This window comes from Mytilus galloprovincialis, chromosome 5, assembly GCF_965363235.1.
Source record: "Mytilus galloprovincialis chromosome 5, xbMytGall1.hap1.1, whole genome shotgun sequence".
Taxonomy (NCBI): Eukaryota; Metazoa; Mollusca; class Bivalvia; order Mytilida; family Mytilidae; genus Mytilus; species Mytilus galloprovincialis.
The window spans coordinates 3,235,912-3,308,000 of NC_134842.1; the positions used below are offsets into that span (position 1 = coordinate 3,235,912).

A 72,089-nucleotide genomic window follows, 5' to 3' on the forward strand; every position below is an offset into this window, starting at 1 on the left:
TTATTATTATTATGTTACATTCTTAGAAGTACTGGTTGTGTTAACGGATGGTGATCATTTGAATTGTCATCATTGAATGTGGACACATAGTGATAGTTAGTGTGTGTAAGTTCAGATGTGCTTATATAAATTCCTTGTGCATTTCTAAATTGTTGCAAGTGTTATTGTGTAATTGTAAATTAAACATTCACAAGGTGAAAATAAACTCGCCTAAATTTTATATATACGCCCGACGCGCGTTTCGTGAAACTGCTTATTAGTGGATTGCTTATACATGTATTTGTATTTTTGTGTTCATACTTTTTGTAAGATTCCTAACTGATGCATGTTGCATAGTAACGTTAACCTGTTGGTCACATTGAGTAATAAAAGACGTGATGCATGTTTCATGATAAGTAATCAGTTAAGACATAGATTTAGGTATGTGCAAAAATATAACTATCTGCCTAATGTACAAACGTCTTCAAAATATATATCACCCGCTATAAGCATCTTTAGAGTATAATTAGACTGTTGTTCTTTTTAGTCTTTTTAAACCCGTAAGATCGGAACTTTTACATAAGGAAAAGAGAAAATTTCTATTACATACTTTTGTTTTTTAACCCTGTATCTGCATTGAAGGGCAAATATATGTGACGCATAAATTTTTCTGACGTCAGACATGCGAATCAATGAATGTGTTTGTAGATAGATGTGTTTGTGTGCTGTTAAATTGTTCCTTTTAAAATTGTAATACGATGATGACTGATGTACCCATATTTTGACTATTTTATTTATTATGTCTGTTTAGTTCATGCATCATTGTAAATATAACGGAATTTGATGAAACTGTCATCAAAGTGAGAGGGTTAGTGCTTTAAAACCAGGTTTAATCCACAATTTTCTACATTTGAAAATGCCTGTACCAAGTCAGGAGTATGTTAGTTCTTGTCCATTCGTTTTTGATGTGTTTGGACTTTCCGATTGGATTTCCTCTGAGTTCAGTATTTTTGTGATTTTACTTTTTTCTTCTTTCTCACAAGCTCAATTGTATCTTACAATTACACAACAACTATTGCATTCAAAGCATTTAACTATAAACAAGCTTTGCATGGATATAGGAAGATGTGGTATGAGTGCCAATGAGACAACTCTCCATCCAAATTATAATTTAAAAAAGTAGACCATTATAGGTCAATGTACGGCCTTCAACACGGAGCCTTGGCTCACAACGAACATGACCTGGATTTAGAACATTACACACAGAAAACTCTGACCACTTGCCTTATATGTTCAGCCCTTCTGGCCATGTTATTTACTACTGAAAGGTGATATGTGATGATCCTAAGTTAAGAGAACCCCAAAACATCAATCGGAACTACAGCGCTTTTTCTTCGAGTTAAAACCATCAGGTCTATGACCAAACGTCCCATGCATTAGTTGATAAGCTGTGTAAATGATCGACCAAAGTCCATTTAAAGAGACAAAGAGAGGCTGTGAAATGGCTATCATCTATGCCCGAAGTATGTTGTTGCTGAAATGCTTCAAATAATAGTGTATTTAAATATAGTGTCTTGTAAAAATTTTAGGGATACATTAGCACTTAGCACATTAGTTATTCTTCATACAAAGTATATTATTGACAAAAATGAGAGTCACAAGTTCTTCATGGCTTAAATGAACATATAAAATAGAAGATGTGGTATTCTTGCTAATGAGACAACTGTCCACAAGATACTAAAATGACACAGACATTAACAGCTGTAGGTCACCGTACGGCCTTCAACAATGAGCAAAGCCCATACTGCATATTTAGCAATAAAAGGCCCCCATAAGACAATGTAAAACAATTCAAACGAGAAAACGAACGGCCTTATTATATAAAAAAAATGAACGAAAAACAAATATATAACACATAAACAAACGACAACCACTGAATTACTCCTGACTTGGGACAGGCACATACATAAATAATGTGACGGGGTTAAACATGTTAGCGGGATCCAAACCCTCCCCTAACCTTGGACAGTGGTAAAACAGTACATCATAAGAACGAACTATAAAAATCAGTTGAAAAAGGCATAAATCATCAATTGGACAAAAATACAAGTGGACGTGGCCGGGTACTTATGACATTTTGAAGAAGGCAATAAGGGTTTACTGTAATAAATTGTGACTTGGATGGATAGTTGTTTCATTGGCACTCACTCATGTCTTCTGATATCTTTTATATTGAACAAGGAAGTCGATACACAAGAGGTTTGTCAAAGAACGTAGTCATTTTTCAAAAATACATGTCATTGGAAGATACCAAGACCTTGATGATAAACATTCCATATCAACTTCACTCATAATATAGGTTGATCTTAAAGTATAGTGTTTGTCATCTTTATAACGAGTTCAAGTATTTAGTAGGATTTTATTTGTCTTTGTAAATTGTTCTTTCCCTGTTTAGTCTACTGTTGGTAATATATTGGACGTTAATCGGTACATATGCATCCTCCTATAGACAATTACCCTATCTATACTATTAAACGAGAAAACCTCATTTGTGTGTCGCTTCTCTTCTTTCCACAATTAATTAATCAACACGCCTCTGTGTCCTATAGGTACAGTGCATAGTGCCATTTGTCATCCATTCATATGATTATTCAGATTGAGTTATTTTGGGAGAAAAACGAGAAAAAATGCATCCAGATATTGTCCCGTCATTGGACGAAATTTTGAGTCAGATTAGACTTCCGGTTTGCGTTTTTCTGTATACTTTGAACATACATATACTACGAATAAAGTGTATTTTCAGAATTCTATCTGCTATCATTTTCAAGTTTACTATCCACAGCGGTCAGAGTTTTTTAAATAGAGAGGGTGTGTATAGTACTATATCAATGACCACCATGGATCGATTTGTAAACTTAGAATTGAAGGTAAAAAACATTTTATTTATATAGTAATGAATGTTCATAGTATACAGATAAATGCTAAAATTATTCATGTAACTTTTGATACCTTTTTTTAAATTCTGTAGTCATTAAATCTTTTACAAAATTCATTGATTACAAAAAAAAGAAGATGTGGTATGATACTAAGTTGAGACAACTCTCCACAAGAGACCAACATGACACAGAAATAACCAACTATAGGTCACCGTACGGCCTTCAACAACGAGAAAAGCCCATAACTATACTCAGCTTTAAAAGGCCCCGAAATAACAATGTAAAACAATTAAAACGAAAAAACTAGCGGCCTTATTTATGTACATAAAAATGAACGAAAAACAAATATGTTACACATAAACAAACGCAACCACTGAATAACAGGCTCCTTACTTAAATGTTCATAACATACTAAATGTATGTTCATATTGAAATTGATAGAAAACCAAAAATTGGGAATTTTGAAAATAAAAGAGGAGGGATAACAAATTTTTTTACTGTCCCCAATAACCTATGACTTATGATACTTTTGCCAAAATTCTCCAGTCATTCAATATTTTACAGAATTCTTCCAAAACCACTTTACATACTTTAAACTACGCTTTGAATGCCCGCGATTTCGCGGGTGTGTTCTAGTATATATATATATATCTCATAACAATCCTCCAATTGTGAAATGTAATATTGTACATAAATTTCTCACATATCCGTACATATACACTAAAGTTATTGTGTGCAAAACAATTTATTTTCCATGAACCAGTCAAACGAACCCTTTTTTTTTTACCCCTAATAACAAAACCACAAGGACAATAACCTCTCAAAATAGTTCAAACCATCTTTTAGTGCTAAAATTTAATAGAGATGCATGCACTTTACTAAAGTAATTGTCTGCAAATCAAAATGTCTTCAGACACCGAATCAGACTACACACTAACATAATCATTCCACAAAATACATTTGTGGTCGTGTAACACATATCACTCCAAGCGTTCTCGGATCAAGGATTTATCTGTTACTAGAACACACCTGCGAAATCGCGGGCATTCAAAGCGTAGTCTAAAGTATGTCAAGTGTTGTTGGAAGAATTTTGTAAAATATTGAATGACTGGAGAATTTCAGCAAATGTATCATAAGTCATAGGTTATTAGGGACAGGAAAATGTTTTTTATCCTTCCTCCTTCATTTCCAAATTTCCCAATTTTTGGTTTTCTATCAATTTCAATATGAACATACATATAGTATGTTACGTTTGTTTATGTGTTACATATTTGTTTTTCGTTCATTTTTTGTACATAAATATGGCCGCTAGTTTTCTCGTTTGAATTGTTTTACATCGTCATTTCGGGGCCTTTTAAAGCTTAGTATGTGGTATGGGCTTTGCTCGTTGTTGAAGGCCGTACGGTGACCTATAGTTGTTAATTTCTGTGTCATTTTTTTCTCTTGTGGAGAGTTGTCTCAACATGGCAATCATACCACATCTTTTTTTTTTATGTTGTAATAAATGAATTTTGTAAAAGATTTAATGACTGGAGAATTTCAGAAAAGGTATCAAAAGTTCACAGGAATAATTTTAGCGCTTATCTGTAAATTATGAACAATCATTATACTATATAAATAAAGTGTATTTACTTTCAAATCTAAGTTTACTAATCGATCCGTGGTGGTCAATTGATATAGTATACAGACCCTCTCCATTTAATAAACTCTGTGACCGCCGTGGATAGCAAACTTGAAAATGATAGCAGATAGAATTAAAATACACTTTATTCGTAGTATATGTGTAAAGCAAAATTATATCCTGGTGAAATTGAATCCGGAGTAAAAAATGTCATAGTAGTTGTTGTTATTTTGTTATCCGGAGGAAAATATTTCCCTGTGATATTTTTTCCTTTATCGTGAAATTCTATCTGGGTAGTAAACTTATTGAATAGTTATTAGAAAAAACTTATCCTTTAAAAATACTATGAAATAATAATAGTGTATTTGAAATAAAGCGAAATTGTTGAAAGAAGAGAAGCGACACACAAAATGAGGTCTTCTCGTTTAATAGTATAGATTCTCAATTTACTAATAAATCCACGGTAGTCATTGCTATATTATATAGACCCTCTGTATCTAATATACTTTGTGACCCTTTGAATTTTTGTAAAAAAATGATGACAGGAGATTTCAGAAAAGGTATCAAAAGTCTTAGGTAGTTTGGTACAGGAAAATTGTTTTTCAAGCCCGGTCCTCCTTTTTTCCCAAAAAATTCCAATTTTTTTCTATTAATTTCAATAATGTTAGCGTTTACATCTGTATATTATGACCATTCATTACTATAAATAAAGTTGCATTTTACTTCAATTCTCAGTTTATTAATATCGATCCAAAGCGGTCATTAACATATTACATAGACCCTCTCTATGTAATAAACTCTGTGACCATCGTGGATAGAAAACTTGAAAATGTAGTAGATAGCAAATACACTTTATTCATGTATCAAAGTATACAGAAAAACGCAAACCGGATGTCTATTCTGACTTTAAATTACTTCCAATGACGGAACAATATCCGGACGTCTTTTTTTTCGTTTTTCTCCCAAAATAACCCAAACTGAATAATCTTAAGAATAGATGACAAATGCGACTATGCATGGTACCTATAGGACACAGAGGCATGATGAATAATTTATTGTGGAAAGAAGAGAAGGGACACATAAAATGAGGTCTTCTCGTTTAATAGTATAGATGCAACTGGTATGACCCCTCGAATAGTAAACATTTCAAAGAAAAAAGTAGACAGAATACAGAGAGTCTCTATATATTAAAGTAGTATAATTGTTGTTTACATGTAGATAAACGCAAAAAATTATTGTCCTCTCTAAGGAGGTATAATAGTTGTGGTTCTTGTGATCTAAACACCATGAAGTGGAGAACACTCTAATCGGCTGATTTATTTTTCATTTTTGTTATCTATCATACGATTGGTTGTACTTGTGTCAACATGTTTTATTTATTTTAATATATATGCAACTGGTATGACCCCTTAAATAATAAAGTTTTCAAAGAAAACAGTCGACAGAATACAGAGAGTCTCTATATATTAAAGTAGTATAATCGTAGTTTACGTGTAGATAAACGCGAAAAATAATTGTCCTCTCTAAAGAGGTATTATAGTTGTGGTTCTTGCGATCTAAACACCAGTTTATGGAGAACGCTCTGATTGGCTTATTTATTTTTCATTTTTGTTATCTATTATACGATTGGTTGCACTTGTGGTGTTTTAAACCGGAAGTCTTATCTATGACTAAAAGTCAGTCTGATGATGGAATCATTATCCGGACTCCTTTTTTGTCGTTTTGCTCCAAAAATAACTCAATCTGAATTATCATAAGAATGGATGACAAATGCGACTATGCATGTTACCTATAGAACACAGAGGCATAACGAATAATTTATCGTGGAAGGAAGAGAAGCGACTAACAAAATGAGGTCTTTTCGTTTAATAGTATAGATCGCCCTTTAATCAAATTAACATCTCAACCAAAGATTGCAACTTTTGAAATAGTCCTTTAACAAATTAACAGATCAATCAATCGACCGTGCAAGGGCAGTATAGACAGTCAAGGTCGTTAAAAACTCCATTCATCATGATGATCAGATCAATGAAAGTTGACATTTTAATAATATGGTCAATCAAATCAAGGTCTCAAGCAAAATAAAAATCACCTGAAATTATCATTTAAGTGGATAAATAGATAGAAGCACAGAACACTAGAAAATCTATGCAAACTTGTTCCACCTAGTGTACAGAGCACAACTGCATATCCCATGAGAAATGGCAATGACATCATTGTTCCTTTTTGTAGATTATCTCTTACTAAAGAATCTTTTATACCATCAACTATTAACCTATGGAATCATACCGATTTGTCCCTTCGAAAATCAGACTCTATAGCAAAGTTTAAAATCCAATTAAAAAGGTTAAATACCACAAATAAAGATGTACCAAAGCACTTTCTATATGGACCGAGGAAACTAAATATGATTTTAACACAATTCAGATGCTACTCATCTTACTTGAACTATGACTTGTTTAGAGTCAATATAATTGCTGATCCGTCTTGCTTTTGTGGATGTAATATTGAGACTGTACACCATTTCCTTTTCAACTGCTCTTTATATATACACCAGAGAGAAATTCTGATGAATAATCTAAGATGGCTTCCTGATGACCTTATATTAAATGTTAAGTTACTTACATCTGGTAATCCGAATCTCTGGTATGAACAGAATGTGAATATATTTAAACACGTATTCGAATTTATCAAAAGGTCTGAGAGATTTCTTGTTATGTAGAAAATGTATGTACGGTACATCCACGTCGTCATCATCATCATCATCATCATCATCATCAACGTTTTCAATGTTTACATCTATTTCTGTTTCATTTTTTTTTCTCAATTGATAGACTCGTAAAATATTGTTTATTTTGATATTGCATGCTCATATTAATATTGTATTGTAAATTATTGTCATTCGGAGCGGACTTCATAAGTATGACTTACTTGTGTCCAATCCATTTTACTTTGAGTAAATAAAATATGTTTAAACTACTAGTAAACTAAACACTAGAAAACACAAATAATACTCGTTTGTACTTGTATCATGTTTAATATGCAAGTGATTTCTTATTCTACAAAGCTTTATATGACAACAAATATACTGAGTGCAAATGAAAACGCAACACTTGTTAATTTCAAGTATCTAAATAAAAAAGGAAAAAAAGGTTAAAAATAATTACCTATATCGTTTTTAAAATGACTTGTCAGACTTTTTTCGATAGCTTTACGCTTGAATGGTTTTAGAAAAAAATACGTGTTTGGTTACAGAAAAGGGAGAGAGTCGAGTGAACCGCTATTTTACACACGAGTGATTTTCTAACGTTTGTTTTTGAAAGCTTCGCTTAAGAATTGAAATGTCCCATTCTTTTTTGCAAGCCACTGCAATAAACTAAGGCGTAGATGCCAAGACTTTCAAACTAATAGAGACGTGAAGTTTGGGGTATGGTGCAAAGATGCATTTCAAGGTCTAACATTGCACGTAGAATACAGTGTTCGGCCTCAAAAATTACCAGACTCATTCAAATATTCAATCAAACTGCGTTTTTAAATGATGAGCAAACACGGTAAGACGCCGCTTGCGCAGCAGTGGATTAGGGGCACAGCGACCGTTCCGTGGTAACATGCTGACAGCAGTACGACAAAATCGCCTTCGATGGACACAACATCATCAGAGGGGGGTCACACAGGCAATGGACAACTGTCTTATGAACGGACGAATAAAGATTCCATCTGCGCCGTTGCTATATATATAGTGATTGACGATCTTCTGTATGGAGACGAAGATGAGAAAGCTATGCAGATTCATGTATCCAAGAGACCGATGGTTGGGATGGTGGTAGTGTCACGGTATGGGGAGGAATAGCATTCAACCATAAAACTCCGCTCATCACTATCAATTGCAATTTAAACGCCCGACGCTACATTAACGACGTTTTACGACCGCCCGTTATACCGTTTATGGCTAGGCATCAAAATGTTATTATTTTTTAACAAGATAACGCTCGTGCACAGTCTGCAAGACTCACAACTGCCTTCATTAATAACAACCATGTTCAGACATTACCATGGCCAGCCTTTTCGCCAGATTTGAGTTCAATTGAACACTTATGGGATCACATTAGACAAGCCGCAAGACGACGACAGCCACCGCCAGTAACGCTGCGCCATATTGAAATTGCATTACGGGATGAATGGACAAAAATTCCTCATAGCCATATCCGACGTCTGATCAGGTCAATGCCACGTCGTGGTAGATATTGCGTGGTAGCACGCGATGGACACATTCGTTATTGAGACTGTGAGTTAGTGAATTGTAGCGTTGTTTTGCATGAACATATTCCATTCAAATCGCGGTAATTAAACATTTTTTATCTTTAGATTAACCCTTAAACTGTCCTTAACAATTATTGTAAAGAAAGTATTATTTTGTATACAAATTATATTTTTGAAAAAAACATAGTGTTGCGTTTTCATTGGCACTCAGTATATATTAACAACACAGTAAATCGTATATTATAAACAAAATTAAATGGTTACAATCGGAAAATATTTTAGTAAAAAAAGTCACATATATAAATTGTCATACAAATATTTTAATTTTTTCTAATTGTTTTACATATAATCAAACTTAAGGATGCTCTCCACTCTGTTTAAAAATAATAAGCCTGTTACATAAGTGTTGTACATTGATAGCTTTTAAAAAAAGAAACTAAAAAGGCAGAACAGAATGATTGTTCGTGTGCTTGTTTTCAAAAAATTTAAGCCAATAAAAAGTTGACGGAAAATAGTTTTCTCTAGATTTTTCATACACTTTACATAAACACCTTTTTTTCAAATCTTTCAAACACGATGCAAAAACAAAACAAGGTTCTTATAAGATTTTCAAATATAATATTTAAAACTATATGTTATCAAATTATGAAAATAAGGGCAAGTTGCTATATGTACAAAAAGAAATACCCGTCCTCAAACGATTATATTAGAGTATAGGCGCATAATTTCAACTATGTACAGTCTTTTCACCAACTTTCGTGGACCCAAACTGAAAGCAGAAGGATAAGTGGATTACACAAAATAGACACCCACTGATCCTTCCAATCTGAACTGTAACCCGTCCACCAACCTAGAATTGGGGAGTTGGAATCACTGAATAATCCTGGTTGAAAGTTTATTTAAGTAAAGAAGTATTTACAATTCTAACAGAAGGGTACATTTGCCCAATTGTTCAAATCAGAAGTACCTGTTTGTCAAACTTCCGGGAACCAGTTCGCTTCAATATGCAATTATAGGTTTTGTTTTATTAGGATGATTTCTTAACACATGCAGTATAAAATGTATCATAATTGAAAATAACATATATACAACAACAGAATATTTCATAAAACATTAGTATAATTATACAGCAACAAGTAATATAAAACGACAAAACTGTAACAGAGAGAAGAAAAATAAATCAAAATGTTTTAATGAAAGCAATAGGACTCTAATTTCGAAAGATAGGTTTGAACATGGTTTGATGTTCTATTTTGTTTTGTCAATTGATGTGTTGATTTGAACATTTTACATTAGAACAATTAAATGAAAATCCTTTCTATCAATGGAACTTTCGGTTTTATTGCCAATCTTAGCAAACGTTTACGAATGTGTGAAGTTAAATAGTTAATGGTATATTCCATCATTCAATTTTGCTTTGGTTGATCATAAGTAGTCATTATTTAACGGACTATACATTAGATCAAGAAAAAGATATATACATGATATATTATTCGTGTCCAATAAAGTCTTATAACATCATACATTGAAAACTACTTCTATGACAATAAAAACAATTGCCATTATATGAAATATCTAATAACCTCAGCTCTTTAATAAGTTTATTTTGATAGCAAATAACAATAAATAGATATTTGTCTGGCTTTTTATAACTTTGATAGTAAAACAAATAATTAAAAGTCAATGAACCAAAATTAAAGATGTTGGTTTAAAATACGTCCACGGAAATCAGACATTCTAATGCTGAAAGAATTGCATACCTAACACCATTGAATTGTCTAAAGTGGTCCCCTTTAATCTATCCAAAACACACACTTGTTAACTATGAAAAATTCAATAAAACATGATGATAGAGTTAGGCCATTGAGACAAGACTTGCAAATTGTTTTAAAACAACATACCAAAAATCATTCAATTGCATTGATAACATATATATATAATGAATATAGCTAAATAAATTCTACTCACAAATATTGCCATATAGATTACGCTAACTATTCAAAGTCATTAGACCATGAATTAGGGCGGGGCCAAATAATTTTCATAAACATAAGATGTGAGTGCTTTAACAACTGCATATCAAATATCTTTGACATTTCACAGGTGGTTCCCAAAATTAACTAAGCATAAGCATAAAAATTGTTCATGCCGCATCCTCCGCTGCCGATGACGGAAACAGCACAAAAAAGTCTCGCTTGTTCGAAGTTGTCTGTCAATGAAATTAAGCTTCTTAAGAGCTTTTTTTCTGATCGTTTTGTTTTTAACATTGAATGGTAAGTTTTTTTGCGGCAATTGAATATATATTCAATAGAAATCATGCGTTTAGAACCTGTATTACAGGATCAAATGTTTTCTGAAAAACATTAGTTTGCCGAAACAAAAATTAAACAAATTGCATTCCGGGTTTTATGTTTCAACAGTTCATATTTCATCATCAACAAATATACGATCACGACGACTGCGGGAAGAGGGTCAAACAAACAAAAATTAACAAACATAGACATGTATATAGACAGCTAGGACAATCTTTATTTTTCTCATTTAAATAATAGGTTTAGATATTTAACATATAAGAATTGCCTTAATCATGGTTCAAAAATAATTAATAGCTATGAATAAATACTACTAACCTTATCAACTCTATGAAAACAACAAGTGTCAGATGTGTACATGGCTATGTTATTTTTTAACTTTTGTTTTCTTGTCGATTTTAAAAATGCAAAATCAACAATATTTTTACCAGCTTTTAACTTAATTATAAAGAATGTGTAGGAAGGAGTTGTAATTGTAACTGTTACAATATTTAATTGATATATAACGTCACTAGTTTTATTTTATATTGTTCACGAATCCACTACTTCAAATAAAAAGTTAAACAAAATGACCATAACTCCTAAGAAGACTCTTGATAGATTTGAAGGTTTCGGCTTGAAAAGTCCAGCAATAGTATTCCTGCAGGAGCATTTAGCATATACAAAAGTAAAATTCCAAAAACAAAACTGAACTCCGATTTAAATTGAAAAAGAAAATGTCCTTTATAAAAGGCAAAATCAACAGCTCGAACACATTAAATGAATTGATTTGTTATGTCAGATTCTTGACAAGTCTTTCAATTGTATGACAGTCGCATTAAATTTCATTATTTTGACAACAACGTGTGCAAAAAACAACAGTCACAATCAAATGATAAAATAGAGGTACAGCAGTCAACATTGTGTTATAATCTTAATCACTAAAAATACAAACAAATATGTAACAAAGTAGGACAAAAAGGCAAATAGACAAAGCACATTAACAAAGAGAAAGACAAAAATACAAAAAAATTAACCATACATGTACATTTAGCATAATAACACCATAACGGGGTGGACAAGTACAGAACCACGTCATATGTATCAAAGTTATATAAAAAGGCATATAGACAAAGCACATTAACAAAAATGAAAGACAAGAATACAAAACAAATACCACAGCATAATAAATACGATAGCGGTTTATAAATACAGAGACACGTCATATTTTTACAGGAAATCTCTTCAAAACTGAAGTTTAACTCTCATCTTATAGTAATTGATGGCCATTTGGGTTGTTTATGCTCGTTTTGTTAACACACTCAATTTTGAACTGTTGGTAAATATAATGCGAAAAAGTGCAAATTAACTGGTCACATATATCAACATTAGGATTCTTATCTAACAGTAACTTAACTATACAAGTATGATCTTGCTGACTCACTATGTACAGGGGACTACAGTTATCATTGTCACATAGATCAACATTAGGATCCTTTTCTAACAGTAACTTTACTATATTAGTTTGACCTTGCTGACTCGCCATGTACAGGGGACTACATTCATCATTGTCACAAAGATCAACATTATAATTCTTCTCTATAAGCACCCTCACTATATCAGTTTGACCTTGCTGACTTGCCATGTACAGGGGACTTCAGCCATCATTATCACATAGATCAACATTTGGATCCTTCTCTAACAGCAACGTTACTATATCAGTATGTCCTCTCTTACTTGCCCAGTACAGAGGAGTCAAGGCTTCCTTATTACATATATCAACATTAGGATTCTTCTCTAACAACAACCACACTTTATCAGTATGACCTTGCTGACTCGCCATGCACAGAGGACTACAGTCATCATTGTCACATAGATCAACATTAGGATCCTTCTCTAACGGTAACTTTACTATATCAGTATGACTTTGCTGACTCGCAATGTACAGGGGACTACAACCATCATTGTTACATAGATTAACATCAGGACTCCACCCTTACCGTGACTTTCCTATGTTTGTATGTCCTTTTTGACTTGCCCAGTACATAGCACTACATCCATCCGTGTCACATTAATCAACATTAGGATTCCTTCTGAACAGCAAATGTACAATATCTGTATGACCTTGCTGACTCGTCATGTACAGAGGACTACAGCCATCGTTGTCACATAGATCAACATTAGAATTCTTCTTTATCAGCAACCCCACTATATCAGTTTGACCTTGCTGACTCGCCACGTACAGGGGACTATAGCCATCATTGTCACATAGATCAACATTATAATTCTTCTTTATCAGCAACTTCACTATATAAGTATGACCTTGCTGACTCGCCATGTACAGGGGACTACAGCCATCATTGTCACATAAATCAACATTATAATTCTTCTCTATCAGCAACTTAACTTTATTAGTATGACCTTGCTGACTCGCCATATGAGGGGACTACAGCCATCTGTGTCACATAGATCAACCTTAGGATTCTTATCTAACAGTAACTTAACTATATCAGTATGACCTTGCTGACTCGCCATGTACAGGGGACCTCAGCCATCATTGTCACATAGATCAACATTAGGATTATTCTCTAACGGTAACTTTACTATATCAGTATGACCTTGCTGACTCGCCATGTACAGGGCACTACAGCAATCATTGTCACATAGATCAACATTAGGATTATTCTCTAACGGTAACTTTACTATATCAGTATGACCTTGCTGACTCGCCATGTACAGGGCACTACAGCCATCATTGTCACATAGATTAACATCAGGATTCCACCCTAACCGTGACTTTCCTATGTTAGTATGTCCTTTTTGACTTGCCCAGTACATAGCACTACAGATATCCTTGTCACAATATTCAAAATCAGGATTCCTTCTGAACAGCAAATGTACTATATCTGTATGAACTTGCTGACTCGTCATGTACAGGGGACTACAGCCATCCTTGTCACATGGATCAACATTAGAATTCTTCTCTTTCAGCAACCTCACTATATCAGTATGACCTTGCTGAATCGCCATGTACAGGGCACTACAGCCATCATTGTCACATAGATCAACATTAGAATTCTTCTCTATCAGCAACTTCACTATATAAGTATGACCTTGCTGACTCGCCATGTACAGGGCACTACAGCCATCATTATCACATAGATCAACCTTAGGATTCTTATCTAACAGTAAATTTACTATATCAGTATGTCCTTCCTTACTTGCCTAGTAAAGAGGAGTCCAGCCATCCTTTTCACATAGATCAACATGAGGACTCTTCTCTAACAGCAACCTCACTATATCAGTATGACCTTGCTGACTCGCCATGTACAGGGCACTACAGCCATCATTGTCACATTTATCAACATCAGGATCCTTCTCTAACGGTAACTTTAATATATCAGTATGACCTTGCTGACTCGACATGTACAGGGGACTACAGTCATCATTGTCACATAGATAAACATCAGGATTCCACCCTAACCGTGACTTGCCTATGTTAGTATGTCCTTTTTGACTTGCCCAGTAGATAGCACTACAGACATCCTTGTCACAGTAATCAAAATCAGGATTCCTTCTGAACAGCAAATGTACTATATCTGTATGACCTTGCTGACTTGCCTTGGTCAGTCCAGTATTACCATCTTCTTTATTCTGGTCTTCATTGTTTAACAGCCACAGTACAGATCAGTATAAACATCATTACAAGTTAGTATCAGTGGGGTATCACCTGATATATACTCCTCCCTCGATATAAGGTTTTTTTATGGTATTAGTAGCAGTAGATATAACACATACTGAATTGAGACCTCATAATACGTCTATAAACTGGAGAAGCTTTTTTCAACGTCCGCTGCATGTTTTTATATATTTTGAAGAAACCACTGACAAAAAAGTAATAGTTTAGAAACGAAAAATTTGTCAACAACTGCTATATATTTTGTAAATGTCCTAATGAACCACAGACAAAAGAACAAGAATGAAAAAGAAAATTATTTCACATTATCTTTGTACTCTGTAACAATCATTACTGTAGATTTATGTCCATTGTCAGTTGCAATGTTTAATGCAGATTTCCCATCAAGTGTACATATCTCTGTACTTGCCCCCCTTTCTAACAATAAATGTACAATATCATCATAACCTAATTCACACGCAAAAAATAACGGTGTTCTTCTATCTTCGTTTGTTAAATTGATGTTGGCATTGTGATCCAGAAGACAACATACAATATCTATCATATTCATCATACAGGCAATGTGTAATGGTGAAGAACCAGCTACAACATCAAATGCATAATCTACAGACTTATTACTGACATATTGTGCAACATGATATATTGCTTCCTTCGTTAGACTAGAAAAACAATTCTTTTTGTCTATGTCTATTGTTTTGTTTGGATGATTTTTAATTGCATCTATCATCTTGTGTTCGTTGTGGGCATACTCATTACAGTCAGCATTATACTCTAATAGTAACTTAATAATTTCTATATTACTACTGCATGCACTAAAATATAAAGCAGTAAGACCATAACCTGTCTTGGTATTAACGTCTGCTTGGTGTTCAATCAATAGCTGGACTATACCAGTGTGGTTATTATAACATGATTGCATCAGCGGTGTACAACCATCCTTGTCACATAGATCAACAACTGGATTCCTCTCTAACAGGAACTTTACTATGTCATTATGTCCTTTCTGACTTGCCTTGTACAGAGGACTACAGCCATCCTTGTCACATAGATTAACGTTAGGATTCTTCTCTAACAGCAACCGCACTATACCAGTATGACCTTGCTGACTCGCCATGTGCAGGGGACCACAGCCATCATCGTCACATAGATCAACATTAGGATCCTTCTCTAACAGTAACTTTACTATATCAGTATGACCTTGTTGACTCGCCATGTACAGGGGACTACAGCCATCATTGTCACATAAATCAACATTAGAATCCTTCTCCAACAACAACTTCACTATATCAGTACGACCATGCTGACTTGCCATAAACAGTCCACTTACCCCATCGTCTCTACACTGATTCGCATCCACATCATTATATAACAACCACAGTACCATATCAGTATAACCATCTTTACAAGACAGTATCAGTGGAGTATCACCTGCTATATACTCCTCCCCTGGTATAGGTGTTTCTATGGTACTTGCCAATGTTACTTGCTGAGATTTGTCCAGGTGTTGTAAGAACTGTAACAGCTGTTGTCTTAATAATGTTTTTTTCATATTGATATTACTAAAAACAATTGTCACCCGTCCTGTTGACCAGTCTTTTATCAACCTTTTTAAATATGATTCTAAATATTCATCTGATATTTCAATTTGAACTATTTTACTATTTTCACAATACGGTGATTTATTCCAAATCAAGCGTTCGTGTACTAATTTGCTATCACCATGGGATATTAAGCATTCGATCATTTTCTGCCCAAAGTAATGAGCAAGAAAGTCAAACATTTGTGTGTGTAAAGCACGATAAATACCATATGCTTTATATATGTATGTAGCCTCTAGGGTGTCAAGTGATTTCTTAAGTTTAGCTTTCGATGTAATCCTGATTTTACAAGCAACACATATGTCTGCTATGATACATTGTTGTTCATTTGTCACTTTACCAACGAACCATTTTTCTTCCAGATGATTATTAAAAAGAACACACAAAGCCAGACTGCATAGTTTATGGATCCCTTCATCACCATGCATACTTAAATTGTCTAGTTCGCTTTTAATGACATCAAAAGGATTTATGCAAATTCCTTGGACATCTACATCGTTTTTGTTATGATATAGAGAGCAAAGAAGAGGAAAGAAATAACTATCTTGGGATACTTGGTCAATATCCTCCGAGCGTGTACCAATATAGGTTTTTGCTAAATTTGTTTTTTCTGTAGATGTAAGACATAACTTATCTGATATTAAATTACATTCACAAGATTTAAAAGGTGACAATATATTAAACTTTTCATCTTTAAATACTTGTAACCTACAAGATACAATAATCTTACAACATTTGTCTGCAATAATTGTGTGAATCACAGGTAACTGTTGTTTCCAATTCTCAATCTGTTCTTGGTTTGCTGTGAATTTTCCACAAATATCATCTACAATGAAGACTGTCTTCTTTCCATGTTTATAATAATTTCTTATGTCTGTAGGTAAGACCACTGGTATTATATTGTATCCTTTCTTTTGTAAGATTAGTGCTGTGTGTCTCGCAATAAATGATTTTCCCACTCCTGATGGGGCCGTTAATGTCAAGCAACTGTTGTTCAGTAAACAGTTCATGACATAATTACTGGCTCGCGTAGTCACAAACATTTTATCTTTCTTTTTCCAGTCTTCTATTTGACGTTTCATCTGTTCTAAAAAGTATATATACATGTAGCTATTAACAAGAAAGCATTGGTTATTTCCGTAAATGTTACATACCATTCCGTGTAGTTCATAAGAGCACCATTTACAATTTCAAAGAATAGTATAAATGTGTTACTGTGTATTGATTAGGGATTTTGTTATCCTACTTTTTTTGGATTAATCATTTCCAGTTAAATATTAAGAATAGTGGAAATTCCTGAGCAAACTAAAGCTTTCCGAAACCTACCAAATGATTGCAGTGTAAATTATTATAAAAGTACAAATCTTATTTACTTATAGATTGCCGTTATTGACTTGAAATTATTTTTCTTTTTATTTAGCATTTGTCTACCATGGTGGGAAGTCGAGCTTATTTTACGATATATATCACGGTTTGACCACATTCTCAGTATGCAGAGGGTTTGCTTCTTTTCAAAGTTGCGCTTTAATCAAGTGTCTATTTAATAGCTTTTTTATCGTTTTTTTTATCTCGTCCTAAAATGCGTTACATATTTGAGACTAATTAAAATTTAAAAAAAGATTATTCAGTTAATGCAAAAGTGCATGCATTAAACAGACATTACACGAACGAGTTCACACGGACTTTACATTATCTATTTAGATTTACGATCCTTTGTTATAGGAAATGTGTTTGTTGTGTGTATATTCAGGAAAAAAGAAAATAGTCTCTCAATCTAGCCGTTGTTGGTGATATGGGATAGGGAACAGAAACAGAAAACAAAACTTCGAAGTAATCAGATTACTTTTTCAAATTTCCTAACTCATAGGATGATAGAGTAGTTTGGACGATTCATAAAACTAGTAAGACTGTCAGATTTTGGTGAATCTATGTATTGGTTGATTCATACGAAAAAGTGGGCTTAAGTCAATTAAAGAGTACTGGAGAATATACTGATATTCTGACAGATGTCATCGATATAAAAAACGTAAAATGATCATTAAAAAAAAGAAATCAATACACTATGGACAACCCCAAACCCACTATTAAAACTTAAAAGAAATCAAAAGACTTGGGATATTTTCACAGACAATGTGATAACCAAAAAGAAATTAATAGTCTTAGTAAAATTTCTCGCATTTATAATAACGAAAAAAAATCAATAGAATGGGAAAATTTCTCCCTTATGCTGTTTACCTGAACACTGTGTAAGAGTTATCTCCTCGAACATTGTTTCATTATTGCGAGTCTCCTTCGAAATCATAAAACAAAGCGACAAATTTATGTTTTCCAAATGCTCATTATATCCTCAGAATGTTTCGTTTTAAGTGACCGAACTATCAACGGATTCCATGTGAGAGTTAATCCCCCTGATGCATTTGCTATTAGTGATATACATTTCAAACTTATAAACCATAAGTGAAAGAGACCTTAGATCTTTTGACGTGAGTCCAAAAAAAAAAATAAAGTCAAGGTTAGCGGTAAAGGTCATGTTCTAAATATGGATTTTTCTTAATTTCACTTCTTTTCAAAAACCGTTAAAGATATCGATAAAATATATTTACTAAATGGTTATTTGCGACATGTCGTAACACATACATTTTGGTTGAAAAGGTACGCTTAGATTAAATCGGAGTTTTCTTCCCTCTTATATTAAACATTACGTGCAAAACGATATAACTCATTCACCATAAAGACCTAGTGTCTCTTGATTTGAGGTCCTCGGTTTATGACCTTCAATTTAAAATCAAAATCATAGTTAAATTTTACGTTCTAGATTTTGACCTTTGCTTTTACTTCATATGTTTACATGCTAAGCAATGGAACTTTTTGCATTAGATTCCAAGCAATACAGAGAACCAGGAGTGAGTTTTTGTAAACCGAAACATAGCTTTTAATTTTACTTGTGTTACGTACAAGTATTTAGAATCAAACATATTTTGAATCAGTGTTAGGTATACTATCAAATTTACCGGAAGTGACATTTCAAACCGGAAGTAACAAATTATCTTCCTTTATATTTTCTTTTTTTTCAAAGAAACCATATTTTTTTTAAATCAACTTACAATAAGCTATCATTTGACGCTAGAAATAAAATTTTTAAACGAATTTAAATAATTTTTTTATCAACTTGATCTTTCAGGGTGGAAGGAATTTCAAATATTATAAAGTAAGTTAAAACGAATTAAAATGTAAAGCCCAATCTGTCACAGTGTATGCGTATTACCTACTACGTTTTAACCAACAACCATGTTACCTACGCGCAATCTGATAGAGTGTTTGCATACCAAACATCAATTAGCGTAAGTGCAATCTGACATAGTAATTACATATTCTCTTTTACGTTTTCAATAACATGAATAACGACCAAATGACTTTTGAGATATCTGACAGAGCATCTGCGAATGTATAAACCAGCGCATAGCCTTATCCCAATTTATAAGATTATCTACTTATTTTTATTTTACGTGTGTACCAATAAACACATAGATTTAGCATAATCTAACATAGTATTCTCTATAGCGTTTCAACTAACGACATAATAATTAACGCGTAATCTGAGAGGATTCATGTATTTTGGTAAACAAAGTTTTTATAAAAAAATAATTTAAAGGACGACACAACTTAGGCGCAACTTGACAGAGGTTCTGCATATTCCTTTTTAATTTTGAACTAACGGCAATATATATTGCAAAATGTAGCCCAATCTGGCAGAGTATTTGTGGATTTCGGATAACGTTTTTACCAACAACAATAGAACTTACATCCAACCTAAAAGAGTATCTTATAATTATCTATTTTATGTGTACCAATTACAACAGAACATTAGCTCGATCTGACGGTGTATATACACTCATCTTAGATACCAGGACTAAATTTTGTATAAACGCCAGACGTGCGTTCCGTCTACAAAAGTCTCGTCAGTGACGCTCAAATCCAGCTAAGTTAAAAAGGCCAAATAAAGTACAAACATGAAGAGCGTTGAGGACCAAAATTCCTAAAAGTTTTGCCTCTCTATAACATTTGGCCGATCGACCTTATTGCTTTAGCCTAATCTTTTCGAGTATCAACCAATCTCGTCTTTTGGTATCACAGACAACATAATCCACGGACAATCTAACAGAGCACCTTCGTATGTACTAAACACAACATAGATGTTGCCCAATGTGACAGACTACCCAGATAGATTCTACTATGTTTAACGTATTGTCAATCATTACTCGTAAGTATTTCAAACTAGTTAAATACAAAAATTCGTAAGGGTTCCGCGGAACCCAGTGTCTCGCCTACTTTTGCTGTTAATCGCAGACTTAACAAAATGAGGAAAAACATCAATAAAAATTTCCCTCTCGATACTGTCTTTTGATTGAAAGAAGCTTCCAAGTTTGGTAAAAAATCCAGGATAGTTTATGAATCTAATAAAGGTTGTATAAACTTTAACTGCAGACTGTATGTAATGTTAACTGGAAAAAAAACGAAGTCCATTGATAAGTAAAATACGGAAAAAGTGATTTTTTTTTCTTTCAAAATTTACTTCTGAATAATATCTTATGATCAGAAACAAGCTTCTGTCTAAGTTTGGTAGAAATCCAGGATAGTTTAAGAACATTATAAAAATTTTAAAAACTTAAACCACAGAGTGAATGTTTTGTTTCTGGCAAAAATACTAAGTCCATTTATAAGTAAAATACGGGAAAAGTGGAAATTTATTTTTACAAAATTTTCTTCTTGATACTATCTTATGATTATAAACAAGCTTCTGTCCAAGTTTGGTACAAATCAAGGATAATTTATGAAAGTTCTTAAAATTTTTAAAACTTTAACCACAGAGTGAATGTAATGTTTCCTCGCAGAAAAACTAAGTCCATTTATAAGTAAAATACGGAAAAGTGGAAATTTATTTTTACAAAATATTCTTCTTGATACTATCTTATGATCATAAACAAGCTGCTGTCCAAGTTTGGTACAATTCAAGGATAGTTTATGAAAGTTATTAAAATTTTTAAAACTTTAACCACAGAGTGAATGTAATGTTTCCTCGCAGAAAAACAAAGTCCATTTATAAGTAAAATACGGAAAAAATGGAATTTTATTTTTACAAAATTTACTTCTGGATACGGAAAAAATAGAATTTTATTTTTACAAAATTTACTTCTGGATACTTTCTTATGATCATAAACAAGCTTCTGTCCAAGTTTGGTAGAAATTCAGTATAGTTTAAGAAAGTTATTAAAATTTCAATAACTTTAACCACAGAGTGAATATTTGTGGACGCCGCCGTCGACGACGACGACGACGAAGACGACGACGGAATGAAGGATCGCTTAGTCTCGCTTTTTCGACTAAAGTCGAAGGCTCGACAAAAATGGAAAAGTGTTCCCTGATTTCAATTGAAATATAATAGATGAGATGTTGTATTCAATTTATGACAACAAGACTTTGTGAACAAAGGGAAATCTCAGATTGTGTATTATCTATATCTTTTATAATGACCAGTTGTCTATAAAACAATACAAGGTACTATCCGAGATGATATCTGTATAAAGTAAAAACACAAAAATACTGAACTCCGAGGAAAATTAGTGTTCCATGTAGCAAAAGGGGACCTTGGTAACCCGGGCGACGTCCCAGCCGGTTTGTTCTTAGTATTATTTGAATTCATCATGCATAAAGCTACCAAGTTAATGATGCCCTCGGGGAATAATCCACCAGCAGTAAAGTTTCTTCTAGGAAGAAACTTGACATCGACTTGGTTGTAGTAAAAAGTAAAAACACAAAAATACTGAACTCCGAGTAAAATTAGTGTTCCGTGTAGCAAAAGGGAACCTTGGTAACCCGGGCGACGTCCCAGCCGGTTTGTATGTTTACATTGGTTTTAATCACATTTGTAAGACAAAGGTTTCTACTCATCAGGTCTTCATTTTTTTTCTAAATGCAAATTGGATGCAGATGTTATAAATCCCCAGTGACGTACGTAAAAATGTAGAAACAGTATAAAAATTAAGAGGTGATGACATCGACCATTGTTTTGTCGTGGGGCAGTGTTAAAATTATCAATATGATTTAATGAACTGGTGGACAGACGTACAAGAATAGTTTTGTCAATAGTGCTGTTTTAATAAAATGTGACGTAGTTCTCAAATACAATAGTCTTTCGTTTAAATTGTCTGTAGAAAGAGGTTGCAAAATAATATCTATAAGTCCTTTGGTATATTTTTGTTGTTTGGAAATGCAAACTAGAACATATTTGCGTGATTAGAATCATTCAAATGTTGATAACGAATGTCATTCGGATAATTGATGAAATATTAAGAAACTACAAATTATTTAAGCTCAACCTTTCATTAGTTCCATTCATTCAAAGCAGACCACCGTCGTCACATGCACAATCTAAAATTAACTGCAATTAATTTACTCACGCTTCATATCATCTTGTTTGCTACTATTTGACTTTTAAATCGTACAGTTTGTAATTAGATAACTGTTTTTTCGGTAAATTGAAATCATGCGAGCTTCTTATTATTTTTCAGAAAGGTGTTTTAAATGTGTATACAAACATTGGATCTCTTTTTGACATATCCGATAAATCATTTTTGATATTAAAACTTTTCACCTGGCACAGTGCTTAAACATAAAGATGCACGAATATTGTCAGTTCGTTAGCATGCAATAATGCTTAAAAAGTACATAAAGTTATTAGGTACCTCTAATGTTCTTTGGCATGGTTTGTTCTGGCATTGTTTTCATTTCCATAAATTTCTTTGTTTGGTCAAATTCCACTACTTTTCCTGTAATGCAAACATATATTTGATCATATAATTCCTGACATTATACACTGTTCAAATAAATATGAACGAAAAAGCCGTACTTTAAGGTAGTTTCATTAGGAATTAATTTCGTGAAATCTGACAAAGTCGACTATATATACCCATGAAACGATTGGAAAACTAATGTCATGATCCCAGTTTAGTGCAGACATTTTGTGAAACAATTGTGAATTTCCTTTATATCTACAAAAGTTACCAGCGGCAATACAGTTTACAGGTCAAACATGGCAAACGTAAAATCACAAAAATACTATACGCTGTGAAAAATTCAAAACTGAAAGTCCCTAATCAAATGGCAAAATCAAATGATAAAACACATCAAACGAATGGACAACAATTCCTGACTTTGTACAGGCATTTTCAAATGTAGAAAATGGTGGATTGGACCTAGATTTATAGCACTTGTATGACAGTCGCATCCAATTCTAATATATTTACAACGATGTGGCGTTTTGCATTTTCCCGTTAAATCCTTTTTCTTATATGGATCAGCAGGTCATGGTTTGCCGTAACGTGTATTTTTATTACCAAAAACAAGACAGCATACTCATGGTATGCAGTTGTCAATATATACGGGTATAAGACAGATGACATTTTCAGTCATTCGTGTGATTTGGCAGAAGATACTGAAGATAACGCACTATTTATAATTCAAAGTCTTGTATTAGTTTAATGAAGTAATCATACATGTATTTTACATGCTACGGTTTTATCCCCCCTTTTTTCTTCTTCTCAACATTTCACATATATTCATAGTCAGACATACTGAGATAATAGAGCATTTGTGTTTTTGGATTAGAAATTCGACGACCAGACATGCTTAACATACAAAAATACATATTGCATATATCATGTATATGTTTTGAAACAATTTGTAGTAAATACTATTTTGTAAATTCTTATGTTCATTCCTAAAAATCCATGATCTATTGTTATGAATAATAATGTTTGCGATATGTATAAGGATATATAGATTCCTTGCATGCATTTCCTTCTACATTAGCATTGGAACGTGTATTAAAATAGCTTTATTCTGTATTTTGGAATGGCTAATTTTAACATTTTAAACGAATAAAGTGGTCACACTCGACAAAAACACGATTACATCACTCGTTATACTAAACTCCTCGGACACTATACCTACCATGATCATTTTTAACTTAAAACATTATTGTATGTAATCAAAGACTTTTCGTGATGTCGGTCATCCATCATTTCCTTTCTACGTCTAAACTAAGCATTAACACCTCTCTTAGGTCTATAATACATCATCATGTATTATATTTATCAATTATTGGCTCTTGATGAGGTTGAAACGTTATATATGGACTTGTTCATATTATCTTGACCGAAAACCCAGCTTGAATTTAAATGTAAAACGTAAAACATGAAACCTAAAATTTAATATGATGGTTCGCAAGTCACTTTTTGTACACATTTTTATTTTGTAATAATACAAAAAGAATACCGTTTATAAGTATTAAAATATACCTTTCAGAGCCTTGTCTTGAATGACTTCTATCTCTTCAGTTTCAAATCTTGGAATATCGTCTATTACATCATGTTTAAGATCTGCTTCTTCAATTTGATGACGATAATGCTTTTTGATAGAAAAATGAAATGGTGGTTAATATGCAAATTAACGTTGCCTTAAATAGACACAAACAATTTCACAATAACATAATGTAGCACTATTTCCATAATTAAATAATTTAATTGATCATGTGTTATGGTGTATACTAACGAAAAATTTAATTTAATGTCTAAAGCTTGACCTAATGACTACAATCTAGAATGCATGCAGTATGACAGAAAAGCTATTATTTTACTGAGAATGTGATAATTTCAGGTTGGTCCTTGTACATAACATGAGTACCACCTTGTCTATAGTTGGAGGAAAAGTAATCTAATGTATACTACACAATTTGATCGTCCTGTTTAGTTTAAGTAAAAATCAAATATAAATACAACTGAGCTAGGAATTTTTTTGAGCAATTAATATTAGAAGCCTCCCAGTCAACATCATATGAAAGATACATAACAATCATGTGCATTTTCTTTTAATGCACTTACATTTTTAGTATGGCAAACCAACTTGTTTTTTTACTTTTAAGATAGATATTTTCTAAGAGAGAAAATATTTTATATTACAGTTATGTTATACCCAAAATATAGTTTTGCTCATGTTTGTGGACAAACAGATCAAAACACAAAATAGAACACTCATTAATGAAACATGAAAATGTAGTCAAATATAGTCTTGATTGCAACATATAAGAAATTAAAAAGAAATAAATCAATATTTACAGCAGAAGTGTGCTTCAGCCACGTATTTCCTATGTCATTCCTGTCGTGATCGCAATTATGTTCTTGGCAGAAGTATGTTTCTTCTTCGCTTAGCTTAATTAGATCTTCATATGTGATTCTACCAAGCGTACTGAAATAATCTCCAGTACTGCATTTTGCTTTTATTTCATAATCTAATCGATGATTTGGTTTCCTCTTTAACTCTTCTATTATATTGCAAATATCTTGGATAATTTGTTGATATGTATTATCCTCTACAATGTCCCAATTCCATAACTGTAGGCATATTGCATTCCTTGAGAAGCAGATACACAATCTGAATTTCGTTTGATCTAAATAAATTACAGCTTTCCCTGCATAGATAGCTGGATGAACTTCTCCATATTGTTTCTCTACTGTACAAACTTCATATGAACTGATGTAATTGAAAAAAATATGATTGAAATGGGCAATTGGAAGAAATTTGAATTCAAGAACCAACCAAGGTGAACATTCAGAGTTTGCAACATTGAATTCTTTCTTAATGTCTTCTAGAGAAGATGAATTTTCAATCATGTATGGTATATAGTAAGAATTGAAAGATTTTGGTTTTACAATAATGTCAAATTTTTCCATCACACGAAGTATGATTTTTTTGTTTTTTCCAACCATTAACTCAGGCACCTTACTAAACAACTTATCAATCAAATGGTCTGATAATATTCCCTTATTTTTCAGATCGAACAATTCAGTCTCAGTACAACGTTTCTTTTCATCATCAGATACTAGGCATCTAAAGCAGTCGACTAACCAATTTGGCTCTAGAATTATATAATCACGTTTATCATCAAAATATATTAGGTTCCCAATTTTGTGCTGGTAATTCAGGAAACGAAGCAGGTCATCTTTCTCTAATGAAATCTCATGAGCTAATTTCTCAACATTTTCCCGTTTTTCACAGTATCCCATATTTTCCTTTTCCTTTAAGTCTTTTAAAACCGTTAGGGCATTTTCAAGTTGTATCCATTGTGTAGGTAGATTCTCAGCAAAATACTTCTTCTCCTTTGCAATTTCTGAAATTTGTTTTCTCAAATATTCAAAAATTTTAGGAGGAGATTCTGTGTTGGAGATAAAATGAATCCTGTCTCTTATCTCACTGCCCTTGTCTTGACATCTAAAAGTGTCAATCCAAGTTTGTACATATTCTTTTTTTCTATCCTACAAAAGAAAATTGATATTAAGTAGGAAAAGATTTCTATGAAGTCGTGTTTTTTATTTACTTTTTATTTATTTTTTTATAAGAAAGGTCTTTTGTGTTTGGTGAAGAGACCAATTTTTGAAACTTGTATGTAGTCTTAATCACACAGAATCATTTTCCATTCACATATCTTATCTTAAATAAGAAAAAAAAAATATTTCACGACTTTCGTGCGTACGAAGGTTTTTCGGGTTTTTTCCTTTATAAGAAACGCTTAAACTTAAAACTTTCACTGCCCATATATACGTTAAAATATATGACCACACAAATTACAAGGGATTCTCTGTAACCCTATGTCTCGCATACTGCTGTCAGTGTTAAAGTGTAATGTTGACTTTACAAGTGAGAACATATATCAGCACAATACAGAGTTTAGAAAAATATTAAATTTCTTCTTAAGATGCTTATTTTTGGTCTGTCATAACACTCCATGAAGGTATATACATCTATCTTATCTTGTCTTGAAATGTTATTTGTAAAAAATGAAGTCCATCTATCAGAAAAATATGAAGAATGAATCAAAAAATATGTTCATAGGTTTGCTTCAACCTTTGTCTCTTTATCGTCAAAAATCTACTGCAAATAGTTATCAAAGGTACCAGGCTTATCATTTAGTACGCAAGATGCCCGTTTCATCTGAATAAGACTCATCAGTGACGCTCAGATCAAAACAGTTTTAAAGCCAAAAAACTGCAAAGTTGAAGAGTATTTAGGACCCAAAATTCCAAAAAGTTATGTCCGATACGGCTAAGGTAATCTATGCCTGGGATATGAACATCCTTAGTATTTCTAAAAATTAATAATTTTGTAAAAATGACCAAGTTATTGATGTTCATGTCAACACCGAAATGCTGACTTCTTGGCTGGTGATACCCTTTGGGACGACAAAACTCTTTTGAGGGTTAGGGAAAGTAATTGATGTGTAACACTAAGTCCATTTGTCAGTAAAACACGGGAAAAGGAAAATAAATATTTCCAAAATTTTGTTCTGGATACTATATTTTGATCATAAACAAGCATCTTTCAACATTTCATATATTATCATGCAGCTTAGAAATAGTAATTGATTACTGAAAAACTTAAATTCAGACTGAGCCTGAGTGATACATGTAACAGTAAAACGACTCAGTCCATTTACCAGTAAAATACAGAAAAATGGAGATAAATATTTGCGCAGCCAAATATTTTTACCGTTGAAAAATAGAAGTGCATAACAGCTTTCCATTCTAAGATATATTTTTTTCAAAACGTCATAGTAAAGGGGGGGGGGGGGGTAAAGTTTTATCCGTTAAATGTGTTTCGATGAAAAATTGCATTGTATATATACACAGAAATACAACCTGTTCCTTGATTTTTGAAATTATTCAACTGTTTTGTTTTGCCAAACAAATTATTGTCACTAAAAAGGATTTTTTGTGCAACTGCCGTACGATTGAGATGTTTAGCTTCATGTAAAACCGATGTAATCAATTATTTCCTATATGTTTTGCTAGACGAGTCAGTAAAAATTAAAATTAAAAAACAAATGTTCAGAGAACAATTGAAGGTCTTCCCATGTCAATTTTCTAAAAGAAGATACTTCCGGTACTCTACGTTACTATTGGTATCTAAACATAGATCACTTCAAAATGATTCAATAAATAAATGTTGCTATATGTTTTGCCTAAAAATAAGGAAGATAGTTCTGAATGTCAGGTTTAGAAAATTTCACACGAAACCTTTATATAAACTGTTCCCAAAAAATATGCCTTTTTATACTTGTTCTTGTAATAATAGAGAAATTAGGTAATTCCAGTCAAGTGAAGGTCACTCCCGGTCCCAATTTGATAGGTTTTATGTACGCATTTAAAAACAATATATAGTTCTTTCCTATTGCATAATTACAACAATGGCTACTAATGTTTTACTTAAGGTCACTTCCGGTTGATTTTTTTTTAGTTCATATGTTAGTTTTTTAAAGAACATTTACCTCTATTGTGTACCAAGTATAAGTATTAATAAATTATTCTTACATGTAACAGGGACCATAACTCCAATAAGATGTTCTTAGATTGTTTCAAACCAAATGTAGCATACCTTCATCACTATGAAGCAAACATTGTGCACTTGTTTTTTTTATATATAACTTTAAAAGTGTCAGTGAAAATGTAAAAGCAAGAAAAATTCTAACTATAAAACATGTCCTTGACCTTTGACCTTGACTTTTGACCGCAACCTATTGTTCTAAGTTAGGACCCATGATCCTTAAATAAATGTAAACACAAGCAGGGTGAAGTTAACAGTGCATACACTGTACGATGCAATCTATGAAATATCTAAGCGACATATTGAACATCTTCGCTAGCCACGGGTTACGATCCAATTCCCCCCTCTTCATCCTTGGCAGATTAAGCTATAATTTGCGATAACAATGTTGTGTCATCTATCGGTAGATTAAAGTCACGCCTATTCCGAATACATTATTCTTGGCCAATGGTTGCACTTGCAATAATAGATGTGGAGGTAAAAACACGGTGTGCATCTAGATTCTACACAAGTAGTAAAGCAGGAAACGAAAATATACGTTGACTTTAGTGCATTGTGCAAGAAACATACACAGTAACTTCTATTAGTTGATTGAAAACATTCAAATAGTCACTAAATATAGTCGTATGCTTAGGGATGTAAAGACCTGTTGCACAATAAGCACATGGCAATCGTTTACATACACTTTCTACATTAACTAGATCATGTTATGGGCGCTTTTTTATTGGATGCAGCGAGTTACGACTGCAACCAATGAAAATCATAACACTGTGCCTCAGAAATTCTATCTCAATCAGACAAGGGTGGAAAAGAGAGAAGTGGGTCATAACCCTTGGCTAGCGAAGATGCATATTGCAAAACGAAAAAAAAATTAATAATACATGTAATAATAATCAAAATAATTACAATAGGTCTTTCAAAGAAAATTGGAAATACATAATCATAATTAGATGAAAATCAATAGGTCTTTTTACAGAAAAGTGAAAAGGCCTAATTATTCCAAACACGAGGTGTATATGCCCGATTCCTATTGTGTATGTGAAACGGACATTACCACGACAATTAAATGACCTTTGGAATTAGGTCAAGGTCAGGTAATCTCCTGCTGGCCATTGAACAACTTAATATACCAATTATAGTTGTTTATTTCATCTGAAAATATCACATGGTGAATGTATGTAGTGTATTGAGGAATGGCTGAACAGGGAAATAAACTCGTGCATGAACAATGTATGCATGCAGACATAAAGTTAAGATTATAGGTCTTACATATACAAACTTTAAATTCAGGCATTTTCTCCTCTACCATAAAATTAAATAGAAAATAGAAATGGGGAATGTGTCAAAGAGACAACAGCCAGACCAAAGAGCAGACAACAGCCACACCAAAGAGCAGACAACAGCCGAAGGCCACGAATGGCTCTTTAATGCATCGTGAAACTCCCGCACCCGAATGTGACTTCAGCTGGCCCCTTAACAAATATGTATACTAGTTCAGTGACAATGGACGTCATACTTAACTCAAAATTATACACAAGAAACTAATCTAAAAATCATACAAGACTAACAAAGGCCAGAGGCTTTATGCAAATATTTTTCTTCGCGATCCTTGCAAAATAAGCATCTATTTACGTCTCGCAGACATAGTATGATAAAAAAACAAAGGAAGACATTACTGAGATTTAACAACGCTGTCGAAATATACCTCTTTATCTCTTTCTAGTATTTTGTCAATACCAGTGCAAACAATAACTATAGACGGAGTTGGTGCATTACCGGAACTGTATTGGAAAGCTTCATGAAAATATTGAATACTGTCAATCCAGAAATCAATATACTCTGAAAGGAAATGTTAAACAACAATTAATGTTCATAATCTATATATCAAAAGTAAATGTGGTATTGTGGACATTAAGACAACTCTCCACAAAAGACCAAATAGTCATCGTTCAACCTTCAACAATGAGCAAAGCCCATACCGTATAGTAAACTATAAAAAAGCTATACATGCATGTATCTGTTATCTGCGAATTTTTTGATGTACACATTCAGGTACAAAACACAAATAACTTCTTTGATGTTCAATATGTACTCAAAGCAATTGACGCGCATGTGTTATATTGTCATTTGTGTATGTAAAGAGGAATCATGTGCATAATATTTGCATGTGATATTATTTTTGAGAAAAGATCAGAATATTAAAAATATACGATATCAAACTTTCGAAAAGAAATGATAATCCTTATAAAGCCAATTATATCAATTGTTTTAACTCTTTGCCCTGTTTGAAGCTGATTTCATATTTATATACTGTTTTATGAACATTGTTTATCTACTAAAGCCTCTAAAAAGTGTTACAAAAATACCGATCTCCAAGGTAATCTTATAAAGCGGAAGACCATACAATCAAAAAAATCAGCCTTAAATCAACGGAACAGACATTGTTGGTTAAACCGTTTTCTTTTACCTTGCTAAACCTCCCATTGTATTTTCAGTTTTTTATAGTTCTCTTGTTATGACAACCGTTACAAACTAACCAAAACAGACAAAATAGGTATAAGGAGATATGGTATACTTGCCTCCACCAGGGATCAAATGACAAAGAAGATAACAATATTAGGTCACCGTACGGATGACAACAATGAACACGACATATACTGCATAGTCATATAGTGTTTAATTGTTAATTTGATATGCTTTGTTTTACTTTTTGTTATGTCGGTTTTAAAAACTCTTCAGAGCTTATGTTTATACTTGCTATGCGTATACCGACTCTAAAAAAAGCTTCATGTCTAATGTCTTATAACTCAATAAAACTAGAGGCTCTCAAGAGCCTGTATCGCTCACCTGATTCTACTTGGGTTTTTGAAATCATATAAAAAATATATAAAATTTGGCTAAAAGTGACAACACAACCTCATTTATAAGGAAAGGAACATGTTTAATTTCATTCAAAAGTCCCCCCACTGGCGGCCATCTTGGATGACGGATCGGCTACAAAGTAACAACACTTGGTCAGCACCTCATAAGGAACATTCATGCCATGTTTGGTTTTATTCCATTCAGTGGTTCTCTAAAAGAAGTCATTTGTATGCATTTCCCATAGGGTCCTATGTTAAACTAAGTCCCCTGCTGACGGCCATCTTGGATGATGGATCGGCTACAAAGTAACAACACTTGGTCAGCACCTCATAAGGAACATTCATGCAATGTTTGGTTTTATTCCATTCAGTGGTTCTCTAAAAGAAGTCATTTGTATGTATTTCCCATAGGGTCCTATGTTAAACTAAGTCCCACGCTGACGGCACTCTTGGATAATGGATCGGCTACAAAGTATCAACACTTGGTCAGCACCACATTTGGAACATTCATGCCATGTTTGATTTCATTACATTCAGTGGTTCTCTAAAAGAAGTCATTTGTATGCATTTCCCATAGGGTCCTATGTTAAACTAAGTCCCACGCTGGCGGCCATCTTGGATGATGGATCGGCTACAAAGTAACAACACTTGGTCAGCACCACATAAAAAACATTCATGCCATGTTTGGTTTCATTCCATTCAGTGGTTCACTAGAAGAAGTGATTTGTATGAATTTCCAATATGGTCCTATGTTTAACTAAGTCCCCCGCTGACGGCCATCTTGGATAATGGATCAGCTACAAAGTAACAACACTTGTTCAGCACTCCATAAGGAACATTCATGCTATGTTTGGCTTAATTCCATTCAGTGGTTCTCTAGAAGAAGTCATTTGTATGCATTTCCCATAGGGTCCTATGTTAAACTAAGTCCCCTGATGGCGGCCATCTTGGATGATGGATCGGCTACAAAGTAACAACACTTGGTCAGCACCCCATAAGGATAATTCATGCTATGTTTGGTTTTATTCCATTCAGTGGTTCTCTAAAAGAAGTCATTTGTATGCATTTCCCATAGGGTCCTATATTAAACTAAGTCCCCGGCTGGTGGCCATCTTTGATGATGGATCAGCAACAAAGTAACAACACTTGGTCAGCACCTCATAAGGAACATTCATGCCATGTTTGGTTTTATTCCATTCAGTGGTTCTCTAAAAGAAGTCATTTGTATGCATTTCCCATAGGGTCCTATGTTAAACTAAGTCCCCTGCTGGGGGCCATCTTTGATGATGGATCGGCTACAAAGTAACAACACTTGGTCAGCACCACATAAGGAACATTCATGCCATGTTTGGTTTCATTCCATTCAGTGGTTCACTAGAAGAAGTCATTTGTATGCATTTCCAATAGGGTCCTATGTTAAACTAAGTCCCCGCTGGCGGCCATCTTGGATAATGGATCGGCTACAAAGTAACAACAATTGGTCAGCACTCCATAAGGAACATTCATGCACTGTTTGGTTTCATTCCATTTAGTGGTTCTCTAGAAGAAGTCATTTGTATGCATTTCCCATAGGGTCCTATGTTAAACTAAGTCCCCCGCTGGCGGCCATCTTGGATGATGGATCGGCTACAAAGTAACAACACTTGGTCAGCACCCCATAAGGATAATTCATGCTATGTATGGTTTTATTCCATTCAGTGGTTCTCTAAAAGAAGTCATTTGTATGCATTTCCCATAGGGTCCTATGTTAAACTAAGTCCCCGGCTGGCGGCCATCTCGGATGATGGATCGGCAACAAAGTAACAACACTTGGTCAGCACCTCATAAGGAACATTCATGCCATGTTTGGTTTCATTCCATTCAGTGGTTCTCTAAAAGAAGTCATTTGTATGCATTTCCCATAGCGTCCTATGTTAAACTAAGTCCCCCGCTGGCGGCCATCTTGGATGACGGATCGGCTACAAAGTAACAACACTTGGTCAGCACCTCATAAGGAACATTCATGCCATGTTTGGTTTCATTCCATTCAGTGGTTCTCTAGAAGAAGTTCAAAATGTAAATTGTTAACGACGACGACGACGGACGACGCCGGACGACGACGACGGACGACGCCGGACGACGACGACGGACGACGGACGACGGACGCCAAGTGGTGAGAAAAGCTCACTTGGCCCTTCGGGCCAGGTGAGCTAAAAACGAAGTGACTCAAATAAGCACACAATGAAGGAATAAATGTAATCTGTTGATACAATGTAAAGACAGAGTTAATAAAAAAGGGATGCATTTATTAAAGTAAAAGTATGAAACTGTTGTGAGACATTAATCTATTTTAGAAACTTACAAACTTTGAAAACAATAACGTCATATTATACACAGGTGAATAAAAATATTTTTGTTGTTTAGTATACTTCTTCTTCTGGATATTTAAACTTCCGTTTAGGAATACCAAGAAATTTCTTGTATGTAAATAAACTTATCTAAAACTAAGTATACGTGAGGTGAATGTCAACAATAAAAATATACAATTATTGCTGGATAAAACTACGTGTCCATCGTATATAGTTTTTACTACAAACTATTTAAGAATTTCATAAATAAACTAGAACTGAATTTAAATCGAAGAAATTTTCTTTTATTATTCTATTAATCACAAATAAAAAGGCGGGAGAACGCAATAAAAGTAAGGAGATAACTGTCAATTATCTTAAGAGTAGTTAAATGTCTTTCAGTTGGTTCAATCTTGTTCACGTTGATGAAACACATACTAATTTCCTGATGTTTTATGTTTTTGTTATACAGATTGTTAAATTTAATTGATAAATATTTTAAAACTCTTACCTCCACAAGAACTATTATCAAACTTTCCATCATACTCCATAGGTTTTATATCGTCGGTTATATCGGCAACTAGAAGATAGATTGCATCTGGAGTCAAAAAGGTCTGATGTGTTGCACGATAGGCCTTGTGGCCAGCAAAATCCCATATACCACAGTCTACCAAATCATTTGACGTGTCTGAAGTATTTTTTCCTTTATTTTTCTTAGTATTCAAAAGAATATTGTCCATGTTCTCTATTATCGCTTTAGTTATCTCGTCAGCCTTGTCTAAATTTAAATGATTTTGATTCTTTGCTGTCTGAAGTGGTACGATTACTTCCGAATCACCAGTTTCTCGGATGATTGATTTGTTGTCATCAAAGCTGTCGTTTAAACCACTGGAACATTCGTTTTTGTATTTTGTCAAAGGTTCTTTGTCATTTTCCGTAGCTGTTGCATTTGCACCTAATGTTTCTGCTATAAGTATCTGCTGATTCGGTTCAATAGGTTTAGGTTTGTCAATTGGAAATATTTTGTATTCATTTGTTTTTTTTGGAAATAAAAGATCTTGAGATGGGTCTCGTTTATGGTTTCCTTCATACTCATCTGTCTCAGAAACATAAACTTCAGATAGATGTCGTACACGTGCTTTGCCTTCCGGATAACTGTTAATAGCATGCATTATCCTTCTTCGAATTTTCTCTTGTTCTGTTTCAACTACAATACAGTAATACAAAAATCATAAAAATGGTATCTTTGATAAGAATTTGTTTTTTTCTGATGATGTTAGCAAACAGTTTTAGTGAGAAGAAGGCTTAGGTAAATTTCGATAGATATTTGCTAAAAACCTTTGAAACAATTTTAGCAAATGATTCTTTTCGAAAGTTAACAAAAACATTTGTGTTTTTTTTTTATATGCACAATTCGATAAACAGGTTAAGATATGCTAGTAATACCTTTTTAGCAGTGACGTATACCACAGCAGGTGGGCTATCACTCCCGAGGGTACTGGTACAGATTGATCTTTTCAAAATTTCAAACGGCAATTATATTTTTAAATTCTTAATACATAAAAAAAATTAAGCTTACTAAAGTCAATAAAAAAGAAGAAGATATGGTATGCTTGACAATGAGACAACTGTCAACAAGAGACTACAATGACACATAAATACCACTCATACAACATCTTCCTATATCTATGTCTTTCCGTAACTATATATATTTCAGTTGTTATAGTTCGCTATAACTTTATGGATTAAAACTCACAAATGAAACACAAATTGGACTGGCTCAGAAATATTTTACGTAATTTGTGTTTGGTTTTACATACGAGTTTATTTTTTCTTTCGATTATTCGTATTATCAAGCTTTTTGTTGTATAATTGTAACCGACTGTGTTCAAGATGAACTCCTAAAGGGGTTACCTATCACAATATGCAGCTACAGAAACTGAAAGAAAATATAAGAAATCGTCGAGAGATTAGTCGACAGTAAACAGTTTATGCTACAAATATAAAGTATAAATACATGCGGTGAAAAAAATGTTTGCTTTACTCAAAATCAATTGGAAATATGTAACTAAGATTTTGATTCCACTTTCAAAGTAAAACTATGACTGTGTTTGGTTTTGATTTGTTCAAATAGTCCATTGTTAAGCATAACATAATTTTCATGACGCTTGTTAAATATCCGATAACATTATGTTACTGCTTTGATTGAGGACAAATTTCTGTTTATGAATACTGAAACTTTGCTTGAAACTATATTTTTTCTCAGTTATGTATCGACTGAATGAAAAGCAACAATTTATTTTCAATCTATGACTTTGACTATCCCTCTAGTATTTGTCGTCCCTCTTTTAAAAATGAGGTCTTACCATAGATTGCGCCTCAACGTTATTGCTTAACAATTTCGTGTTTATCAACATTCTGACAATACACTTACATGAGGGGATACTTATGTCCTGTCATGTCAACGAGATAACAATACTCGAATTCTTAAATTTACATAATTGTTTTTGTTAAGGATCAAACCTTACAACCTGGATTATCCTAAAAGTGATCAGATTACAGAAAATTCAAGCTTTTGGTACAATGTATAGATAACCGTCCAGTTTGTTTTAAAAAAAATCTTAAATAGTAGTTGTTGTAGTAAAATCTGTCTCATCTTCATAGATTGGAAATTGTTCTATACTATCTGGTCTTTATTTGGAAGGCAGTGACTCAATTTCTACAATTAATTAATTTGAAGGACAACGATATACGCAAGCGTGTGTATTCCGTCATCAATTTGATTGATGCAATATAACGGTGTGGGAAGTTATTCAAAATTGCAATCTCACATGAATGCAACTAATATATTACAACATATTGCATTCCTTTTATCAAAACAAACACTGGCGTAAATATTAAATTTCAATCCTGGTATCTATGATGAGTGATTTTATAAAAATGACAATGCTTGGCAATAATTTGCTAGCGATTTTTCTGACTTTGTCATACACACTATTGTTGTAGTTTTTTCAAGTTGCCACAAATTAACTTTAGGAAATCATCTGGCTGTCTCTCTCTATTCAATAAGGCCATGTATTTAGCGGTGTACTGAAGTCAAACAGTGTTGTAAGTAATGAGTTGTCGATGCTAATTATTTCCGAAAATGTATGGCATCAGCCTTGTCGAATAAATGCAAATTTTGCGACTCACTTGACATCATATACTTTATCAATGATTGAGTGGAGCTAAATGTCAAAACTAAGTACAACGGTTTTGATTGTTTTTATTACGTGTTACATGATCTTGTTTTCTATTGGCCTAAATATATAATAAAACTGCAAATGTCTAACGGAAAGTAGATCCAATTAGACGCTGAAGTGTAAACTGTTTGGTGTTCCAAACATGACGATTAATTATCAATAGATTCATATAGAATCGATGTGGATATAAAAAAAGATGTGGTATGATTGCCAATGAGACAACTCTCCACAAGAGACCACAAATGACACATAAATTAACATCTAGGGTCACCGTACGGTCTTCAACAATGACAAAAAGCCCATACCGCATAGTCAGCTATAAAAGGACCCGAAATGACACTGTAAAACAATTCAAACGAGAAAACTTACGGTCTCAAGAAACTTATTGTACATTTCAAATATACTAAATATAGTATGAATTCACCAAGATAATATAACACTAGCTAGGCAAATTTATGTAAATATTCCATACATATTTATCGCCCATTATTCTGTATGTACAAACTACTGTATGTAAATATCTTTGAATCTAATTATTAATAAGTATTTGTTTCGTTGAAAAATGATGATTTCAGCTTTACGTTAGAAAGCTTGCAAATAAATAAATCGGAACGGATTTTTAGTTAAATCAATGACAAAATAAGTTGAGTCTGTTATATTTAGTCAAAAAGAAAATCAAACTGAGTGATAGATGATACAGCTATTGGTTGGTCGATATTAATAAGATTTTAAAAAAAATCACACTAAGGTACATCCTCATAATTTACGGAAAATTATTTGAATTATCAATTTGTTTGAATAACACACAATTTTTGGTCATCTCACTGTCTATATCAATCTGCTCAGCTCTTAAATAAATTGCATGTCACATCGTAGTGATGTTGAATACGTTGACCCGGCCTGATTAACTTTTACCCAGACATATCAACGACGTCATTTTGTTTGAACCGATGTTGATTAATCTGACTTGAACTTATAAAAGACAGGGACGAAAGATACCAGAGGGACAGTCAAACTCATATATCGAAAATAAACTGACAACGCCATGGCTAAAAATGAAAAGGTTTAAGTGATCCTCCGGTTTGCTGGTGAAAAAAGGAAACACTTGCAAAATAATCCCGCTAAATGTGATATATATAGAATACTTTTTGTTTTTGATACTGACTTTATCAGCAAGAATATCCAGCGAGCCCGCAAGAGCGAGCTGATATTCGAGCTGATGACGTCAGTATAAAAAAAGAACATGCCATTGTTCTTTTTATCGGCAATTTTATCATGACAGTAGTTTTTTTGTTGTTGAGAATATGAAGTAGAATGAAATAGCTAGTAAAACTACTTTTACGCATACAAAACTTTGGGATAGTTGTTCGGTTGTATGGATGACACCGCGTGCATTTCATTGATAAATTGACGCGGATGGATTTGAGCACTTATACATGACGTCATTGCCTAATATTTTCGTGTTTCAAGTCCTGTTTATGATCTTTAAAATTATAGGCAGTAAGATTAAAGGGAAAATGTACAAATTGCCGATAATTTGAATGATCATATAAAGACAACCTGATAATTGACAATTTTACAATGACCATGACATGCTAGATTATTTATTTCTTCTGTCTGAAAAACAGATTAGATAAATATAAACTTACCTCCACTGATAATCCATTCCCCGTCACTTGTTCTAATTTGACATGTTCGATCAATTTCTATACCATCAGTGCTTGTGACATCATCTATTGGTTTTCCAAGTAATCTACGTACAAGACTTGTCTTTCCGACCCCATCTTTGCCAATAACCTGAATTCTTACATATCTTCTGACTTCTTTTCCAGCTTGAAGTGCTTCTAAATATGCTGTTCTTTCGTCCGTACTTCGAAGTTCTAACAAAATCAAGATTAAGTGCATAGTTATTGAAACGTGTGTATTAATAAATTGATAAAATTAACCCTTAGGGGAAAAAAAACCTGGATAATTTTGCTCTGCAATGAAAGATGCGATATCTATTTTTAAAACAGTTGGGATGCCAAAGAAATCTAAAACAAAGTTAAATTAGCATATTATTTGGCAGCACCATTTAAATACCGAGGTTTGCGACTTCACTGAAGGACAATAAGACATAGTCTCTAAAAACTACAAGAATCAAACAGCAGTCCACTGGAAAAAAATGATACATGTATCTATAGAATGGTAGATAGTGATTTATAGACGACAAAATGTGCAATATTTACAATGCTTATCGGCTGTTAATGTCCCAAAAGACACATGATAACTTGGAAAATAATAGACCATTTTGATAGTACAAACTTTTAACTCCAGATAATATAATTTTTCGACTTGTTTCCCATTATGCTATAGGACATCTCGATAATAACAGGATACCATTTTATCGGGTTTTTTTCTACGATTAAGTCGACCTTAAAAATCTTCTAACATGGTTATTTTGTGTTTAAGTACCTCATTTATCTTTCTAAGGGTCATTAGCATTTTAAAATATAATGATCAGAACAGAATTTTGAACTCGTTCGATAAATTGCTGATAAAGACCTCCTAGGTCTGTAGTAAACATGTCGAAAAATTATTGTTTACGACTTAAAAACGCAACTCTTTTGAAAAGTGACGTTTGGACGGTTTCAGTTGAATTATTTGCTCAGTCCATACTTTTCTATGTTGCATTTGTATTCTTTGTATACTTTTTTCTGTATTTTGATCTGCTTTGGAATTTGCCAGAGCGCTGTCAGTTTATTTTCGAGTTTGAATGTCATTTTTTGTATCTTTTATCTCTCTTTAAGTGGTATTTTGATCACCTAGAACACAATTTGTCTGATGAATACCAAAAAAAAGCACCACTGAACCTATCTATATATTTTACAAATGAAAAGAACATTTATAAATGTACAATATACTTTTCTATTTTAAGAGAAACGATTCATTAGTTAATTTTATGTACTTTGCAAATTAAACTCTATTCTGAAATAATGAATCTACCAATTAATATGTCAGAAAATAAAAGAGACAAAATAATTTTGTTCTTTTTTCCGAGTGCTTAAGTCTGAACAAAATGTATACCCCGAATGATGCGTCAGGACTTTTTCATCATCTGTAAATATAAATGCGTCAGATATACAGAGACTATTTGTTTTTTTTCAGAACTGACTTACTTATCAATTATCTCTGAAATTAACACACATTGATACAACAAATGTAATATACGCTTGTAGATCTACCATATATCGTAGTTAAGACTCTGTCCTTTTTTTCTCCTAAACGTCATCATATTGATATATCAACCTGATCACTGTTTTTGTGTCGTGTAAAATGACATTTGAGCTAACTTACACAGGACCTTTTTACACTACCTTTAGTGTAATAGTGTGTGGACTGTTTTTCGTCATACTAGTTTGTAGTCATGTTGGAATCTGATTATCTTCGACCTACGGTAAATGATATTTTCCTTTGTACTGTCAGCCTCTTTAGCATATTTAGGTAAAAACGTCAATTTCCTCAAAAGAGAATATTCTCTTTAATATTCTTATCTGCCGTTTTAAAATCAACAGGGTTATAGTAAATGTCAATCATGCGTACCCAAAATGAAAACTAATAAGTTGAAAATAAACTGACAATGATATAGCTAACAAAAAACATAGAACAAACGCACACATATCACTGCACAAAATATAACATAAAGCACTTAAAACTCACGAAATCCAACAAAATCTAGCTTAAAGTCCCAAACATATTACACAGAATACATTGACGTTTAGTAGAAAATTTGTAGTTTTTAAGGCCTCTATTTCCACACATTCAGAACTTAAATGACAATAATCACGTCATATGTTATTAACAAATGGCAGTATGTTTACTTACCAAGCAGTGGCATGTTTTCATCTGAAACTATAATATCGTGTTGCAAACATTAAATTAAGACAAAATAACATTTAGGTATATATATCACATGATGAAATGTGGAACGAAAGGTTAAATGAATATATATATATATATATATTATCATGCTGTGTTTAGTATACTGTCTTTTGCTCTTATTGTGCTTGTCATGGCGTTATCAGCATTTTTTTAATTAAAAAGGTCGTGTCCGTCCCGATTCAGGAGCATTTGACCTTTGTAAGTCTTGTATAGTGTTTATACGTCAGCATATTGCGACTTATCTCCGAGTTTAGTTATTCGATATGAACAACACCATTCTTCTGAGGATTAACTTTACCGTTCAAGTACTCGCTAGTGTTTGGTGCGGTTTAGTTTTACAACATAAATCAAGTGCTTTATTAATGTTTTGTTCACCAAAGTGGTTTTTATCTCTCTAACACCTTCATCCAAGGGTAGCATTTTTTTTTATTATACTGAATGCCTTATGCAGCGCCTGCAAACGGAGTATATATCTCCTAATTGCTACGAAATTCCCGGGCTTGTATTTCTTATCATGATTTCCTTGATAGAGGATTGCTGCTCACAAGGAAGCCATAAAACCAAAAGTTCTAAATTGTGAAGTTGCAATCATCCTTTCGTAAATTTTACGTACACCATCACGAGTCGGTTGGCCGTTATGACTAACCGTTTCACAGATGATTTCGGATATGTTCCCTATGTCGCAACTACAATACCCTTTCCTTTTGACGAATGTGACCAACCAAATAAGACTTTTTACCGGATTTGTAAAAGCATAAGCAACACGATCGGTGCCATATTTGGAGCAGAATCCGCTTATCCTTCCGGGGCATCCCCAGTTTTGGTGGGGATCGTGTTGCTTAGTCTTTAGTTTTCGTATCGTAGTTCCGTGGTGTTTAGTAAACACGTAACATCATTGATTACTATGTTATGCTTTATTCTATATAGATTCTTATATTCATGTTTCTGTCATTGTTGTTGTCAACGTTATTTCAACACCAAGAACAAAATGACAGAATATGTCACATCTTTCCCAACAAAACTACCAATTTGATATTCAAACGCAAATTCAAAACCAAACTCGCAATGTCATAGCAGAAAACAGCCACAGGATAAACTGCACATTAACCACAAAATCATTAACAAAATTCTGAGCAACACAAACTTGAGCAAAATACTGGGAACGATCTCGGGTACTCAAGAATGATAATTCATCGTGATGCTCATATAATTTCTTTCAAATCGTATTCAAATCTCTTTCACTTCTGCAATTTGATAGTACCATTTGCTTGCAATTCACTAAAGAAATTATAAACAAATCAGAGCTTATCAAATACCCCATAACTGATTTCTTTTTTATTTCTTTTATTTGTATGAATATAAGCAGTATGTTCTTGTGTAATTTCTTTATGATGTTTATTTAGAATGACGTATTAAATGATTTCAAAAATATTTGTTAACTTCGTTACCTAAAATTGTGTGTTTTTGTTATAATTTGTTAACTTGGAATATCAAAGGAAATGATTTGATAACTTTTTAGCTGTCATTGTGTTTTTCAATGATTATTTGCTAAAGTAAAAAAATTAATTTAACAAAGAAGATTGCAAGATGAAGCGCAAGATATACTATCAATTATGACAATTGTAAGTATCTTAGTCATTAACTCATTCTTTTACAAATTCAATTGATAATATTCAAATATGTCAAAGGTGTTAACCTTTTTAATTCGATAACTGTGCAGTTCAGTATCTCGTTATACATTGCAATTATGTACTGGCTTGATAAATTTTCAAAAAAAAAAGGTGTAAAAGACGTGTACACAGATTGAGGCATGCAATTAAACACTAGCTTCCAGAGTCAGGAGACAAAATTCACTGCCAAGTTTTATGTTTAAATTTTTCGTCATGTTAACTGGTCAGGTCTAGGACTGTAAGTTCATAGCTCCATAACAGAGTTGGACCAAGACTATCGCCTATATTCGACATCCTTCAGGTACACGTGGTTGCCTATGTGGTTGTCAAATCTCATTAGGGTCAAATTCGGGAGAACACGGACAAGTGAGAGAAACCTTTCACAGAGGGAAAATTGGTTTCTCATGGCAACCCAAAATAATAATTCTTAGACAATCAACGGAATAGATTGGGTCAAATGAAGACAAGAGCACTGCAAAGTGTTGGGGTCTCATGGTCATACCATACTTTTGGTCTAGATTTAAATGATTTAATCTGTGATTGTTAGTTTTCTCGTTTGAATTGGTTTAGATTGTCATTTCGGGGCCTTTTATAGCTGACTATGCGGTATGGACTTTTCTCATTATTGAAGGCCGTACGGTGACAGATAATTGTTAATTTCTGTGTCATTTTGGTCTCTTGTGGACAGTTATCTCATTGGCAATCATACCCCATCTTCTTTTTTATATTGACAACTCCATGGCTTAAAATGAAAATGACAGACAAATAATAGTTCACATGACACAACAATGAAAACTACTAGGCAAAACAAATCCCACAAAAAATATTCCATGTATATTCATGAATAGAAAGTGCAATTGGTTCCAATATGTTAAATCAATGGAGTCAAATAAATAAAATGCCCTATACAAAAGGGTCGAACTGTTATATATGATACATTGACATGGCATGACTAAAGCAGGTTCCCCCTGGGAAAATGTAAAGGTTTCTTTTTGATGCCACTTTCACAAAAACAATTGATTGTTCGCGTTTTCAAAAAAAAATTCTCCAGAAATATAAAGATATATTTTCGTTTAAAAGTTGCCTTTCTTTCTGACAAAATAATATCAGTTTGCAGCACCGTTATGTCATTTACCGTTAATTCATTTTGTTCGTATGTACCAATGCTCGTGGATGAAGGAAAGCATGTTCGTGAATATTAAATTTCGTGTTTAGCCGAAGTATGCATATAAGCTTTCAGAAAACTTGTGTTATTCTATGAAAATTTGATATACACCATAATGATAATTAGTATCCATAGTACCAAATATCTATTTCTGCATTCTATTAACACTCAAAAATAACAGACATTTCCTTTTTCGGGATTTTGTTTATGAAAACAATATTTCACGGACATTTCATGGACGTCCAATTGACACAAATAACTAATTGAAATTCAAGTTAATGATTCAAGTCAACTGTCCTTTATGAAACGCATGAAAATGGTATGTTATTTGAACCATACATAACATTGTTAAAGAATAAGGACAACCTTATGAAACATTTTAATCTCAATTGAGTCCACTTTTTTTAAACTTAAAAATTTGAGACCGAATCTATTCGTTTGAAATACTGCAATAGATGCACAAAAGGCATCAAACTAATCCAGATTCGATAATTACATGGAAGTAATCAAAATTGCGTTTAAATTCTAAAGTTGGCTGAAGTATAAAAATACCTATATGTTCGAGGTCTCCGTTTTCAGATCTTCTTAAATACCGAAATATCAAAAAAGCAACTGCGAATAATGCCACAACTATAATAACTCCAACTATAATAAGAGTACTGAAATATAAATGTAATTATAAACATAACAAATAGAAATTAGAAAAAATCTACTGAGCTCGTTTTAGTTATATTGCACATCTTATTAAACAAAATAGTATATAGAATGTCAGTCGAACAGCCATTATTTATAAAACTACACTTTATAGATTTTTTTTCTGTGTATTTGAATTGTAACACTGAACATCTGCATAACAGTTATTAACATGTTTATGATATCATAATAACAACAAACAATGACTTCAGATATTAACCAGATGCTCCGCAGGGCGTAGCTTTATACGACCGCAGAGGTTGAACCCTGAACGGTTGGGGCAAGTATGGACACAACATTCAAGCTGGATTCAGCTCTAAATTTGGATTGTGATTAAATAGTTGACACAGCATAGGTTTCTGACACAGAATGAATGTGTTCTAATGAACTTAAAATTTTTGTTTTCTCTTAGAGCAATTCACTATGCTGTTGAATATTAATCCTCTCAAAAAAATGTTTGAAGAAATGTTCTTTTTTATTGATGAAATTTCAAATGAGAAAAATTGAACCCAATTTTTTTAATCACATCCCCCTTTCCCTTATTCCAAAACTAATCTCAATTAAAATTTCTAATGGAGTTTGCAACAATAACTACTCATTTAAATACATCATAAAATATTAAGATGTAAAAAAAACTGCTTGTTATCACTGAATGGTAAAGATTATTTTAATTTATCAGTTGGTAGTAAAAAGTGAATATACATTGTATATTGTATATAACAAAGATTTAAGTTGATTCTGGACAAAGAAAGATAACTCCAATTAAAAAAAAAAATCTTGCTATTGCACAATATTTTGCAATTAGATATTTCTTGCTTACTATTCTGGACAAAAAAAGATAACTCTAATTAAAAAAACAAATTGCTATTTCACAATATTGTGCAATTAGATATTTCTTGCCATTGCGCAATACTGTGCAATTGAAAAGACTTGCTATTGCACAATACTTAATATAATAATTTTAGATCCTGATTTGGACCAACTTGAAAACTGGGCCCATAATAAAAAATCTAAGTACATTTTTGGATTCAGCATATCAAAGAACCCCAAGATTTCAATTTTTGTTAAAATCAGACTAAGTTTAATTTTGGACCCTTTGGACTTTAGTATAGACCAATTTGAAAACAGGACCAAAAATGAAGAATCTACATACACAGTTAGATTTGGTATATCAAAGAACCCCATTTATTCAATTTTTGATGAAATCAAACAAAGTTTAATTTTGGACCCCGATTTGGACCAACTTGAAAACTGGGCCAATAATCAAGAATCTAAGTACATTTTTAGATTCAGCATATCAAAGAACCTAACTGATTCATTTTTTGTCAAAATCAAACTAAGTTTAATTTTGGACCCTTTGGACCTTAATGTAGATCAATTTGAAAACGGGACCAAAAGTTAAGAATCTACATACACAGTCATGACAGTTAGATTCGGCATATCAAAGAACCCCAATTATTCAATTTTGATGAAATCAAACAAAGTTTAATTTTGGACCCTTTGGGCCCCTTATTATGTTGGAACCAAAACTCCCAAAATCAATACCAACCTTCCTTTTATGGTCATAAACCTTGTGTTTAAATTTCATAGATTTCTATTTACTTATACTAACGTTATGGTGCGAAAACAAAGAAAAATGCTTATTTGGGTCCCTTTTTGGCCCCTAATTCCTAAACTGTTGGAACCTAAACTCCCAAAATCAATACCAACCTTCCATTTGTAGTCATTAACATTGTGTTTAAATTTCATTGATTTCTATTTACTTAAACTAAAGTTATTGTGCGAAAACCAAGAATAATGCTTATTTGGGCCCTTTTTTGGCCCATAATTCCTAAACTGTTGAAACCAAAACTCCCAAAATCAATCCCAACAGTTCTTTTGTGGTCATAAACCTTGTGTCAAAATGTCATAGATTTCTATTAACTCAAACTAAAGTTATAGTGCGAAAACCAAGAAAATGCTTATTTGGGCCCTTTTTGGCCCCTAATTCCTAAAATGTTGGGACCAAAACTCCCAAAATCAATACCAACCTTCCTTCTGTGGTCATAAACCTTGTGTTAAAATTTCATAGATTTCCATTCACTTTTACTAAAGTTAGAGTGCGAAAACTAAAAGTATTCGGACGACGACGACGACGACGACGACGACGACGCAGACGACGACGCCAACGTGATAGCAATATACGACGAAAAAATTTTCAAATTTTGCGGTCGTATAAAAAAAGATATTTTACACACGCAAAACGGGCTTACAAATATGACGTACTTATGTTACAAGGTACGTTTTATAGACTACTTTTTCCGATAGATGTCACGGTGACTATTTTTGTTGTGTATTTTGTTACATCAACGTCATTTGGACTCCGGTGAATAGCTGTTAAATACTGTAAACCAACTTTTTTTCGCGGATACTTTATTTCGCGTTCAGCACTTTCTAGCCCTCTTTAATGCGATTTTCAAATTCACTTAATGTAGTATGATTAGGAAATGATTGTTTGCGACAATTTGTATTCGTGTTATGTATCGCGTCGCAAAAATAAATCGCTCGCGAAAATAAGTTGGTTTACAGTAATCAATCATAAAACATCTCCCATACATATATGTATAATTTGATATAGTGTATTCAGAATAATGTATAATGTCTATGAACTAGTAACAATTGTTTGTGGTGATAATGATCTATGTATACATGGTATAGTACACATCATTGAAGGCAATTAACAACATTAAGAAAGTGATTACTCAATGTTGATAACTAGAACCATTGTGTGGTAGCCTTTCTTGTAGACGAGTGGGTCAAATTCCCTTTTTTAGATTTTGAATGAGTGTTGATTCGCAATGTTGGTGGTAATTACCAATCATGAACATGTACCCAGTTTTGTTTTTAGTCTAGAGGTTAATTAAGAAGCAGTGCTCCCATTGTTTCATTAACGTAGCAGGTACTATATTACAGTGTGTGCATTCTTCCATATTGTTATTATTCAAAATAACATAGTACTCGAAAGTAAAAATACCCTGTTTACGATTTAACCTTAAAACAGTTAGAAGATTTCAGTTAGAAAAATGTGTAGCCTTTATGCTAATGCTTAAGCAGAACAATTAATAAGTTCACAGGGATGAACAAATCTAAGCCCACTTCCATAATTATAAAAACTGCTACATATAAATATACAATCAAAATAATAATGATTTACCTTTAACAAATTTCAGACTTGTCTCATTAGCAATCACACTACCTCTTCTTATACCAATATAATAGTAAGAAAACTTGGAAAACAAATATAGTGATATATCTTACTTACATTTCACTTTCAGACAAACTTTTATTAGTATTTGAATCTGCAATAAAGTAAATTAAAGTAAAGTATCAACAATCAGTATATATGTTAGCGGCAATAAGTGAAATTAGGCATTAAGCTTAAATCCTAGGCAATAGGCTAACGCCTAGGCAGTAAGTCTAATGCCTAAATGATGTTAGGCATTAGTCTTAAATCCTGAAAAATGTGTGTAGGCATTAAGCTTAATGCCTAAAATATAAATGCGAGTAAATAAAAGACAATCATTCATTCAAATGAACAAAAAATTATTTGTTTCATCATAGCATTATGAGATAGTATGGGGCTTGTTTATCAAAACTCTGCTAAGATCTGTTCTATAAGATACTCTTAGAATGGAAATTATAATAAAGTTAGGACCGACTGACGACATGTCTCCGCATGCACAACGAAGCTACATGACTGTATCTTAGGATTATTTTAACTAGGATGTCATAACCGCTGTTATAAGTATTGGCGTAAAAGAAAAATACCAATTGAAAAAAAAGATAATTATTAGTTTTTAATTAAAGTTTATAAATAATTTTGATATAATAATTGTACATTTAAACTCTATGAAACAAAACATAAGTAGAAACGTATAACTACGTTATATAATTTATTAGAATTGATCAAACTAATTGTAAATAGATAAAATTAAATATATATTTGAGGAAACTGAATTCGAAGTGTCACGGTTTCATACATGTACTTAAAAGTTCAAAGTCAAATCTTGTGCATCTTTCATATAAACTGTGAGTACTTCAACAACTTTATTTTATTACTGCAAATAACATACGTGTTAATATGAGCAGGAGAAGAGATTCGAATTTTACTGATGCAGGGCCCAGTTTCATCCTAATTATAAAAAAAATATGTGGTATGATTGCTATGAGACAACTCTCCAAGAGACCGAAAATAAAATCACTAATAAAATATTTTATTTGAATTAAAACGCATCAAATAATAAATTTTAAAATATGAAAACTTGATAGAAATTTGTGTTAAAAAAAATTGGTGGACTGTTAACAAAAGCAATTTATTTATCCAATACAAAAAATTGAAAATGATGTGAGCAAAATATGATATCTTAATTGTGTCTAATTTTGACCAGCTCAAACCAGCTCGACTTAATTTTCAAATAATTTTTTTAAATTATTCTTTAGAATCTCGCCCTTTTGGAATTAAATACAATCACTTTGTAAAAGAGTTTTTAACATTTTGTTATACCTCAAAAACATGAAAAAAGTATGAGTTAATTCTGTTTTTAACCATGTTATTTGCTTAAATTACAATCTTATTAAAATAAGTTCTCATCACTTGCTCCTCGATTTTTTATATGTCGCTCACACGGCGACATATAAAAATCCAGGAGCAAGTGATGAGAACTTATTTTAATAAGATTGTTAAATTACTAAACTTAAACTTACAAAATATGCTAAATTTGAAGATCTGTCAAATGGATTTATATTTACACATGTAATATTTGAAATATTATTAGTAAACCACTTTATATCAAGAATAAATCACCTAATATGAATAGATCCCAGAGTTCACTTATTGCCTAAAGTTATGTTCGGCAATAGGATGAATAATCATCATCAGATTTTAGGAAATAAGCTTAATGCCTGAAAATTTCAGGAAATAAGTTAATGCCTAGGCGTTAGCTTATTGCCTAGGTTTTAAGCTTAATGCCTAATTTCACTTATTGCCGCTAACATATATATACGATTACTCGTTACGTTAACTGTCTTATAGCAATAAGCTGGTCATTTAGAACTGAAAACAGCTCCTCAGAGTAAATGTCATTACCGCGATGACACCTTTTAGTTTACAACCTTTTTCGCAACATTGTTAATGATTTCCATAGAAAATTCTTTACCCGAATTCGTTAGGACGGAGAGCATTAAATCATGACCTACGAATTGAAGATTCAGAGTACCATGTAAGACATGATAGAATTGAACGAGGTGTGAATTGGGTTTTTAATGAATTGGTGTTTTATTTATATCAGATTTCAGCATATTTCTACATTAAGAAGAGCTTATCTAAGCTATGACAATGCTCATGATATCCAGTGACAGTTTTAACCTTTTTTAAAGGTGCAGCTTGTAAATTAACATCAGCATTTGCGTTGCATGATTTCATTTTTACTCGTAGCACTAACACTACATTCCAATGATATTTTACAATCTCCAATTCGGATATCTGTACATATGTTTTATAAAATATAGAAAACACTTTTTCCACCACTAAGCGATTATATCTGCCATTTGACCGGTGTCGAAGTTAGACAAGACAGAAATAAAGTTCTAAAGCACATAGATGGATAGAGAAATACTCACGCAAACGTTCTGTGTTTACACTTGATCGTCAAGTGGTTTAAGATTTCAGAAGAATTGAAAGTATTCTACCACCACACATCAGCATGAAATCGTATAATAATATCAAAATATTCAAGACCTAGTTTCCATTAATTTATTCTAACTTACGTTTGCATCCTTCTTTGAACTCATGCGATAGCTGTAAAATACTAAATTTCTTTTTACCAATAACGCATGATATGTTGATATTCCCACATTCATTGGTTTGGTAAACCAAATCAAACTCCATTGAGTAAAAAAGGGATTTTTTAGTATAATTTGTCTTTGAATAAGTGGTTATATCTCTGTCCTGAAATGCAATGAAGTAAAGATGATCAAGAAAATTGTGTTTTATAAAGTAAATAACCGAACATATTCACCAATGGGCAAGTTGTCTTGTTTGTTTTATAGCGTACGCATGCAAATGCAAGTATATGTATTTCATACGTTTACATTATCTGCGGGTTTTTATTTGGTTATTCAATCTAAAATATAATCCAGAACATAGTCATTTGCAAACTTGTCTACTCCAGAAGTGATCCTTGTGTAGACATAACGCTCGCTATGCGTACAAATTGTATGTCCAGATTATTTGATAATGTTTGTCAACATGAATAAATGCCATCAACGGTAAGTATTTCATAAATGAGAATATTACCAATTGAGAGGTCAATCGGTCGGTCTTGATAAGATAAAACATTGATGTGGTCCTTGTCTGTAAATTAACATTTGTAAAATACTTTAAAGAAAAGGTGTTGATATAACAATGCAATTATTTAGTCTGCAAATCAAACATGCATTCGGTTCTTTTTTCGGACATACGCATTTACATATTTGACTTTAGGGCTTAAAGATTCGTACATGTAATACACAAAAGAACAAAAGTGACAAAAGCTTTTGTTTCAGATTTTATAATTATTATATAGATCTGACCCACGAATATACCTGAAACGGCTATTTTGGGTCATATACATCAATTTGGACATGTTTATGACATCATAATAACAACAAATAATGACCAGATATCAAAAACGAAGTTGTCTGCTATTGCAGCTACATGTAAAATTGAGAATGGAAATGGGGAATGTGTCAAAGAGACAACAACCCGACCAAATAAAAAACAACAGCAGATGGTCACCAACAGGTCTTAAATGTAGCGAGAAATTCCCGCACCCGGAGGCGTCCTTCAGCTAGCCCCTAAACAAATATATACTAGTCCAGTGATAATGAACGCCATACTAATTTCCAAATTGTACACAAGAAACTAAAATTAAAATAATTCAAGACTAACAAAGGCCAGAGGCTCCTGACTTGGGACAGGCGCAAAAATGCGGCGGGGTTAAACATGTTTGTGAGACCTCAACCCTCCCCTATACCTCTAACCAATGTAGAAAAGTAAACGCATAACAATACGCACATTAAAATTCAGTTCAAGAGAAGTCCGAGTCTGATGTCAGAAGATGTAACCAAAGAAAATAAACAAAATGACAATAATACATAAATAACAACAGACTACTAGCAGTTAACTGACATGCCAGCTCCAGACTTCAATAAAACTGACTGAAAGATTATGATTTCATCATATGAACATCAGGCACAATCCCTCCCGTTAGGGGTTTAGTATCATACCATCATAACATATATAAGAAGAACATAACCCGTGTCATGCCAACAACTGTTTTTAGAATAAATGTGTTTAGGTACTTATTCTATTTGATAATACAGCATTTCTTGTATGTATTCATAATTCAGACATACAAAATACAAGTCATTGATAGATTATCATAATTGAATCATAGATTGCTGAAGACACACCTACAAATAGCAAACAATACATGCATATTGAGGAGGAGAACATATATGTTCATGAAATATATATATTATATTTTAATTTTGTTTAACAAACAAATTGAATGGGATTATTCGTCAAGGTTTGTTTAGGCACAACAACACATCAATCTGATCTTTTTCTTTTTTAGCCATGGCGTTGTCTGTTTGTTTGTGATCTGTGAGTTTGAACGTCCCTCTGGTATCTTTCGTTCCTCTTTTATATAGCGATTACTTCGAATCGAACCTTAAAGGAGTAGGTCCGGTAAGGCCCCGTTTTGGCCCAAAAATATAACAGTTTTACAAAATTGTTAAAATGTAAACTTTTAGTTATTTATTGGACAGTTGAATGCTTCTGCTACATAAATATGGGCTGTTTTGACAATACAATGCACATGTATCGGGTTGTAGCACCATTAAGTCATGCTAAATTACTGAAATCGTCAAAATTCTATCATTTTAGTTAAATTTTAGACGGTTTCCGTGTAAAACGAAAGTGGCCGCATTCGTGTTCATCCTTAATATTGCAATGTAAGTTGTATTTTATGATAAATTATATAACATATATAAAGGTTGTGGATGAACACGGATGCGGCCACTTTCATTTTTGACAAAAACAATCTGAAAAGTGACGTTTTTTGGCATATTTGAGAGATTTTTCATATTTGAGCTTCAATCGGATCGTTTTTAATGACTTAATCAGTTAAAATCTTTCACATAAACTAATTGAATCAAGTGAAATAGACACTTAAGTGTTTAAAAAGTGGTCAAAATCTTTCTTCAGATGAAACTGAAATTTGAGGCCAAAATGAGTCCTTACCGGACCTACTCCTTTGACTGAAGCATCAACCTCACATTTCAAATTATGTGGTAGACCGAGTCACATCTTAGCAATGATCTTCAGCAATTAAAACAAAGAAGCAAGCAACTATTTTTTTTTAATCTGATTCCCTTCCATTTGATTATCAAGTGATAAATATTCAACATGATTTACCTGAAATTCTGCGTTACATATTGGTTTCGGGTAGACGGATGCAACTTCTACAAACGCTTTAAGGTATCCTCCTTTCAATGTGAAATTCTTTGTTATATCTTCTTTTTTTGGTTTTGCTATTAATTATAAAGATTCAGTTTGATGATTTGATCTTAACAGTAGAAACATGCAGTGATTGTAAACTACTGTTTTATTTGTAATGTACCATACATGTAAAGAACGGCAGTGTAATTTGTTTTATGAAAATAACCGGGTTGTATGATCTTTGTTTGTTGAATAATCTCACAATACAGTGGAATAACAATCAAACCCTCTTTAGGAATTTTTAACCTTTTTTTATTCGAGCGCGTCACTGCTGACACTTTTGTAGGCGAAACGCGTGTCTTGCAAAAATACAAAGTCTCAATCCTGGCTTCTATAATTGGTTTATTCACTAGTTTATTGCAAACCAAAAACTTATATCAATTATGCTCTACAGGGGGATATATGAAAATAGTCTTTGCATGTCATAGTCTTGCAGTGAGAAGCCCGCGGAGAGTCGACATGTAAAGAGTCTATGATTAGGAAATCAAATCAGATGTTAAACATAACTTGACGTTTGCGTATCCAAAACTGTATTTTCTCCTAATGAGAAGCGTATTAAAGTTAAATTCCGACCATCATTTTTTGTTTTTTCGATCTGAAGACTTGACAATTTTCAAGTTTTTTTTATTTTATTGAGTAAAAAATGAGGTTTGTCTCATACACAGTTTTAGTGAACTTTCACGGTCATGTGAGTCTATTGTTGCTGATCAACTTTGGGTCAACCCGTGACCTACTGTCAAACTGATAAAACTCTATATTCAAAGCTTTGCAGAAAATTGAGAATGGTAATGGGGAAAGTGTCAAATAGACAATCCCCCCTCCGACCATAGAGCAGACAACAAAAGTTATTTTTAATTTCTACATCCCCGGGCCTGTACAAAGTCAAGAAAAAATGACAATTGTTATCAATTCGTTTGATGTGATTGAGCTTTTGATTTTGTCTTTTGATTAGGGGCTCTCCGTTTTGAGTTTTACTCGGAGCTTAGTACTTTTGTTATTTCACATTTTTTTGGACTGCTGAAGGTGAACAATTAGCTAAATAGTCCAGGGCATGTTTTATAATGTATCGTTCTAGTATTTTCTGTTGATAAATATAAAAAAAAAGATCAAAGACTCAATTTTTCGTATGCGCAGAATGTTTTAAAACAATGGAAAATGCTTTATACTAAACATTTTAATATTTGAAAATGAGCAAATCCGATCTTTATTGCTCAAACAATTCTACAAGAGCAGGTGCACACCTTCAACATTAGTGCATTTCAATGGACCTTGATTGAAAACTGTTGGGGGAGTTAACTACAAAAAAGCTGTGAACCCTATTTCATCAATTATTCGCAAAAATAACTAAATTGTCATGTTTGAAAAATAAGAAGTTTTGGTGTTAGTTCCAATGAGACAACTCTCCATCCAAGTCATATTTTTATACAGTGTATATATACGTCTATTCTTTTAATAATGTTGAGGCTCTGCTATGCACGTGTGTAAATAATCCCTAGTGAGATGTCTGTTTGCGGATGCTACAATGTACTTATAAAAAAATTGAGAATGGAAACGGTAAATGTGTCAAAGAGACAACAACCCGACCATAAAGCAGACAACAGCTGAAGGTAACCAACAGGTCTTAAATGCAGCGAAAAAATCCCGCAATCGGAGGCGTCCTTCAGCTGCCCCCTAAACAAATATATATACTAGTTCAGTGATAATGAACGCCATACTAAACTCCAAATTGTACACAAGAAACTAAAATTAAAAATCATACACGACTAACAAAGGCCAGAGGCTCCTGACTTGGGACAGGCGCAAAAATGCGGCGAGGTTTAACATGTTTATGGGATCTCAACCCTCCCTTATACCTCTAGCCAATGCAGAGAAGTAAACGCATAACAATACGCACACTAATTCAGTTCAAGAGAAGTCCAAGTCTGATGTCATAAGATGTAACCAAAGAAAATTAAAAAAACAATGACAATAATACATAAATAACATCAGACTTCTAGCAGTTAACTGACATGCCAGCTCCAGACTTCAATTAAAGTGATTGAAAGATTGTGTCTTCATCATATGCATATCAGGAACAATCCTTCCGGTGAGGGGTTTAGTATCATACCATCATAACATATATGAAAAGAAAATAACCCGTGTCATGCCAACAACTGGGTTTTAAATAAATGTGTTTAGCTCCGATGCGAGGACCCTAAAAGTGAATCAATATTAACGCCAAAATATGCAATCTTTAATGACCTGACAACAGTATTGTAACTATATCCCTTTATCATAAGTCTAATTAAAGGTTTTGTTACATTTAGCTTCTGAGGTGAATACTGACATTTTTGTGCTGTATAGAGAATATTTCCATGCAATATTGGATGTGAAATACCTGAACGCAGACGAAGTCTGCATGTAGAGCTATATTTAAGAATGATGTCCTTATACCGATGATAAAATTTAGTAAATGTTTTGACTAGTGTGTTATATCGAAAACCTTGGTGTAATAGTTTTTCAGTAATACATAAATTTATCTCGTTAAAATCGAAAACATTGTTACATACACGAGCGAATCGTACAAGTTGAGATATATAAACACCGTAAGATGGTAACAGTATACATATATTTAATTGTATATTACATTTTCATCACACCAAAAATCAGCTCAATATATGACGGCGTTTATAAAAGTCTGTATAACTGTTAGCTTTACGACATTTTCAAAGTCCACAGCACGTAATGTCGGCAAATTTTAGCGGAGTAGAACCAAATTTAAACCCGATCTGTAACTCATCATAGTAGACATAGAAAAAATAATTCAATATGATAGGCGTTTAGAAAAAAGTCTATATAACTGTGTATTAACGTAATGACAGATAACGGTAAAACTATTTGACCCGACTTAGTTTGCGGGTTATTAAACAATTATCAACAATTGGGTAGAACAAACTATTATCAAATAACTAATTTCGTCTTCTGGTACTTGAGGCTTCTTACAGCAATTGCAGCAATTTTAATGTACATTCTCTTACCTACAAACGTATCCTCATTCAGAGAGAGAATTCCTTCGGCAGATGAGAATCCGGACTCACACTTATACACTAAGTTTAAATCTCCCATGCCAATATTCTTTATAACCAGATGGTACATCATGGTACTATTGCTGTATTCTATAAATACGTCGTATTTTGTAGAATAGAGTGAAGCGTTATTGATACCAATAAGTTGCCCTGCTTTAGTCCAAGCCATGTGTCCTGGTTTGTCATCCTCGTGAATCATGCATAACATGGAAGCTGTTCCTCTTAAGTATACTGGAGTTTTCAACTTCCATACAACTAAAATATCAAAATTAGCTGTGATCTAACCTTTCTACTGCACATTTGGCAATCATGAACATAATTCAAGTATCTAATATGATAGGATTATGAATACTTAAAATTCAACTTTTTGGTATCTTTCGTCCCTCTTTTATGCGCTTTCTTGGTTTCTCAATTAGACAAAAAAAAATAATAACATAACACCTGTTTCTTTATATTTCTGTGTAAAACCATCTTCGCTAGCCAAGGGTTACGATCCTCTTCCCTCCTCTAGCTAGGGAGATGGTATAAAACATGAATAAAAATAGACGCGACTGATATTTTCATTTTGTATAAAAAATAGTAAAAAACCACATGTTTAATTAAAAAAAATATTATACTTGAACTTTTTAATCTGCACAGACAATAAAACTTTAAAATTGTCACATTCACGAACAATGTAATGTTCACGTGATCAGTGATTACGACAACTTAGAGTTGGAAAATAAATATATTATTGTAAGTTGTAACATTCTAAGGAACAACCTGAAACATTCATGACCAAAAAAAATCTTAAGGTTTTGTATTACATTGTTTTATTATTTATTTTCTCGACTTTTTCATAAGAGTGAGTTTTCTATTGTCTTTCTTCACTAGATTTCCTACTGCACCAATTCAAACTGTTATGTAAATTTCAATGTTAACCAATTTGAAAGCATAAACAAGTTATTGTAAATATGTACTTAAATATGACATTTCAAGTTCGTAACTCTTGTAAAATAAGCAAGAATATTTTTCAAAATCAAAACATTATATGGTTTCTTTTATCAATCAAAATATTAATGTTACGTTGTGAGGATATCATTGTTAATGCCGGCCGATATGCGAAAAATTGCTTTTAAATGAGACCAGTTTTCTAAAAAAAAAAACACTCAATAAAATCTTTCAAAATGTTTATTGGAGCATTTTACGCAGTGTTTACTGATAATTAGACGTATGTTAGTTGTATGTATATATGTATAAAATAACACGTCCCGTCTAGGAAAGGCATAAAGAAGGTACTAATGAAACATGAATCATATAATATAGTTATATATATTTTGATATGCTTTCAGGTTAAATTGTTCCCTTTGTATATTTGTTTAAATCATTGTCGTAAATACACTTTAAAAAATATTTTTTTTAAATGTTTAGTGATTTATATTTTGACTGCGATTGCGCAGATAATAGCGTCAGGTCAGTTTGTCAGTGACAAGTCTTTTTTTAACACAATCAACGTGTGTTATTTGGAACATAATTGTACATTAAGATTCAAATACTGTAAGTTGGATTATTAGTATTATGAACTAATTTTATTGTTCAATACAAAGTTCTGTGATAGGGAACGTTTGATTGAGAAACGTACTGTGTAGCATGTTGCTTAGATGAAATAATTCATACTACATATTTAAGAAAATTAAGAAACTAAGGTTGATATAAGATACTCAACCAAATTGTACCTACGAAGAAGTCTTTATGTGTGCTTTTTATCATATTACAGCTCAAGCTCTAACTGTTCTACGAATTTACACAATCTTATCTTTCAACTGTTTGAGTTTTAGCTATATTGATGAAGGTTTTAGAATTTCTAATTATAAGGTGTTATTTCATCTACTAGCACTTGGTTGGTACCACTGCTTGTAGATTGTACTTAGTATCCGGATATCATCCGCTCAGTAGTCGGTGCCTAGGTATAAGGTATACATGTGAAGAATAATTTCATATTTTTCAAAAATACCCTGTCGATAAATTAAGAAATTATTACGAAACTAAGTCAACTATCTAAGGCAAAATCATCCTTAATTGAATTTAGTTTCTCTGTTTCTCTTCCTGATGGTCCTATAACTCAAAATATTTCTACTTAACAAAGTAAATCAAGAATAGTGTAACTTTCATATATTCCACTGTCAATTTGTATATATACATATATCTTATGTATGTATCAATGTATTTCAACACTTACTTGTATGGTCACTATCCATAACAGAATCAACAACACATATGTAAGTGATGACGCAAACCAGAACTATTCTGCATATCCTAGAAAGAACAGATACAACTATTTTGTTTAATAACATGAAACATTATAGAAACAACACAGCAACCATAGTAGTATTAGTTACATAATGTGCTAGTTACCTAGTATGGTGTATATGTTGTCAGTAAAATCCATATGGGGTGAGAGCTCCCATATATACCGTATTACGTCACTTGCACACTATGGAACGAATTTATCTTATCGACTTTCTTAACGTGTAAAATTTAGAATAGTGACCTATCAAAATGAGCATGTCTTCAATACAGTTAACATTAACATGATTAAGACAAAATTAAGAATGGAAATGGGGAATGTGTCAAAGAGACAACAACCCGACCATAGAAAAGACAACAGCAGAAGGTCACCAACAGGTCTTCAATGTAGCGAGAAATTTCCGCACCCGGAGGAGTCCTTCAACTGGTAAGAAACGACTTCCTTTGATCCTGCAAAAACAGATGCTAACAATGACAACTTGTTAGATTTAAATGTATTTTATGCATTTATTTCCCTTTATCATCACTTTCTTCGTCTGTTGAAACCTTTAAGATTTTTTCTCAGTACTGTTTTGTTTTTTCTAAAGGAACGTAACACCATTACTAACCGTGTATGAAATAAGCCCCGCCTCTTTATTACCTTATATGGAATATAAAGGGACGTAACTCCCGCCTCCCAACTAACCTAATATTAAATATACACGGTTTCCACGAGGACGCTATTAACCACTCATATTCCTAGAAATGTTTAGGAGGTAAGATAAATGCTATTACATGCATTGATCGTTCCAGGTAAAAGTTATTCTATTAAAGTGCACCGGATGCACCAACATTATAAAGTTTTATGTTCCTTTAGTTACGAGTAATGTACTATTAGTAGTCTGCGTGTCCTAAAAACAACTACATATAACATTTAATTTCCGAAAAAAGACATCACAGTGAACTAGTTTCTATAATGTATCTTATTATAATTAATGTGCATTTGTTTTGTCTTTGCTGCACCTATAGACTACAATGAGTATACTGGTGGGCTATTAGTTATAAGAAATACATTCTTCAGATAGGTTAAGCATTGATATAGATTTGAGATATGATATTGTATTTCTAATTACATCTTAAAATGAATATTTGCCATTAAAGGTATGTTTTTGTTTATATTTCTAAACAGCCGAATGCAGTTAAACCTGTTTCTAGCGATTACCAAAACTTGCATACATAGTTAATATACATACCTCGTTATCATGATTACATGAAAGATCCCACGTATGTTTGAAACTACAACAGACTCGTCATACAAAATCACTTTAAGAATGTTAAGTTACATGTTTAGTTACGTCTGATTTAGATGAATGTTGTGCGATTATCAGTTACCTGTGCAATAAAAAGAAATCATTAGGCTTTCAACACAAAAATCTATGGTAACCTTTTTTGTTCGAGAATACACTTAAGTTTACGATAGTTTGATAGAAACTACATATTATATTAATCACTCAATTGTTTACATTATTAAGTGATCTGCGGAAGTCAGCTGGGTAGGAACTACGGATAATAGATTAATTATAGTTTTCATACGCAGTACATATCAGTTTAACGACTATTTCGAGTCTCTGTTCCCGCAAGTCTTGATACAGCAAGATGTTTAACAAATAAGCAATATTGCTGTCCATCAGATTCAGATTAGGAGACAGTCTGTTTCCACTTGTGTTTGCGCATACAGTATTTGTTGTTCAGGGCCCGTATGCATAAAGCTACTTAAGTTAAGATTTTCCTTAGTAAACACTTAAGTTAAGGAAACTCCGCCCTTTGTATCTGAGTGGTAAGCATAACAATTCTTAAACTAAGTATTTCTTAAAAGTAAAATATTAGTTGTTTTAAGTCACGCCCACAAAACTTATGTGGTATGCATAAAAATCCTTCTACTAAGGAAACGCCTAATATAACACTTAAGTCTAAGGGGCCGTATGCATAAAACATCTTAACTTAAGTATTCCTTAAACTTAGATTTCACTAAGAATTTCCTTAGTTAAGTAAAACTATTACGCAGTATGCATAAACTTACTTAAGTCTTTACTTAACTAAGGAATACTTAAATCGGAACTTTTCTTTCGTTACCGTATGATATATATTAGCTCATCACATGTACTCATCCGTGTAAAAGTTTGTTATGATTAGTTAAATTTATTGATCAATGCATGCTTTTATTTTAAAGAGCTGGGGTTAAATTGATATTGATAAGTAAAAAAATCAATAGAACGTAACATAGTATAATGATGAACAATTGGCGCATATAAGACAACACCTATTAAGGTTGGATGTTTTTGACGGATGAGCATTGGAAGAAAAATATTTCGGTAATCCAAACTTTCCTCTACTTAATCTTTAATTATCTTTGATGGTTGTAATATTTTCTGGAGACAACCATATGTTTTAAACTCTAACAAAACATGTTCAAGGACTCGATGGCGTAGTCCAAGACTGAGTGTAGCATTGTAAGCATGTGCTAACAAATAATTTAAAAAAATACTTTTTTTCAATAAAATGTTTACTAATTGTTCAGCTTATTGTGCGCTGACATCTTCCTTTCCAGACCCCTTGCTTACATTTGCTTACATGTATATGGTTATAAAAAAAAACTATTTTGAAGTGAAATTAACATTTTTATCACTCCCCTTAACAACAATAAAAGGGTGAGGGTAGATTTTTTTCCATGCAGAAATCTATATACAAACTAGGGCATTTTTCAAAAGACCTACAATCTTTACTAAAATCAATTATTACAGTAAGTATATTCTCCATATCTTTACGTACTTAGCAATATTTTCGAAACCGCAATATTTCTAACTGAATATATAAGGAAATATGAAGAAAATAAATTAATACGAGTAAGGAATCATAAATACCTTATATAATGTGGTGTAGCAGTAGGGACTTTTGACTGTCGTAACAGCGATTCTGAACAATCAATCTAATTATGTCAACAAAATGGAGGTCCATACTCCCCCTTTGTGAAAGAAATCAACCTCTGGGTAGGTCTTAAAACTTTTCGATGTTGTCCCTGTAAGCGAAATTTGTTTAGGGTATGCCAGCCCTAAATCGTAAGAATAAAACTAAATTGAAAATTCAAATGCCCCCCTCCCACACACACACTGACACACACATAGAAAATGTGGTTTTGCATGCTCTCTCTTTTCATTCTTTAATACTGTTTGAACTAACGGTTACAATTTATACCGCGCGCGCGGTGCATTTTAACAATTTAAAAAAAAAAACGTGCACGTACAGAGTAAACAAAAGAAAAATAGTACCATGAAATACATGAGTGTAAAAACTGAGTACTTTTCGGTATACATTACAACGAGATTGGGAAATAGTATATATAACTACCCATTGTTATCTCTTGATTTGTTGATTATACGTGATCTGATGAAAATCACGATGACCGTTAATATTTATCAATAAATAAGCGAATAATAAGTATTTTATTACTGATATAGTTATTAATCAATTAAATTGTAAGTAACCTATTAATGTTCTGAAAAAAAAAGTCATACTTTCGACTGATTTTTAACTATTTATGAAAATTGAAGTTAGCTCTATAGATACATGTACCTTAGACTTAAGTGTTATCTCAGGCGTTTCCTAAGTATAAGGGGTTTTATGCATACCACTTAAGTTTTGTGGGCGTGACTTAAAACAACTAAGATTTTACTTAGGAAATACTTAGTCTAAGATTTTTTATGCATACCACTTAGATAAAAAGGGCGGAGTTTCCTTAACTTAAGTCTTTACTAAGGAAAATCTTAACTTAAGTAGCATTATGCATACGGGCCAATGTACCTATAGAGCTACCTTATATTTTCAAAAAAAGTTAAAAATCTGTCGATAGTTTTCTTTTTTGGTAGAGCATAATATGTTGCTACAATTTGATTGATTAATATATACATCAGTAATAAAATACTAATTATTCCGGTTTATTTATTGCTAAATAATAAATAAATATTAAAGATCATCGTTATGTTCTTCAAATCACTTATAATCAACAAATCAAAAGATAACAGTGGGTAGTTATTGCGTAAACCCCTGAGGGTTTACGCAGTATATATTGGACGAGTGATGTAGTCTTTCGGAACACCGGATGTTAGTCGGAACACTTCTGGTCTTTCTATGACCACCTTTCAAATACATACGCAATAGCTATGACCACCTTTCAAATGCATGCGCAATAGCTTACTAATCTGTTGAATATGCATTAGCATCTTAAGTTGGTATAGAGATATTTTACGTATGATCTGAAATTTATTATGATATAATATTTTCTTGCACAGGATTACAAGCTGCTAATATTAACCTACATGCGTAGTATTTTAATTAGTCAAACGATGTAACCAGCTGTGTTTAGATATGAGATAAGATTTCATGTAAACAATGCGCTTTATATTCTGAACGAGAATACTTAAGAATAAAATCTTTAGAAAGAGTTTTAGCAGCATTTTATTTTAGATTTTACGTTTAGTGAAGATGTAGAAGCTGTAAAAAGCAAGCTATTTATTTTTTTATACTGAAATTAAAGGGAAATCTTTCTTGCATATGATTAAATTACAGTTATTTTTTTTGGTTAAATATTGCAACTTTAATATAAAAAAAAATGGTTATTAAAAATAAAATTAAATAGATATTGAATATGAAAAAATAAAATATTTTGAACGAGAACAATTAAAAATAATATCTTTAAAAAAAGTATTGAGCACTTTTTGAAATTTTACGTCTAGGATAGACCAAGTACATGGAAATATAATCATAAATACGTGCCTCAAATAGGTGTGAACACGAGGATTTAAAAAAAATCGTTTATTGAAAATAACGTTAAAATTAATTATGAAAGTTATGTCCGTATTTATTTTCATTAATATTGCAAATTTAAAGTTATTTTCTTTGTTTAAATATTGCAACATTATTTACTTTTTTTAATAACCTCTGAATCCTTTTCGTCATTAAAATGCGACTGATAAGTATAGATATTCAATATGAAGGGGGAAAAAATAACCGTGACTGAAATCTAAATCTAAAATTTATTTTTAAAAAATACACATTTGACCATGCAGATGTAAGAAATGATACTTCAAGCAATGAAACAACGAATTAAATGTGCCACTTTAATTACGACTGATAACCTAAAAATGAATCATGCATGCATTTTTAGCAGACTTAACCAGGTCGGCGATAAGATATCGAATATAAAAAAAGAAGATATCGGGTTTGGTGTCAATGAGACAACTATCTACAAGAAACCAAAATAACACAGAAATACAAACTATGGGTCACCGTACGGCCTTCAAAAACAGGCAAAGCACTTACCGCATAGTCGGCTATAAAAGGCCCCGAAATGACAATGTAAAACAATCAGTCAAAAAAGAAAATTAACAAAGTCCGTATCATCGTATGCGTAACTTAGTTGCTCACCAGAGGAATTCTACGCAAGCGTTTAAACACGCGTTCCATAAGTTTGAAGTACGTCGAAATGCAAAGGTATACGCTTGGTGAACGCTTTTACTTCAGGAAAAATTTAATGGAACATAAAAAAAATCATTCAGCTCAAGCGTTTGTCAAACGTATATACCTGTAAACTGCACGCACATAATATACACGCTACACGAGCGTTGAAAACGCTACAGATAACTTTTAGACACGTTAAGGGCACATTGCATACAAAAATACTCGTCGCCTTAAAGCTTTCATTTAGGAAAAGAAGTCCGATACGGGTGAAACTTCATCAAAACTACAGAAGATATTACACCCTCTCCAACCATGCAACATGGGACTAGGCATAGAAGTACAGGAACTACTCACATTAGTTTGAGCTGTACAAGATCTACAAAAATATCCCGCCTGCCTCAAAGGTGCATATAGGATCGACCATGGTCCAGCACTAATGATACAAATACCAACCAGAGTTACAATGACGTGGTAGTAAGTCTTTAAAGGCCACCGAGCGGCCTCCAAAAATGAAAAAAAAAACACTATTTAGTCGGCTATTAAATGCCCCGACCATTAAGATTTAAAAACAAAAATCAAACAAAACTAAACAGCCTTATTGATAACAAAATAATTTACGAAAACAACTTGACCGACATGAATTATGAACAACAACCACTGTACTACATGTTTCTGGCTTTAGAATGGACATTGGCACATAAACAATGTGGTGGCCATAAACCCAACCCTCCTAAATGAACCAAACCTTAAGGACAACACATCGCAGGAAAAAACTGTAAAATATCAGTTGCAATTCGCGTCCCTAAAATTATGGGTACGGTGCACAATAATCACTTACATAAAAACAATAGACACAAATCACTGAAATAATCGCACTTACCGAAAGCTATTTCAAAGCTAGTGAACATGTAGACGAACCAGTGGACATAGACGGACTTGTAAACATGTAAACAGACAGGCGAATGTGACAGACTTATTGACAAACATTCACATATAGACAGACCTGCAGTTGGGAATGTAGGAAGACTAGGAGAAACGATAAGGTACGCTTTACGCACACCCAATACACGCTTTAAGCTCGTTGTGCACACGATACAGATATGATTGCCAGGTTGAATGCATCAAAATTACTAGCGTTTTGGTAGCGTGCATGATTTTTTTTACCTCGGCCGACGTACGTCGGATCTATACGTTGATGTGTGAAGCCGGTATTACATTACTTAAACCACTAAACAGGCAATGTCAGTTTCTAATTCTTATGCACAACAAAAGTAATATAAGACAATACATCTTTATTAAACAATTATCTAATATATATATAATGCCAAACAAGCATTTGGGTTTACGATTGCATTTCTTTTTTTAAAGAAAGCAACTTGTATATACTATTTCCCAATCTCGTTGTTATGTATACCGAAAAATACACACATGTTATTAATGGTACAATTTTTCTTTTGTTTACTCTGTACGTGCACGGTTTTTTTTTTATATTGCTAAAATACACCGCGCAGTATCAATTGTAACCGTTAGTTAAACAGAATTAAGGAATGAAGAGAGCGCATGCAAAACCACATTTTATATATGTATGTGGGGGTTCTTTATTTGGGGGGGGGGGGGGTGATTGTTTTGAATCATTGTTACGGCAGTTAGAAATCCCCACTGCTACATCCCCATGGAATTCGTCGGTTATATAAGGGCTTTAAGATATTTATGATACCTTACTCGTATTAAATCATTTTTTACATATAACCTTATATATATTCCGTGAGATATATTGTGATTTCAAAAATATTGCCAAGTACGATAAGATGCGGAGAATTTAATTTCTGTAATAATTTGTTTTAGAAAAGATTGTACGACTTTTTAAAAATATCCTAGTTTGTATATGGATTTCTTGGGGAAAAAATCTACCCTCTCCCTTTTTTTGTTGTGAAAGAGAAGCGATAAAAATGTTAATTTCACATAAAAAAAAAAGAATTTTTTTTAAACCATAAGCAAATGTAAGCAAGGAAGAAGGCAGCGCATAATAAGCTGAACGATAAGTGAACATTTTATTGAAAAACGTGTTTTGTAAAATTATTTGTTAGCACATGCTTACAATGCTACACTCAGACTTGTGCTACGCCACTGAAACATTGATCATGTTTGGTAAGAGTTTAAAACATTTTGTTGTCTCCAGAAAATATTACACCCATGAAAGATAATTGAAGATTAAGAAGAGAAAAGTTTTGGATTACCGAAATATTTTTCTTTCAATGCTCATCCGTCAAATCATCAAGCGTTGTCTTATATGCGCCAATTGTTCATCATTATACTATGTATCAACTTCACAAATAATACAAGATGGTCTTGAAGTATAGATTTTGCGTACTGACGTTTGTTATCATCTTAATTACGTATTATAGTATTCTTTTATATGTCTTTTTTAGATATTCATTTGAAGTGACTCTGTGGTTACGTAAAACCACATACTTTGAACGGCAAAAGTATTTCATTTATTGATATTACTTTTACTTAAGGATCTTGACATACTATGAATGACTAAACTATTTTATTCAATAAGACTACTTTTTCTTTTAGTCTGTTTTTTATGATATACATTTGACGTGAAACTGTACTTATGTATCCCGTCATACTTTGAACCACACCATTATTTTATTTATTATTATTACTTTTACTGTTAAATCTGGTTTTTGTTATATCTACTTTACGTGAGTCTGCATTTATGTATGCCGTCATACGACAAAATTATTTTTATGTCTACCTGTGCGAATTTCAAACGCGCAATTTTACACCAGTAATGAAAGCCTTCTATCATTTATGGGTAGACTTTACATAGATAAATTCAGCCGTATTTGACGTGAAACTGTACTTATGTGTCCCGTCATACTTTGAACCACACCATTATTTTATTTATTATTTTTACTGTAAGTCTGTTTTTTGTTATATCTACTTTACGTGAGTCTGCATTTATGTATGCCGTCATACGACAAAATTATTTTTATGTCTACCTGTGCGAATTTCAAACGCGCAATTTTACACCAGTAATGAAAACCTTCTTTCATTTATGGGTAGACTTTACATAGATAAATTCAGCCGTATAAGAAAAGCAAAATGAGAATGTTAAATTTGATGTATGCCTTTTTGTGCTACTTTGTTACATTTGTTGTTTATGTAGTGATATTAAGATGATAACACAATATTGACTGTTGTACCCCTATTTTTGACATTTTTACTCTTTGAGTATGTTTGTTTTGTTCATGCATCGTTGACAATGTAATGGAATTTGATGCGACTGTCATACAAGTGAGAGGTTTAGCTAGCTATAAAACCAGGTTCAATCCACCATTTTTTTAGTTTGACTGTCCCTTTGGTATCTTTCGTCCCTCTTCTACATTAGAAAATGCCTGTACCAAGTCAGGAATATGACAGTTGTTATCCATTCGTTTGATGTGTTTGGACTTTTGATTTTGCCTTTTGATTTTTGATTTTCCTTTTTGAATTTTCCTCGGAGTTCAGTATTTTTGTGTTTTTACTTTATACTATGTTACGTTCTATTGATTTTTTTTACTTATCAATATCAATTTAACCCCAGCTTTTTAAAATAAAAGCATGCATTGATCAATAAATTTAACTAATCATAACAAACTTTTACACGGATGAGTACATGTGATGAACTTATATATATCATACGGTAATAGACCACTTTCGAGTTCATCCGTCACCGGAAAAAACTTGTCAATTATACGCGCTTTTATCACCGTCATTTGTGCGTTTTGGGGCGTCGTCACTTCCCTTCCAATGTTGAGCGAGTGGTTGGAAAACTATAATTCTATATTATACGAATTATTCGGCAAATTGAATTCTCAAAATTGACAATCAACACTGCTGTCATTAGGGAATTGTCAGTAAGTACCTACAGAGCAACCATTATTTCTAGTTTATCCTGCACAAAGACGATCACTAAGACGCTTGATGAACGTAAATAGTGCAGGGATACAGGCGACCCCCTCTATCTGGTAAATGACGTCATAAAGGCGTGCATAATTGACAGAGTTTTTGCCGGTGACGGATGAACTCGAAAGTGGTCTATTAGAGAAAGGTTCCGATTTAAGTATTCCTTACCTAAGTGATATGCCAGGTCCAGACTTCAATTAAACTGATTGAAAGATTATGATTTCATCATATGAATATCAGGCACAATCCTTCCCGTTAGGGGTTTAGTATTAAACATTAAATATAACTTTAATATAATACATTAAATCCTAGTTTTAATGTACATATCAGGGGTGGTGTTCTCGAAAGTATCCTAAGATTCGTCCTAAGACACATCTTAGACCAATTTTAGGATGGACTTAGGACCAGTTTAGGACACTCTTAAGTTGTGTCTCGAAGCTATCTCAGACGAATCTTATGTTAGGACGTCCCAAACATATCCTAATTCGAAATTTTAAATCGTTAAAGTAATTTTTTGATAAAACATTTATTCATGACGAAATTATTTAATAAAATTGTTTACGAATTTTATAATAACATGTATTGAATTAAATGCATAATTACCAATGTAATTATATCAAAAAGGATTGTAATTTAAAGTGGAAAACAATTTGTTTTGAAATGAATTACATTTGTAGTGTAATCGTATCGTGAAACACGAAGTTCAAAGTTTAAAATCATGCACAATTTCTTTACATACGAGTTAATAACCGATGATGCGTTTCATTTCATGTTCATTTTCACGTAAAATAATGAGCAAAAAGTGAAATTATGCTAGAATGAAGATAGGATGATCTTAAGACACCTAATTGGGTGACTTAAAGTTAGGAAGAAAAATGAGATATATCATAAGTTAAGAGAGCTTCGAGAACACGACTTAGGACAAAGACTTGTCATAAGATAGACTTAGGACACGACTTAGGACAAAGACTTGGCATAAGATAGACTTAGGACACGTCCTAATCCTAAGATAGCTTCGAGAACACCACCCCAGAACAGCAGTTGATCGACCAGCTAGTCAATCTCGTTTTGTTAAAATAGACTTTTTCACTTTTTTTGGTCTTTTGGAATATGTTGTTTGTGTTGAATTTATACCCCTCTTTCTAGAAATTTGTTTAACATGCACACGTATAAAAGTTGCGTTTTTTATTCAACGCAATCATATGTTTGAACGTTGTTTTTAATCTAAACGTGTCTATAGATATAGGAAGATGTGGTGTGAGTGCCAATGAGACAACTCTCCATACAAATAACAATTTAAAAAGTAAACCATTATAGGTTAAAGTACGGCCTTCAACACGGAGCCTTAGCTCACACCGAACAACAAGCTATAAAGGGCCCCAAAATTACTAGTGTAAAACCATTCAAACGGGAAAACCAACGGTCTAATCTATATAAACAAAACGAGAAACGAGAAACACGTATATCACGGGTGTCATTCGGTTTATCGAGAGAAATGGGCGTGAAAGAATATCTAACGGCGGTCAAGTATTGAGAGACGATCGTGAAAGTTCTGGTAACGGATCGTGAAAGACATTTAATCGAGAAGACATATAAAAGGTCAGTAAATATTCTAATTCAATTAATTACACAGACACATTTACGATAAAATAAAACTGTCTGTCAAAATGGTTCAACATTATGATCAGTATGTCAGAATATCCAGTTTCAAAAGAACACAGTTATTACAAAACGACAAAAGGCAGATTGCTTCTCGACATTTCAATGACATAAAAAATGTAAACAAACACGATTTTTTCACAAATTTTAATTGATAAACTACATTTATCAAAATAAGGACATTGCATTTGAATTAATTAAACGGTTCTCATAGTTATTTTGTATAAATATAATCTGTAACTTGGTAAATAAAGAACTATACACACAAAATTGATTTTTTGGATCGTGAAAGATCACGTGCCGCATTTTTGAAGATCGTGAAAAGGATCGTGAAAGATCTGATGCTACGAAGACGTTCAAATTATTCTTCCTTTATATGATAATTGATATTTGTTATTAGTATTGAGACAGGCTAGATAGGTCAATATCCTCCATAGGTTTAAGCATTTCAAAGTATTAATATTTTCAGAAAATGAAAAGAAAAAGAAATTACAATTACGGCAATAAGAAAAGACAGTGGGTGACAAAACGCCGAAAAAAAATTCCAGTGAAGGTGAGCCAATGGAAGAGGATGAAGATGCAGATATTGTTACAGAAGCAACACACAAATATTGTAAAGATGATGTGGAAATGAATGAGATAGTAAAGTTATTACCAATTGTTATCATTGGTAAAATGTTTCTTTTATGTTTTATGTTGTTTGGCCTTTTGAATATATACATGTATGCAATAGCGACAAGGTGTTTCTTGTATGGTTTACATGTCTGTCTGCATGTTTCTTATATGACCATGATGATTTCAATTGTGTTTGATTTATTAAATGATAGAAAGATGTCTATGTCTGGCTGTCGGTCAGAGTTCATATACTTTTGACCTTATATATAATTATGTTTCGAACTAATTGGCTAAGCATAACTTTTACATTTGCCAGTTTCTAATGCACTGTAAGGATCGGAACCCATTTATTTGGTGTACGGGATATTTGTAGAGATCTGTATGGCAAGGTTTATCTGACCTTGACCTTTTTTTTTTATCAAACATTGATAATCTTAAGCGCATTTGACACTTCTAGTAAAACCCTTGATATTATAAACGTTCAACAAATATACTATCATAAGTAAAGCAAACAAGACATTACAGCATTTGCGCTTTGGTATTCTATAATATGTACTATATAGTTAAATTTAATCCTTTTCTGCGTTGTTTATAAAGAACATAAAAAGTTCTGTTGCACAAAATGTTGCTTATCGTTCAATCCAAAATTACACATGAAATGTGCTGTTATTGCTATGATTTTTTGTTTGATGGATAACAATTTGGTTATTATTAACTAACTAGTGTCAGTGTGCCTGAAGTGCACTAGACCGATTCACAGAGCTAAATCTTTCACACTTATTTAGACACGTTATTAGTTGAGTTTCTTTAAACTTTCGAGGTAAAGTGTTGAATAGAAAAAAAAAGATAATAGCTTTAATGTTCATCCTTATCAATATAGTTACAGGCTTCAACCACTTGCAGATTTATCAAATGGTAAAAGAAATACTGATTTATGATTACTAGTATTAAGTCTGGACACGCATTTTCTTTCACGATCGAAAAAATACGTTGCCTGATCTTTCACGATCAAGTTTGATGGAAATTCAACAAATTCAAGGTTTTCATAAACAAATTAACGCTTTTAATGGAAGAACATACTTTAATTTTACTGCACTATCAGATACACCAAAGATTAAATTTCAAATATATCAAGATATTCTGAAATATGACCATTATAGGTACAAAAAGCGTGTTATTTTTAATTAATTTCATAGACACGCATTGCGCCTTTTGTGTTTTTTCAAAAAGTATTTCATATTTTCTTTATCTTCTTTCACAGTTATGTTGAGGAAGTTAAACCATATTGACAGACATATTTGTTTGTTCGGATTTGTTCCGCGTTTTGAAAATTAAGCGATTTTTTCAAAGATTCTGAACTAGAATGTACATTAAATGCCTTTCACGATCCGTTACCATAACTTTCACGATCGTCTCTCAATACTTGACCGCCGTTAGATATTCTTTCACGCCCATTTCTCTCGATAAACCGAATGACACCCGTGTATATATTACATAAACAAACGACAACTACTGTACATCAGATTCCTGACTTAGGACAGGTGCAAACATTTGCAGCGGGATTAAACGTTTTAATGGATCCAAACCTTCTCCCTTTTTCTGAAACAATAGCATAACATCACAACAAAGAAAAACATACGATAAAATATCAATTGGCAGACTTAACTCAATCAAAAAATATACATATATATAATTCGATTTAAATCAATGATCTGTCTTACGAGGGCGTCGGGTCGT

At 32.7% G+C, this 72,089-nt stretch overlaps 1 protein-coding gene and 1 long non-coding RNA gene across 2 annotated transcripts; both read right to left on the bottom strand.

Annotated features, from left to right (window-relative positions):
- Positions 1-23,117: 23,117 nt before the first annotated feature.
- On the bottom strand, positions 23,118-41,143 carry LOC143076954 (uncharacterized). Its single transcript, XM_076252850.1, has 7 exons — positions 41,112-41,143; positions 38,897-39,127; positions 34,517-35,212; positions 30,523-30,656; positions 25,556-26,752; positions 24,740-24,848; positions 23,118-23,209 (listed from the first exon to the last, which is right to left on the bottom strand). Exons 1-7 carry the CDS (start codon positions 41,122-41,124, stop codon positions 23,118-23,120), a joined length of 2,472 nt encoding a protein of 823 aa, XP_076108965.1. The 5' UTR covers positions 41,125-41,143.
- Positions 41,144-44,555: 3,412 nt separating this feature from the next.
- On the bottom strand, positions 44,556-53,310 carry LOC143074263 (uncharacterized). Its single transcript, XR_012977762.1, has 4 exons — positions 53,194-53,310; positions 50,502-50,682; positions 47,998-48,034; positions 44,556-44,662 (listed from the first exon to the last, which is right to left on the bottom strand). It is a non-coding gene; the product is annotated as an uncharacterized LOC143074263 (long non-coding RNA).
- Between the last annotated feature and the right edge of the window lie 18,779 nt (positions 53,311-72,089).

What these genes read in the sequence shown, in the direction of transcription:
- LOC143076954 (XM_076252850.1), bottom strand. An exon ending in TGATAATAGTTCTTGTGGAG is followed by an intron (nt 30,657 to 34,516) that starts GTAAGAGTTTTA and finishes ATTTCCTTTCAG; the next exon opens with AGTATATTGATTTCTGGATT. An exon ending in TCAAGACAAGGCTCTGAAAG is followed by an intron (nt 23,210 to 24,739) that starts GTATATTTTAAT and finishes TTTGCATTACAG; the next exon opens with GAAAAGTAGTGGAATTTGAC.